This window comes from Cryptomeria japonica, chromosome 9 (assembly GCF_030272615.1).
Source record: "Cryptomeria japonica chromosome 9, Sugi_1.0, whole genome shotgun sequence".
NCBI lineage: Eukaryota > Viridiplantae > Streptophyta > Pinopsida > Cupressales > Cupressaceae > Cryptomeria > Cryptomeria japonica.
This window is the reverse complement of record NC_081413.1, coordinates 36,110,667-36,182,755: the sequence shown is the minus strand read 5'-3', so window position 1 is coordinate 36,182,755 and position 72,089 is coordinate 36,110,667. Positions and strand designations below refer to the sequence as shown.

The 72,089-nt window shown below is 35.6% G+C and overlaps 1 protein-coding gene across 1 annotated transcript; it reads right to left on the bottom strand.

Moving 5' to 3' along the window:
- Window positions 1-33,782: 33,782 nt before the first annotated feature.
- LOC131045276 (LOB domain-containing protein 24-like) lies at window positions 33,783-34,618 on the bottom strand. The gene is made up of 2 exons (XM_059211444.1): window positions 34,451-34,618; window positions 33,783-34,135 (listed from the first exon to the last, which is right to left on the bottom strand). The coding sequence occupies exons 1-2, from the start codon at window positions 34,616-34,618 to the stop codon at window positions 33,833-33,835; spliced, it is 471 nt and encodes a 156-aa protein (XP_059067427.1). The 3' UTR covers window positions 33,783-33,832.
- Window positions 34,619-72,089: the final 37,471 nt, after the last annotated feature.

Below are 72,089 nucleotides of genomic sequence, written 5' to 3'. Positions count from 1 at the left end.
ACACAGTATAAACAAATTAATTTTTTTTTTTCTAATCATCACCTCAAATGATAATGTCGATGGTTGCATCTGGCTCAATCCCATAGCCATACCAATACTGGTAGTGGTATCGACCTGAACAACATATATAAAGCATGAATCAAACTTGTATATATACATAAATTATAAAGTATATATATATATAGACCACAAGATTATCACAAAAAAGCATACATGTGATGCAGGCAAAATAACTGATGGTTGAAGGCATACATGTGATGTGCCATCAAACAATCTAGAAGCCTACAATTGCAAAAAATAACGAACACGAATCAAAGTTGTACATAAACTAGTAAGCATGTAAACACTTCAAATTAATGGATGAAAAACATACTAGTGGTATATGAGGCTGGGCCTTAGTGGTCCATGGGTCAGGTGAAGAACTACCCACCTCAGTGCTACATGAAGCACCGTACAAAATTGAAAAAACATATCATATACATCATTACATTAAAAAAATTATTGTTTATTTTAAATGTACATATCAATACAATGTATCTAGATGAAAGTGCATACTGTAAATGGGGCACCAACATCTCTAGGTATTGAGGTAACATGTTGTCAGTTCCTCAATGATGTGGTATGATCCATCCTCTGTTCAAAAAAAAATGACTCATGTTATGGTTCATATGTGTATATATAAGGAATTTGATATTGCACTGTAAATTATAAAAATAAATTTGTACCTCTGTAGGCTGATCATCGTTTGCCCATAGGAGATCAACATATGAAGAGACGACATCAGCATGTGCAGCCTCCTCGACATCATCATAACCACTATGGGAAGCATCAACATCATCAAAATCACTATCTCCTACATGGGCAGCCTCACTCTGTGGACCCCTACATACTTCCCCATAGCTCGTGCAAACATGTGCTAAGCTGGGGGCAGCCCTCACCTCCCACAACTGCCGTACCAAATTGCCCGATAGGGCACTCAATGAACCTAGAGAAGAATCCACTGCTCAATGATGGGCAGGTGCTGGAACAACTGGTGATGGAAGAGGAGCCAATGGATCATCACACACATAGTTTCTAACCCTGTCGCTCAATTTTCCTCCTAGCCTATCCTGGGGCATGCCTCTCCCAACCCCCTGAAATGATCTAATATCAAATTAATTGGGATTTTTTCCCAATTCAAATTCAGCCCATAATTTCTTCAAAAAATACATCGGGACCTCATGATTGGAGTGTAGACCATCCACCACCGCTCCCAAAAGTGGCTAGCAATGCCCGAGTGCCTACACCATCGAATAGAGATCCATGGCTTCTTCGGATCTATCTCTTCACCCATCTTAGGGGTCACAAAATATTTTTTCAAATCCATTTTTGTTATTTTTAATTCATTGACTTGTTTGTATGTGAGGCCATCAGCGTAAAATGCACGCAATCCCTCATGCCAACTATGACAGCTATCTAGCTTTCTATCTAATGTCTGCATAGACTATACAATGCCTTGCATACAATCTGCAAGGCATAACAACTAAGGAGGTGGATGAGGCTCACACCTACTAGTATGAATATCTCTAATCAAAGCATCAATATTTTTCCTAATTGTCTGTCTCAACTGATTGGGTGGAGGTGGAGGTGGAGGTGGAGGTGGAGGTGGAGGTGGTACTAAACCTAATAGCTCATCTATCTCAAACACATCCATCATGTGAAAATAATCTGCATATATATAAACATGAAACTTTACAATTACAATTACAAACATGAAAATTTACAAACTTGAAAATTTACAAATACAATTATAAATGTGAAAATTTACAATTACAAACTATTTAATTTACATTTCACCTTCCAAAAAAACTTATAATTAAATATAATTTAGCAACTTAAATATAAAAAAAGGAAACTCACATAGATCTATAATATTATTAATAGGTGGGTAATAATAAGCATCATTTAAGAAATATTATCCACTTAAATCAAAGTATAAGAGAAATTCTACAAAATAAAACATCATAATGCCCATGCAACTCAAACAATACTTTTTAACATCTAAAGATGAATTAGGATAAGTTCCATCAAAATCATAAAAATAATCATAAGTTAAAGTCATAAGTTATATCTATGAACTTGTCAATAAATGTACTACTTTGTTGTGTTCTTTTCTAGAATCATTGGATGATTTAGTGATCGCAACTAGTAGTACTACACTAAGTTGAAGCTTGAATAAATAGTAGGTTCTCTACTCTTGGAGAAGTTAAAACAAAAACAAAAACTATATTTTTTATATTCAATTTTATATTGGAATTTTCTTGTTCAATGTCGCAACCCACAAAATGTGATTCCAATATTGATCTATATTTGATTCTTATTTTTATTAAATCTGCCACTAGTGTGATTTATTGTCCTCTTAACTTAAATCAAGCTATGTAAATTTAAAGCCTTGTAACTTTTGATAGAGAGCATATTTTTTCACGCTTCATGTGGCATTGAAAAGGTGGTTCATAAATCTTCATAGATCACACAATTATTTTCTAGAATATTCACTCATATTTTATATTTTATTTTTTGTGATTTCACATTCTAGTCATTTACTTGGACATCTTGGCACTTGAAAATGACTGTCTTACATGAGATGAATTTGTTTGATATGTTTTATATGTATTGATTTTATTGATCTTTTAAGTTTTTATTTGAGGAGGTATCATAGGTTTCTCTATTCATCCTTTTGTGGTAAAATTAGAAAGGGATAACTATGATTCTTTTGTAAAATGGTATCTTGATAAGTTTTAGGTGGTGTAATCATTTTCCGTTTATGTATGGAGTCATACCTAAACTAGAAACACTAGAAATTATATAATCTTGGTGTAACATCATTGACCATGTAGGAGTGATTTGATCTAGTATCAAGATCATGATTTTATGTGTATTGCATTGGATATTGATTTCCCCCACACACTTTGGAATAGACTTTAGGAGATCCATGGAGACCCACATATCTCTCCATTCCTAGAGGATCCTATTGTAGATTGTTTCATTCCCTTTGTAGATGAAGGTCACATACCCTTCGATGGTGATACTTAAGAGGAAATGTATTATATCATATTAAATAATTTATTTACTTAAGATCAACTTTTATTTACATATTAAATAATTTTCAAAATATATTTTAATTATGTACATCAATTATATCAATTAGAATAAACATTTGGTAATTTGAAATACAAGCAATTATCATAAAAAATTTCGAATCAATTCATTCTAAATGTAAAATGATACATACACATATAAATATATAATTAGTTTTTTAATTTAATATATTCTTGGCAAAATAAATTTATATAGATGTGTAAATTTTTAAGTAATTTAGTGGGGTTTATAATGAAACTTGTCCAAGAAAATTTGTCATATATTAGAATAAGATATTTTATCTTACCATATAAATTAAGGATCATGACTCACAAGATTGCTATATATCTATGTGTTGTAAACAAAATATGTAAAATATGTACTAATAAAAAACATGTTTCTTTATAAAAGAAAAGATATGGACAATTTCCTATAAGATACAAATGGAAAAACAATACATAACTCATCTACCCTATATAGACACCACCCTCAACTCTCTCTTCTTGTTGGTTCTTATTTTACTATTTCAATTAATGCTTTCACATAATATAATACATTCACTTCCAACACACACTCTACTATTTTCATGTGCATTTTGCAAACCAACCAACACTTTACTAATATTGCTACAATAAGATTGCAATACCTCAAACTCTTGATGTACACCTTCTATTTATACTTTCTTGCTTTCCATTTGAGGCAAGTAGGTCACTAAGTCCAATCCTTTCAAGAAATCAACAAACATTTCTTAGACAACCCTACCTTGATTCTCCCTTAACAATTTTCATGTCCATAGTTAAAAGGAGTCTTAAGATCCATTTTCATAAGCCTACATTAATAATGAACATAATTAGGTTGAAGAAAAACCCCTCTTAGATAAATTTTTTTGTGATGTTACCTACCTCCGTACTTGTCTCTTCTAGTGAAACTTTCATGAATCCTAGAGTTTATTTTGATTTATAAATAAATATTTGGTTAAACCTTTTGTAAAATAAATTATTATAGGGTATTTGATCCTTTCCTTTCTCTATGTTTATTATACTTATCATCCAATCCAATGAAAAAATACACTCTCCTATAATCAAAAAAACTAAATTTAACTCTAAAAGCTCCAATTAAAAACTAAATATATGTTCCATTTGATACAACACTGCTAGGAAAAACACTGATCACTAAGCACCATTTAATACCATAAACACCAATAACACTCCTTCAAATGTTATAGCACCACCTTTATAAAGTTAATTGGTGCAGGAGCACCCTTCCAAACTCTTTCTCTTTCTTGTTTTGTTGGTGTTTTGCTTCTTATGAAGCCATTGTACATGAATAAGAGCTATGATCTCATCTGTGCTAGACAAGGTCCTAGTTAGGGTCCTAGTGGAGATCTTAGGGGTCATGAGTCAAGATTGTGTTTTTCTTGAAAATGAAGGGTATGTGTGTCCTTGAAGTGTTTAGGGGTCCTTTCTAACATGGTGGTGTCCTTAGGTTGGCCCATTGTGGGTCTAGGAGTCATAAAAAGCAACATTGGAAAAGTTGCTCAAAAGTTGCATGACAACTTTTCTGTGTGCCCAAACTAGGGTTTTTCACTCTAACCTAAAGAACTTGACATCATGGTGGAAAAGTTGCATGACAACTTTTAAAAGTTGCATGACAACTTTTAAAAGTTGTCATGCAACTTTTCCACCATGATGTCAAGTTCTTTAGGTTAGAGTGGAAAACCCTAGTTTGGGCACACAGACCAAGGTATAGGTAGTATAAGTACTGGAAAACCCTAAATGAAAGGGTTGGATGTCAGACTTTGTACGGCCCTAGCAAAGAGATCAGATTGAGACTGTAAAACTGTTACCAGTCAGTTTGAATGAAGAAAACAAGCAAGTTAATGGATTGAGAAACGTCTGAATTTGTGTGGAATGTTTGTCATGGTGTAAATAATTTCATTTCAAGCAATTAGTTTAGGTTTTTACTTGCAGATTGAGTGTGTGTAAATAGTTTGTAAACTGTCTTCTTACTGTCCAATTTTGGACAGGATTGTGTAAATGAAGTCTTAACTCCATTCCCCATTGTGGAACCACCATGAAACCATGGGGAATGGATGTGAAGAACCTGTACTATAGTCCCAAGCAAGTAGGGCCCTTAAAAATGCAGGAAAGCCAAGAAAAGACCTACTCCTAGGCGAGACTAGATAGTGCCCGATTAGGAGAGGTTGAATTGCAGAGGTCTTGGAGAGCAAGGTTGGATAGAGGAGAGTACATCCTTTGGAGAAGGTGTAGAGGAGAATTAGAAGCATCATTGGTGTGAAGGAGGAGCCTCCACCAATCCAAACAAGGTGGCTAACATACAAAACCTTCACTGTGACCCAAGCAGACTACAAAACCCTCACAAAACCCTTAAAAACCCCAAAATTCACCCTAGGCACTGTACGGCCACTTGGAGGCCCAAAACCTAGAAAATCCTTGAGCCCTTGCCAATTGAATGGCACTCCATTTTGGGAGTTAGGGTTGTTTGTGCATCATTTTTGAGAGGGAGCCCTAGAAGACTGGTTAGGAGGCCTAATTGGTCCTAATCCTTGTAGCCCTATTTTGTAAGCAAAAACACAAGATAGTGAAATCGGTAGAAAGGATGAAGGTAGCAACTTCTTGGGAGCACATGGAGGGATGTAAAACATGGTTTGAGAATTGATTTAACCTTGCTAAGACCTTGGAAAGTGTGAAGCAAACCTTAGCCTTTATTAGCCATAGTAAGGGGTTTGAGTCTCATGAGTAGGTGAGACCTTAGGAGCAGCAAAGCAACTCATTGGTGGGTGGATTGGGAAAGGTCAGGGGATTCCTCAAGCAAAGGAAGTCCTAGAGACCCTAGGGTGTGAGGGGAACACCAAGTGATCCAGGAAAGGATCCAAGAGCATAGACTAGGCTAGTCTATCCCAAACCCCATCCCATCAGATTGGAATCAGAGCAAGTTAAAGACTTGTTGGAATGTGTATGTCTCTATATATTGGTTAATCAGTAGGGGAGAGAATAATGGTTACTAATGCAGAGCTGGCTAGAGAGGTAGAAGAACATAAGGAGAAGAATAGACTCCTTGAAGCAGCAATGAGTGAGATAAGGGATAAACTGTAGGAAGTGGTGGATCAGAGGACACATGAACCTTGGGATGAAGACACCAAGGGTAAAGGCAAGAGAACTATAAACATAGATGACATAATCCCTGAACCTGATCCCTTGTTCAATGAAGAACCTTTTGTGAAGGCTATTAAAGATTTGAACACCAAATATTTTGAAGGATTGCCACTTTTCAGTGGAAGAATGGACATCAACACCATTATGAAATGGATTGAGGGCATGGAAAACCACTTTGAGTGTGAAGGAGTGACAGAGGTGCAAAAGGTTAAAGTTGCCAAATCAAGAATGAGGGGAGCAACTTTGACATGGTGGAAGTACCTACAAGAAGAAAGGGTTAGAATGGGGAAGCTACCTATTGCAAATTGGAAAGCCATGGTGAGTAAGATTAAGGAGAACTACTTACCAGAGGATTATGAAGTCCAACTTCATAAGAAGAGACAAGGATTGAAGCAGAAGGATCTTGATGTAACCTCCTACACCGAAGAGTTTCAAAAACTTTGTCTTAGATCAAAGGTTCAAGAAGATGAATCTATTAAGGTGGCTAGGTATCTAAGCAGCCTAAAGTGGAACATACAAGAGGAGATAAGCCTATGGACTCCTACCATTGTTCAGAAATGCCATCAGCTTGCTATCAAGGTATAAGAGAGGAACAAAAGGAAAGGAGACTCCAATAACAGGGGTAGAGGCATTGGTAGAGACCAAGTGAATCACCGAGGTGGTTACCAAAGCAAGACAAATGAGCCAAGAAACCAAGGAGAAGCCAAGTTGACTGAGCATGGTAGTGAAACCAATCTCAGAGGAGGACATTCTAGAGGAAGAGGTGCACAACATGGTCCAAATAGGGGTAGAGGTACTGGTAGAGGTAACTCCTATTTTGCAACTATGAAGTGTTACAATTGTGGACAATTGGGACACCCAACATATAGATGCCCTAACAAGCCTATCTCATCAAACAGTGGAAAGAGGGTTGCTTGTGCACAAGAAGACTCTTCAAGCAGCAAGACATGAGATGTGGACCAAATTAAATCAGAAGTTGGGGAAAATCTGATGTTCAATAGGATTTTGATCAGACACCCGGTTAAGGAGGAACCCAAACATAGGAGAGCATTGTTTAGGGTGAGATGCAAAGTTCTTGGTAAAGTGTGCAAGGTGATAGTTGATACAGGCTCAACTGACAATATCATCTCAGAAGAGGTAGTGAGGAAGTTGAAACTCACAAGAATACCCCACACCAATCCTTACAAAGTGACTTGGTTGAACAAAAGACAGAGTGTGCTAGTCAATGAGTAGACTTGGGTAGAGTTTTCTATTGGAGGATAAAAGGACAAAATCCTTTGTGATGTGTTGCCTATGGATGCATGTCACTTTTTGCTAGGAAGACCTTCACAATTTGACAAGAAGGTGATTTATGATGGAGAGGAGAACTCCATATCATTCAAGAAGGACAGCAAGACTTTCAAGATTCAGTCTTTCACAAAGGATGAAGAGGGCACTTCAAAAACACCTAGTGTTTTAATGGCTACTGGTAAAAAGTTCCTAAATTTGCTACATGAGGAGGAGATAGTGAAGTGTGCCATCTTTGTGAAGCCAAGTGAGAAAGCAAACAAGTTGCAGGCAGAAGTACCCAAGGAGGTAAAGCAAATGTTGCAAGAGTATAAGGACATAGTGAGTGATGGAGCACCTACAACACTCCCACCAAGAAGGTCCATAAGTCATCAAATAGACTTTGTTCCTGGTGCATCCTTACCTAACAAGGCTGCATATAAGCTCACACCTTATCAGAATAAGGAAGTAGCAAGGCAAGTGCAGGAGTTATTAGAACAAGGACTGATTAAGAAGAGCATCAGCCCATGTGCAGTCTTGGTAGTGCTAGCATCAAAAAAAGGAGGTAAGTGGAGACTATGCACTGACTCGAGAGAAATTAATAGGATTACCATAAGGTATAGGTTTCCTACTCCTAGAATAGAGGATCTAATGTATTGTTTAGGAGGGGCTATGTATTTTACCAAGCTTGACCTTAAAAGTGGTTATCACCAGATAAGAATTAAGGAGGGTGATGAGTGGAAGACCGCTTTTAAAACCACAGATGGATTGTATGAGTGGCTTGTGATGCCATTTGGGCTTACTAATGCTCCAAGCACATTCATGAGGTTGATGAATGAAGTGTTGAAGGGTTTCACAGGTAGATTTGTGGTAGTGTACCTAGATGACATTCTCATCTATAGCAGAACCAAGGAAGAGCACCTTAAGCATTTGAGGTTAGTTTTAGAAAGGTTGTATGAGGAGAAGCTATCCATCAACCTTGAGAAGTGTGACTTCTTCAAGCAAGAGCTAGTTTACCTAGGATTTGTGGTGTCTAAGGGAACCTTGAAGATGGATCCAAGCAAAGTGGAGGCAATCTTGAATTGGCCTGTACCTAAAATAGGGACTGAAGTTAGAAGTGTAGCATCGTAAATTGTACGCACTTGCTAGGGTGGTACAATTTCAGACCTAGTTTAGCACCCGCCTTGGCGCATTTTGCATTTTGCATTGCATTTCCCCTTTAGCACTTAATTAATTAAATTAATTAGGTCTAAGGTCCTATTTTATCATCTCCCATATCATAAAGTTGGGCCCTTTCATTAAAGTGTGCCCCTTTCATTTTATTCTTCCAATACATCATTTAATCAAAAACCCTAATTAGGTCCTATTTTGAACTTGGGGGCTTGATTTCGGGGGTCAAAACATCTCGAAATCACCTGTAACTTCGGGATTCTCTCTAAAATCATCATATCTGACGGCCCTGAAAATTTGGTGAAAAGTTGTCGGGACCATGGCGCCCGTGCAACATGGTCCCGGACATTTTTCCCGAAATTTTGGGAGCATGATCCAATCATAAAATAAAGCTTAACCCCAAGAAATTGGCGGGACATTCAATCTCTAGGTCGGCCAAAATACGAATTTACAACCTAGGGTTTCATACATAAGAGCTCTCTTTCTTCATTGGAAAGGATCCGATTTTGATTTTCAAGGGCCTCATATGCAGCGAAAGAGCAGATCTTTGAAGACTTCAACAACATTCAACATCCATCTATCAAGTATTCATCAATTTCATTCATTCACTTAGGGCTTGGAAGACATTGAAGAGCAATAGGAGATTACCGACTGAAGATTGGCTTGTACTCCTCCCTTGAGGGTTGGGTATGATTTCATGTTGTTTTCATGTCTTTGCATAAGCTTCAATATATCCTTTATTCATGCTTTAGATCACTTTGCATCTTGATTTAGAGCATTTACATTATCATTTACAAGCAATTAGGGTTTACTTTCTAGGTTGCTCTAGTTCGCTTTCTTGCATTTTGGACCTTGCACACACACTAGGTCTGCACACACAATACATTTTACAAAACAACTTGGCTATTCGTGGAGGTGGAAATCACCGAAGCGGGGGTTTGACTAAGGCAAAACCCTATATAGCCGCCCAAACACCTTTTCAGATATAAGTGCAGGTTTCGGGACTTGGACGACGCCGCAGGTTGCAGATCCGGGAGAAGTAGACTGAGACCGACCTTCCCACCAAATTTCAGAGAAAAAGACCAGGACAGGGGCGTGGGGCGCCCTGGTCCTGCCAGGACAGGGGCGCTGGGCGCCCTAGTCCCTTCTAGGTGCCCTGGTCCCTACTGGGCGCCCTGGTCCCTGGGACAAGGGCGCTGGGCGCCCTGGTCCGACAGCATTTTCAGCATTTTTGACAGCTTTTTCCAAAGTGCAAAAACAGCAGTTTCCGGAGCAGTTTCAGGGGCAGAATCAGGACAGTGGCACCCGCGCCCTCATCCTGAACATTTTCAGTCAGATTTTAACTCCGGGTACGCATTTTCATTCTTATTTCATCCTTGTATTTATAGCTTTCCATTGTTTAAGTTCAATTCTGCAATCTTGTCATTAGTTCCTACTTGCATTTTGAGGTTAGGGATTTAACTTGCATCATTTGATCTTCCAATTTCAACAAAGGAATAGAAATCCTAATAGATATCCCGTGGCTCTCTCTTTCACAAAAAGAAGTAGCCAATTGTGCGATATCTCTAGGCTCTTTCGTATTCCGTAATGTGTGTCAAAAGGTAGGATTAGGGCATGTTAACCTAGTCTCGCTTTTTCCCTTACACAAGAAGTTTCCATGGATTAGCTCAATACTATAGGAAATTTGTGAGGAATTTTAGTTGTATATGTGCACCAGTCCTTGACACCATAAAAGGAGGCCTTAAAACTAATTTTTAATGGACTGAGCAGGTAGACAAAGCATTTCAATTGTTGAAACAGGAAGTAGCCACAAAACCTATCCTTATCCTACCTACATTTGATAAGCTATTCACTTTGGAGTGTGATGCAAGTGGAGTTGCAGTAGGTGGTGTGTTGAGTCAAGAGGGAAGACCTATGGCATTTTTCAGTGAGAAGCTTAATGAAAAAAAGAAGAAGTACTCAGCCTATGACCTAGAGTTGTATGCATTAGTGCAGTCTCTAAAGAAATGGAGGCATTACCTACTTCCAAAAGAATTCATAGTGTTCATAGACAATCAGGCATTGAGTTACATAAACACTCAAGAGAAGCTAAGCAATAGGCATCTGAAATGGATGGAATACCTCGAATCCTTCACCTTCACCATCAAGCATAAGAAGGGGCAGCTTAATAAGGTGGCAGATGCATTGAGCAAGAAGTTGTTGACAGTTCAAGAATTACAGTTGCAGAGCATAGGAATAGAAGGTTTCAAAGACCTCTATGAAGGAGATGAAGATTTCTCAACAACTTACAAGGTTTGCAAAGAGTTTGAGAACCATTTCCATGGTGAGTATGTAGATTACACTCTCCAAAATGGTCTCTTGTTCAAGGGTAACCAGTTGTGTGTACCTAAAGGATCCATGAGGGAGAACCTCATCGAAGAAAAGCATAATGGCAGTTTGAGTGGACACTTTGGGATTAACAAAACCTTGGATTTAGTATAGAGGTACTACTATTGGCCAAAGTTGCCAAGGGATGTGAAAAGATATGTAGAATAGTGTGGTGTATTCCAAAGAGCCAAAGGTGGATCAAGCAATGTCGGTTTATATCAACCATTACCGGTCCCTAATAGACCTTGCGAATGCATAAGCATGGACTTTGTAGTAGGACTCCCCAAGACAAAAATAAGTATGGACAACATCTATGTGGTAGTAGATAGATTTTCCAAGATGAGTCATTTTATCCCATGTAAGACTACACATGATGCAAGCTATGTTGCACATCTCTTCTTCAAAGAGATTGTTAGGATTCATGGACTCTCTTTAAGCATTGTTTTAGATAGGGACAACAAATTCATGGGTCATTTTTGGCAAACATTATGGAGGAGACTAGGAACCAACTTGTCATTTAGCTCAGCTTACCATCCACAAACAGATGGTCAAACTAAAGTCATCAATAGGGTGTTAGGTAACTTGTTGAGGTGTTTAACTAAGGAATATGGCTAGACATGGGACCTAATAATTTCTCAAGCAAAGTATGCATACAATGACAGTGTGAATAGAACCACCGGTAGAAGTCCTTTTGAGGTTGTATATGGAAGACATCCAAGAGGAGTATGTGAGTTGAGAGACCTTGGTAGTTTGGAAATGAAGAGTGGGCAAGTAGAAGACTTCACTCAAACCATCAAGGAAGTTCAGGAGCAATTTAAGAAGGCCATCCTTGAATCCACTCAAAAACTGAAAGCCAAAGTGGATGAGAAAAGGAGAGAAGTTTAGTTTAAGGTGGGTGACTATGTGATGGTCCATTTGAGTAAAGCTAGGATGCAAGGAGGTAAGCCTACCAAACTACAGATGAGAAGGGTAGGACCTTGTAGAATCCTATCGCAATATGGTAAGAATGCCTACAAAGTTGACCTGCCTTCAGATTTAGCTATATCACTAGTCTTTAATGTAGCTGACCTGATCATGTACAAGGGTGAGATAGCAGGGCAGACTGAGAACCAAGCCAAGGTACTATAGGACCTTGATGTTAATGTTTTACCACAGGTGAAGAAGCCTAAAGAAGAGGAGATCTTGGAATCAATATTGAAGAAGTCAACTAGACACTAGGTCTACATGGAGCACTTAGTGAAGTGGGCAGATCAACTAGTATATGAAGCCACATGGGTGGAGGAGAGAAAATTCAAGGCACTTGGAATAAACCCAACTCTCATCTCTTCTTCTATTTCTTAAGTTATGTGCAGAGGGGGAGTATGGTGCAGGAGAACCCTTCCAAACTCTTTCTCTTTCTTGTTTTGTTGGTGTTTTGCTTCTTATGAAGCCATTGTACATGAATAAGAGCTATGAGCTCATGTGTGCTAGACTAGGTCCTAGTTAGGGTCCTAGTGGAGATCTTAGGGGTCATGAGTCAAGATTGTGTTTTTCTTGAAAATGGAGGGTATGTGTGTCCTTGAAGTGTTTAGGGGTCCTTTCTAACATGGTGGTGTCCTTAGGTTGGCCCATTGTGGGTCTAGGAGTCATAAAAAGCAACATTGGAAAAGTTGCTCAAAAGTTGCATGACAACTTTTAAAAGTTGTCAAGCAACTTTTCCACCATGATGTCAAGTTCTTTAGGTTAGCATGGAAAACCCTAGTTTGGGCACATAGACCGAGGTATAGGTAGTATAAGAATTGGAAAACCCTAAATGAAAGGGTTGGATGTCAGATTTTGTACGGCCCTAGCAAAGAGATCAGACTGAGACTGTAAAACTGTTACCAGTCAGTTTGAATGAAGAAAAGAAGCAAGTTAATGGATTGAGAAATGTCTAAATTTGTGTGGAATGTTTGTCATGGTGTAAATAATTTCATTTCAAGCAATTAGTTTAGGTTTTTACTTACAGATTGAGTGTGTGTATAAATAGTTTGTAAACTGTCTTCTTACTATCCAGTTTTGGATAGGATTCTGTAAATGAAGTCTCAACTCCATTCCCTGTTGTGGAACCACCATGAAACCATGGGGAATGAATGTGAAGACCTTGTACTATAGTCCCAAGCAAGAAGGGCCCTTAAAAATCCAGGAAGCCAAGAAAAGACCTACTCCTAGGCGAGACTGGATGATGCCCGGTTAGGAGAGGTTGAATTGCGGAGGTCTTAGAGAGCAAGGTTGGACGGAGGAGAGTACATCCTTTGGAGGAGGTGTAGAGGAGTTTTAGAAGCATCATTAGTGTGATGGAGGATCCTCCACCAATCCAAACAAGGTGGCTAACACATAAAACCTTTACTGTGACCCAGGCAGACCAGAAAACCCTCACAAAACCCTTAAAAACCCCAAAATTCGCCCTAGGAACTGTACGACCACTTGGAGGCCCAAAACCTAGAAAATCCTTGAGCACTTGCCAATTGAATGGCAGTCCATTTTGGGAGTTAGGGTTGTTTGTGCATCATTTTTGAGAGGTAGAAGGCCGGTTAGGAGGCCTAATTGGTCCTAATCCTTGTAGCCCTGTTTTGTAAGCAGAAACACAAAACAGTGAAATCGATAGAAAGGATGAAGGTAGAAACTTCTTGGGAGCACATGGAGGGATGTAAAACATGGTTTGAGACCTGATTTAACCTTGCTAAGACCTTGGAAAGTGTGAAGCAAACCTTAGCCCTTATTAGCCATAGTAAGGGGTTTGAGTCTCATGAGTAGGTGAAACCTTAGGAGTAGCAAAGCAACTCATTGGTGGGTGGATTGGACTAGGTCAGGGGATTCCTCAAGAAAAGGAAGTCCTAGAGACCCTAGGGTGTGAGGGGAAGACCAAGTGATATAGGAAAGGATCCAAGAGCATAGACTAGGCTAGTCTATCCCAAACCCCATCCCATCATTAATCCATTAAATTAGCATTCTACAAAATGAACACTAATCTAATGAAATTAAAACCATTTATTTGAAACTTATAATTCTCCTTAATAGAATCCTTATCAAACCTCAATTATAGTTAAGGAACATTAATCTATGGTGTCCAACTCAATTGCTTAGGACATGAAAACGTTAAAATTTGTGACACTAAATATAGCCACCATTACGAATGCTTAAGGTGGTTGATAACATACATGTTACTCTAAATGTTTTCTTGAGCTAGGAATCATGGTATATTGCCACTATTGAATCTTAATCCAATGTTGTATTGACCAAGTAATCAACCAAGATAGTCAAATTTCTCCTAGGACTTGTTCGTTTTTTTCTATTTAGGGTTTAGTGTTCTTTTTTTCTATTTAGGGGTTAGTGTTCATTTTTCTGTTCAGGGTTTGTTGTCTATTTTTTCTGTCTAATGTTTATTGTTCATTTATGTTTTTGTTTTTTTGTTTTTTTCCTACGGTTTAAATACTATTCATGTCTTTTATTTTTTTCCTACGGTTTTTACTATTCATGTTTTTTGCAATATTTGAAAACTAAAAACTATTTTAAACATGAAATAAAATAAAATAAAAGATGATTTTCAAACTTTCAAACATAAAAATTAAAAAATAACAATACATTAACATTTTTTAATGAAAAACAATAAAAATAAATAAAATAGAATATAAAAAATAAAACTAAATACATGGAAGGAGGTAAAAATGGTCTAGGGGGTTAGCTAGGGTGAAAAAAAAAGGTACCCATGCTCCTCAGAAATGCCTACCCATTTTCTAAATAGTGAAAATGATGGAAAATAGTTTTAAAAAGAAAATACATTTAAAAATTGGCGCCCATGTTTTTTCAAATTGGGTGCTTGATTTGAAAGAAATGGGTGCACGTTTAGCTTTGGGCACCCATTGCTAAACGGGCGCCAGTTTCTTTATGGCTCGGGCACCCGAAGCTAAATGGGTGACCGATTTGTAAAAATTGGGCACCCATTTCTAGTGGGCTCATTTTCCAACCTGCTCACTTTCGTGGGATTGGGACCCAACTTTGTGCGTTTACCCAGAGGCATGTTTGTCTTGTAGGCAGAGGTGTAATCTGTTGGCTGTATAGACAAGGGAATAGAGCAAAGAAGGGTGTGGAGACAGTGAGGCAAAAATGCTCAGTGCAACACATATTGTAATAGAATGCACAAAGAATAAATTAAGAGAAGCATCGTAGTCATTGTTGGTTATGTCAATAGACAACTGGGAGCTCCTCAAAGCCTATGGGCTATGAAATTTTTTCCTGTATCCTAATTGCGATGGCAAATGTAAGATTTTCAGAGATGGTAAATTTGACAGTGACAAGGTGCTCGCAATTGTAATTTTAACTACTGAGTGTGATGTTGCTGGTATCATTTTACAGATTTTGTTTATGATGTCTATGAATCTGACTATGCATTGTGGATTGGAAAATCTAATTGTGGATCTACTGTTTGAGGCTTTAAGTCTACATATTATCTAAATGGATAATTAGGGTGTCTTTGCTAGATTTGTAGGATCCTTATCATATTACCATGAATAGTTCAGTGTCACACTGCAGTGGGAGTTTTTATTTTGGTAGTGAGTTTTTGTCAAGAGGTGGTTATCTTCATGTGATTGAAGATGTTGATTCTTAGATGCCATGGTAGGCTCTTGATTCTAGATTAGAGCATTGGCATGATATAGGTTTTCTTGCCAGGTTATGCTTATTGGAGCATGTAGTCTTCATTTGTGAAGATGTAAGATCAAGTTGTCATGTTGTGTTCCCAGGTAATGCAGACGTGTAGTGGGAGTTTTGACAATGGTCTTTTTAGTGCTCTTAGTATCGAGTACATTGGTGGACTGACCATAGAGGTGCTTTTGAAAACTAAGAGGCTTGGGTGAGGCTGGAGTTCTCTTGGAAATAGAGAACATTTGTTGAGACGGTATCTCTCTAGAGGTTTCAGCAAGAAGACCGAAGAGCCTACACCTAGTGATGGATGCAACTTCATTCTAGACCTAGAGGAGATTGTTCTTGGAGAGAGTCATTGGGACTTGGTGTATCCTGGAGGAGCATTTTTAGTCCCCACTCTTAGTCTACTCGGTAGATTTATCTCCTGGTAGGATATGTTTGAGATGGTTCCTAATTTTGGAATGATATTGAGTTTGATCTTCCTTGATTATGGGGACTTACATCCATGTTGGTTGGGTGTTGTTAATGCTTTCATTTGGGGAGGTAAATGAGATCATACTTGGCACAACTGAGCACTTGGTCGTATTGGTAGAAGGATGAGATATGGTTTGCATGGATGTTTCTTTCTAGAGTTTTTGAAGTCATCTATTGTTGTTGGAATTTATTGTTTTTAAAGAGCAATATGTTGTTTTCATGAGGACTTGGAGGATGTCAAGTGAGATTTTGTAGCAAGTTGGTTGCAGGTTGTAGATCATTGTGATTTGATTATTGCCACACCTTTTTATGTTTGTGCTGATTGCTAGACTTGAGTTAGTTGGTTAACATTGCTCATGCAACATGTGGACTGCTATATAAGTGTCTTCTAGGTTTTTGCACATCAGTTTTTGGTGTGTTTTGCTGGAAGATGAGATTACATAGAATTGTTGTATGGGCTAGATATGTTGGCATGATTTTATTGATATTGTATGGTTAGCTGGATATGATTAACAATTAGTTGTAGTTGCTATTCCAGCTATGGTGATTGATTCTTAGCCTACTTATTACCATGGAATTGGTAATTATGATTGGATATTGGTTGAGAATGGAAAGCAGGGGATCTACTTCAAGTGGGAGGTTGTTAAGATGTGAAGTCGCACCATGAGTCAAACTTCAAGTGGGAGATTGTTGGATTGTGAAGTCCGACTCTTCATTTCATATTCCAATCTCTGTCTCTTGTTGAAGACTATTGTATATATATGAGGATAAATCCCTATGCATGTAAGCTGCAATATTAATAAAGATCTCTGCTCCGCTTTCTGATAAATATAGCCAAATTGATAAACCACGTTAAATACTGTGTTTGTGTATTACTTGTGTGTTCTCAATTTGTCTTTTGAATTAACACCCACTAATTCAAAATTAGATCGCCATACTCTTTCTTTTAATTCTATAGAAAACAATAAATTTGAACAACAGCATCCAAAATAGTACGTTTCACAGACATAAACATTCTCTAAGATTTCTTTCACTGAAATATAATAGGCTGCAGAAGGATAAATCTCTACCATTCATGGTATTATTAAAAATAAACGTTGTTGCGAAAGAATTCAGCAGTAGAGAATTTAGAATTATTGAAAGTGATTCCATCAGATATTTGAAAAACACAGAAATTGCGTGTAGTTACGTTACTTTGAGCATTCTGACAATATTGTTTATTGTCGAAAGGAAAATGAGGAGCCAGCAAACACTCAGCTGAGCATTTTTTTGGGCCATCCTTCCTTTCGGTATGCCCGTCGATCGTGTGAGTTGTATTTATAAGAAATGCAAGGAAGACTTTCGTGACATAGAGTTTGGTCTAGAGCGCGTAACTACAGGTAGGGTGTTTTCTCACGTTTTTCTGTCATTGTCCTTCACACTTCTGTTTGAAATGGAGGACTAACCCAACAAAAACAAGCAGCGAAAAAATAACACTGTCGTAGAACAATTGCATCCCTTGATCAATCCATCAAAACATCACAAACATAATAACAGATATTGTATTGAAATTTAAAAAATAAAAGTAATTTATTTATATTTGTTTTTTTTAATTTCATTTTAATTTATCCTGTATACAATATCCAAAACCAAACACTACTCTAGTTGTATTTTATTTTTTAATAAACAACTTATGCATGTTCAGTTTAATGTCTCTACCTAGTAATTAGCACTTTTTCTAAGCATAGAATTTCTTACATTCTAAAGTTATGCGTCTACTCTAAACAATGTAGCCATTTTTGCCCTAACAATCCATCTTTTTTATTCGCTTGTTATTATAATTGTTATGTCTTTTATGAAATTTTTATAGGTATTCAATATTTGGGTCCATTAAAATTGTTCCCTTCAAATTTTCTTGTATGATTATTTACTTTTTATACAAGAATTAAATTATCTTCTAGTTTTGTATCATTTTCATGCCAATGTTGTTCATTAATTTTCCTCAATAATCTTTTTCTTATGCTTTGAGATCAACACCTTTTTTCTTGGGGTTAGAATCCTCATTTTCTACCATTTCTTTCTTATTTTTAAATCCCATTACTTAACACTTGGAAATATTATTATTTGGTTGAAAAATTTGCTTTTTTTTTCTTTTTTTTTTTTTTCTGTATATCAACCCACTCTTTGTAGATACCCCCTTCTCCTTTCCTTTCCTTGTTGTTTGAGACAACATGAATTTAAATATTATTTTCGTTGCCACCTATCACTGTTTTCCCTAGGCTTGTCACTTTCTCAACATGGTTTCTTATGTTGAGAGTATGGGTGGTGATTTGATTCAGATTGAACCTGACGAATGTTCTGAGTTTAAGAATAATAAGGAGTTATCAAGCAAGGTGACTAAAGCTAATCTGGACAATTATATGGAAGGAATGACTTGCCATTGACACTAAGCTCTCTACTACTTTCGTTCAGGCCTAGGACAATGAGAATGTGAAGATTGGTAGTAATGTCTTTGTGATTTGGCAGAGAATATTGTGAAAGTGACTAGGCTGGCCCTTGATGGTGTGTCCTTTCCCAAAAATCCCAAAGGGAACTATAAAGATGACTTTGAGTTTTTCTTTCAACTTGGAGTAAGAGTGTCCATGCTTCATAGTGGATAGAATAGGGAGGACCTCCTTTGAATTTGGAAAGAAGTGGCCCTATTGATTATGCATTACTTCACCTTGGACGAGAGAAAAAGAAGGTTACATTCGCAGGTCTTTCCCATGTTAAATCATCTTTGGCATGGGATAATACTAAACTTTCTTTTCTAGATGATGTCTTCTTTGTCTCAGTCAATTTCCAAAGTCATTGAAAAGGGTAAACCTCCTCTCCATCAGGGTCCCACTCATAGAATGTATAATTTTAATCTAATTTTATCCCCCCTTTGGTGTGGTCCCCTCTATTACGATTGGGTTTGCCTATGACCCCAATGTGCTTCTTGATCTTATTGTTAACCTCTCTAATTTTAGAGTACATGTTATGCCTCTCTCAAGTTTTAAAATTCCCACTAGAGAAAACCATTCTTGTATGGCCAAATTTAAGGCCATTGCTACCACTAAAAATGATCAGGAGGGGGGTGTCCAATCTGAAATTCAATAGAATGTTGTTAGTGAAATTGCTCACAATTCAAATTCTAAGTCTATTTCCTTGGAGGACATGGATTACTTAGATACTTTAGGTTTGGATTGGTCCCCTGTTAAAATTGGTGGTAACCCTAGCCCTCCATAAACCCTCCCATAAATTGGATTGGCTATTGAGAAGATTAATAGGCTGGAGGTGGCAACTGAAGTTGAGGCCAGAGCCAACATGTGGGTGGATGATTTGGACGAGGATAGGGTGTGAAAAATGGCTAATGATCTGGCTGGCATTAGGGGACATTGGCAAATGGTGGGTGAAAATATTGATGATATGGACTCCAAGATCAAAATGGTAGGTAGGAAGCTTGAGCTGGAAGAGGTCAGGAAAGCTTAGGAGGCCCTTAAAATGCAAACTATAGAGGTTTATTTTTCTTGCAGAAGTGTGGCAAGTAAGAACAGTGCCTCCCTTAAGGCTATTCATGAGGAGATGTAAAGTAAAAGGGCAAAGAAAAGAAGACACGTAGATTCTTTGGCCACAGGATTTGACCCCATTGCTTCGTTCATCAAGGACACCCCTAACTCAGTGTTGGTCTCCTCTAGATCAGGTATTGGTTCAATTGAAAAAGTCTCCTTCTCTAATTAAGCTCTTATTTTTTGAGAAGATTGGTAGGGAAAAGGGTACCCCCATGTAGTAGCCATCACTCTGTGTCTGTGTTGGGTGGTTGTTTCATGTTTTTGGTGTTTCTGGATTTTCTTTGTTTGTTGGTCTTCTAGTTTTAGTGTGAGCTCTCTATTCGCCCTGTTGGGTTTTTGTTGTGCTTTAGTTAGGGGTTCTTTTACTTGTTGCACATCCCTTATGTGCTCTTGGTGTCAGTTTATAGATATGTAATGGTGCAAGCTTATCCCGCTTTTATTAATCAAAACCCACTCTTTGTAGATTAAAAAATCAACATTTCTAAGCATTAATTTTTTAGTACTTATCCAACCAATCACCTTAGCTACGATTTTCTATCCTTCTAGCTTTTCATTTTCATTTTAATCAATTCATTAGAACTTTAATGAATTATTTTATATATTTCTTACTTAATTTTGTAGGTTTTCACCTTTTGTCTAAACATTTTATTAACATCTTCTTAACTATATTTGTAGGTATTCCATATTATCGATTGCACTATTCATCACTTGCCTTGTATATATATCACCTACAATATTTATTATCTATGCCATCTATTGCATTTTGACATTTTTCTCCTTGATAGTATCCACAATTTTTCACCTTCATAGTTTTTTAGGTAGTATCCTTTTTATATCACCTACCTTAAATAGCCATATAGGTTTTAAATTGTCACCTCTACTATTCCACTAGCTCAATTTTATTGTCACCTACCCATTATACTTTTAACTTTTCATATTTTTTATTTTAAGTTTTATAGTTGTTTATACTATCCAAGGCATTTAGAGAAAATTGTTATCAACTGCATTACAACATTTTTCTTATCAAGTGCATATTTTTTACATTAGAGTAATTGTACATTCAAATTAGTGGGAATATTATCTTTTGTGATTTATCTTTGAGATTTTTTTGGAGATTATGCTCTCCACTCACATAGAAAGGTGATCTTGGAAATCAATAAATCCATATTTTTTATCATTTCAAATTTATAGCACATCCCATGTAAAATAGGTTTATATTCTATTCCTTTACATCATAAGAAAATTTTGGGTGACAAAAATACTTATTTATACTTTTCCGTTAACATGTCTTCCTAGTTATCTCATTTCCTAGGGGTATGACCTAAACCAAAGATATAAAAATGAGGAAGAATAAAAGTTGTACCATAAAAGTGTTATCACCATGTCTAGCATAATTATATTATCCTAGTCAATTGAGGCTTATGGGGATATATTTTCATTAGATAAAAAATGGGAGAGGCCCAAACCATTACATAACCATAGAAGTGAAATATAAACCAAGGGTCTAACAAGGAGTGAGAGAATCCAACCGAAAAATAGCTATCAAAAGAAAAAAAAAACTAGCTAATTGAAAAAACTAATTTGAGTAGAAATTTAGACTAAGAACTAGAATAACAATAGATGAAGAGAGACCAAAAGTACCCACCAAAGCCATGAACCAATGGCCTACTTGGGGGTGGGGGTGGTTCAATTTTCCAATCCTTAGCAATTTGAACTTCCTTGACAAAGACAACTTACTATTAGAACCTTTTTTCCAAATAACGTAGTAGTAGACTTTGGCATAGCCTTCTCCCTTAAAGAAGTTAGCTTCATCACAAAGGTCAAAGACAACTCAATCTGGAACCTCTTCATCTCCTTCCTTATATTAAATTCATCCTTAATAGCCTGAAGAAAGGTTGAATTCATCCTAGTCATTTCCTCATTTAGAGTTTTCATATCATCTAACCTCCGTTTGACAATATTTTGGTTACCCTGTATCTCCTCAATACCTCTGGCCATCTCATTCCTAGTATCCTTTTGATTCACCTTTTCATTGAGATCCTTAATTTCATCTTCCATAACTTCCCACATTTCCAATCTATTCACCAAATCATTGGCTACCACCCAAAATCTTTGGTATTTTTTATCCATCACCTAGCTAGATGCTCTAGTGTCTGCCTTGGCCAGAGCCTCCAACCTATTGATGTTTTTTCTTGGCTACATTGATTTGAGCAAGAGGATAATGGAAAATGGCTTCCTATATGTTATTCTCTTCACAAATCTCATTCACCTTCTCTACAAGCATCTATAAGTCCCATTTTCATTAGGAATTGATAGGGGTGGGGAGGGGAGGGGAGGGGAGACTGACAAGGGTGTGAAAGGGATGACATGATTCTCTTTAGGATCACATAGAGTCCATTTCACATTAGTGGACCTAGAAGATTTAGTGCCCTTGAAAGAAGGTGCCTTAGAATCCAACACATTAGACATATAGACTTCAGGGGGTTGGGTTATTAACTAGTTTTTAGTAGACTATTTAGGATTAATATGGGTAGGAGTTCTTTTTTGAAAGTTGTAGTATTGTGAGTACCCTTTCAAAGTAGGTTTTCTAATAATTTGACAACTAGGATGGTATTATAAGGAGGGCCAGAGGGATCTATGGAAGGTCTACAAGTAGGGTTCAAGGCCATATGTAAATCATACAATCTCAAGATAAGCCCCCAGTGAAGGGGAAGAATAGTTTTAACTTTAGCAACAATAACTAACTAAGAAATTGTTGAGAAAATTCAATCAGGAAAGCTCATGTCTGTTGAAACTACCTTGGAGATGAGCCACCTTCTCTCCTAACTTGATGAACCTTATAATATCATCTTTGTAGTTCCCTTTTGGTTTCTTAGAGAATGTAACACCTTCCATACTAAGGATAATCATGACTATAATGGAATCCATAGAAACTATGAAAACAACACCACCAATTTTCATTTCACCCTCATTTCATGAATCTACAAATTATTATTGGAGGGTATAGTAAAACCCTTCATGCCCTTGATGTATGATACCAAATTACCTATCATGAGATTTTTTTTTTCTTAAATTTGTCACAATTATCCAGTTTGGTTTGAATAAAGTCACCACCCTTAATTAAGCCATCCATGGGGAAACCAATAACAGTGACTAGGAGAGGAATTGGAATACCATCTTTGGGGAAATGTCAACTACATCAAATATAGCGGAAAATGTTTCTTTCATCCAAAATAAAAAAAAACCACTCCAAAACAATAAATGGTTGAAGTACGAAATGACCCAAATGATAATCCAAAAGGTGATCTTTAGATTTTTATGCATAATTAGGCTTAGTGTCTGCGTGTATTGTGGCATGGATATCTTTTGTGAAATCATTTTGGGCCATCCAAATTTTGAGCATATTAGAGAAGGGGCCAAGATTCACCAACCTATCTACAATCTCATTCCTTTCTCTAACGGTATATTTGATTTTGACGTGGCCAATTGTAGAGATGACACTATGCCATTTGGTAATGAGATCCTTAGTTCTCCACCTAGATGTGGAAATCACTTGAAATATCATGATTTCATTTTTAGACTCACCTTTGATAATGATGTTTGGGTAACCTATGTTCTTGGCAATAGTTAATCCATAATATGTTGTCTCAATTTCCACAAAGTTATAGATTTTGATGCCTAGGTTAACCACGTAAGCCACCATCATCTTGCTAGTTGGATCTATAGTGACTCCACCCCTACCCATCTGACCTGGGTTTCCTTTAAATTATTTGTCAAAGTTGAATTTGAACCGAGTAGTGTCAAGATGATTCTTATGGGGATATATTGAATTAAAATGTGTTAGGCCTTTTCCACATAATTTTAGATGGGATTTGATTCGTAGAGTTTTGCCTCACATAATTTTTTTAATTATAAAGAATATCCTCTACTAATCTTGTAAATATTATTATAGGAAATTTTACTCTTCTCCTTTTTTGGGTGCATTGATAATTAGTTAGTTCCAAGAAGTTACTCATTCCATGCTTATAATTTCTCAAGATAGTGCTTAATAATGGAAATATTGTGACCTTCATTGTTAACAATGTGAATATGATGGCATGAACTTCACTTTCCTTATGCATCCTTCACTTAATCAATAGTATATTGGTGAGCCCATATAAATTTACACTCTTCCTACTTGAATGATTTTTGGTTTTGAATGTGACTAGTTTGTTGCTTACCTAAAGATAGTTAAAAAAAATCTACCAAAATTCTAAAACAAATATTTTATACCTTTTTGTGTGTTTGAACTTCTTTTTTAATTTGAATCTTAGACCACCCAACAATTCATAATCAAATTATATATCAGACAACATTTGAAGAAAAAATAATAGTCATTGCTATAGGTCCTTTCTCCACCCATTTTGTAGACATGAAAACCTTGTCCAAAATACATCTACCCTAAACCAAAGCTTATCTCTAAAACTTCAAATCATATTTCAACCATAAAATCATTCATACCTCTTCAGTTCATAAACCAAAACATTAAAATAAATAAATAAATAGACCAAATTAAAAAAGTCTTAATTAGATCCATAACATAATCAACCTTCAAATATAATTTCTTAGTATTGCTCCCTAACAAAAAATTATCCATAAATAAATTCAAATGCGAATGTAAGACAAATTTTCCAATCTCAAACTACAATTAAAATTCCAAAATATAACCATACTCTATCCACCTTCATCTAAAAGTAATATCCATAATCAAGACAAAATACCTTAGATAAAAATAATTCCTAGAATCAACTTTCTTAGGATCCTAACCTATAGCCCGTATGCTAATCTTATCTAACCTTTTCTTAAGAGTTTAACCTATCCTAGGTATAAGATATTAATAAATTTAAATAATATTAAAGTTTGTAACTCTTCATTATCCACTTTGAAGCCTATTTTATAATATCTAGTCAATCAAACATAGAAAAAAAAGTCTTCATCACCATCCATTGATCAATTTGTTTACCGAAAATTAGACTTTCAAATAAACATTGTTGTTATTTTCTTGGAAATAAATGTATAACAAAAAAAAAAATATAGTAGACCACTTTGAGAGGGTGACATTAGATAATTAGATACTGATATATAAATTTAATAATATATGATATGATGATATAGGAGAAATTTATTATCCTTATTTATAGTCCTAATTATGTACAAACATACCCCTTCAATCAAAATGAGAGTGATTGGTGTGTTAACTAATATTTATGTTATGGTTAAGCATCCCACATGTATTTATTCATTTTATAATTGGTAATATATCATGTTAGGATAATAATAATTCCTTCCCTTATAGAAAAGAGTTTCCTTCAAAGCTTAGCAATTCTAAAAGTAATTGTATACACTTTATTATTGCATGTTTTGTCATGTGTTGAAAAACTCTGCCACTTGATTAGGAATTTTGAGGTGGTTCTATTTTCCAATTGGATTTTGGAAATTTCATGAAGTCATTATATGAATTTTTAAGAATATTTGTTCTATAATAATAGTAATAAATAGGTCTAGAGGCTTGGGAATTGCTTGACTCTTTTCATAATTTTCGTATTTTCCATTCCAACAGAGAGGGGAGTAAGTTGGTGGATTACCCTACAAATATAGGTGCAAATCTTGCATTTGGTCAAGCATTTTTCAAACATGAGGAGTTGGTGAGGGTTACAAAGTGGGTAGAGGATTTTACAGAGATCTTATAATTTAAGAAAAAAAATTTCTTTTTTTTCAATCTTTCCATTGTAGGAGGCTACCTCAGGTCATCATTAGCTTGCATCACTGCTATGGAAAGGCAATGTGGTCTGGTTAGTACTGAACTACATCATCATTCGCCCAGTGGCTCATGTGAAACTCATCTCTTCGCTCATGTAAAAGGCATCTTTAAATATTGTGTGTTATGTGGGGAATATGTGGAGAACTCACAATTGTTTGTAGGGATATGAAATCTTGGGAATTTATGTTTTCAAGTTGCAAATTCCTTTCATCTCTTGCAAACATCATCTTTTCTCAGCTCACTCCATGTCCTACATGTGAATGGCACTTCCTTCTATGCCAACTTCACATTCTGCTACAAATGGTTTTTTGAATGATGATTATACCTCTTTGTACATGTGACTTTGATATTAAGTTCCCCACCTTGTTTTATCTCCCTCAAATCATTTATCGTTTTCTACCTAGGTTGAGTTTTGCAGACTATAGTGGTTATTCAATATATTCAGACATGACAACTTCAACAAGCTCAAATTACAACTACATGATCAAATTACATATCAGGTGTTGATAAATTCTAGTCTCGAGCTCATTTTCATCTATAAACTTATTGATGATCTTCAATTTCAAGAACACTTTCATGGAGGATGCAATTAGGGAGGTAATGGGTGATCATGTCCTCTCTCATTTGTCTCCTCTTTTTATGTTTACCTCTTATTTTATATCTACTTTTATTTCAAACTATTTTGATTTATTTCAAGACAAAGGAGCCTTGTCAAATATTTATTATTATATATATGAATTTTGTACATACAATTTCACTACTAATCATGCTTTTCAGATGGTTGTAAGAGGATATGATTACTTCAAGGGTCAGGTAGACATTAGAGGTATATTTTACAAAGATGATCTAAAAAGGAGATCAAAATTTGCATCAATGAATGATGCTTTGAAAGTTGCAATTAAAGATAACAATGAATAGACTTTGGGTAGGGCTTTATATGTATTTGCAAATAATATTGGGCCATTCCAAATAGAACCCATTCAAAATAGGTTCAAGGCTCTCTCTCTCTCCTCATTAATCATGAGGGATTTTGTAATTCTTCAATCTCAAACAAGGTAAGACCTCTCACTTCCATAGCTTGATTGAGAATACTGTTAGGAAATAATGCTTTAAACCCACATACAAATAATCCATTTCCTACATAACCCATGCAAGGAAAGCATGTATACAAGCTAACAAAATCACCATCATGTGAAGATCAAAGTAGACAAATCACAGGATAACACAACATATATCCTAGGAAAACCCTCATGAGGGAAAAGCCCAGCCTCCAAAAGTATCAATACTCCATCATATTATTTATCCATAAAGAAACATAGATTTACAATGAATACCTCTGAATCATCAAGCCCTCCAATGCATTCCCATGTGTCCAAGCATGAATCCGCACATGCCATGCCATGCGTGAAATGCAAACCTTCAAAGGACTCAATACAATGATAGCCCAAAACCACCAGCCAACCTTAACCACTAAACATGTGCTTGCTTATATAAACAAAATCTCACACAAAAACAACTAGTGGTAAAGTAAAACCATATTCCAAAAAACCACGTGCTAATTGCCCTTGACCCCACATTTAATATTGGGTACTAATTTTTCTCTTTTTAAATATCTTTCCCCAATATTAAATAAATACAATATAATAATCTCAATGTTACAATACAACTCATCAAGTAGTCTCAAGAATATTCCCAAGGAATCGCTACATGTTACACATCCATGTGCAACATCACATAATAAATAAAATATTACAATTATAGCATTATTTTTTTATTACGGGAAAAATAGGTTTTGAAGGGATCCCAAAACCCTTTACAAAAGATCCTTAAAAGATAAAAGCAGTAAGAAACATGAAAAGACATACTGCCAATAAACCAGCACAGTTTTGGGCAAAAATCAACATAAAAGCCCAACAAAACCAACAACATCCAACCAAAACAGAAAAAAGACAAAAGACAAATTACTTAATGTTTTTTAGGGCATTAGCCAAATTTCTGCTAATTCCTTGCAAATCTTTAATATTATCCCTAACCTTAGGGATATCCTTGGAAGAGGCCACATAATCTTTTTTTATGCTCGCCCTTGTTCTTTTTTCCACACCACCAGGAGCACTTTCCACTATCCCTACCTCAATAGCATCCTCATCAATATCTAGGTCCACAACAGGTTTGGAGGTGCTAGAACCATCAAGGAACTTGGTAATTTCCTCTAAATTCTTAGTCACAAAAGTAAGGATATCCGGAATCATTACCAAAAAGTTTTTCATAGCTGTTTTTCCTTCCTCCAGTTTACTAATCTGAGCTTCCAGCTTATCCACTTTTTCCTCCATACCCTTTTTCCACTGCTCCTAGTTCATTTCATCTTTCTTTCCTTTCTCTTCCTGTTGCTTACCAATTTTTTCCTGATTCTTGATTCCTTCATAAACCCACCTATCAAAACCCATTAGAGCCTTAGACTAGTTTTTGAGTTTATCCAGAATCATCCCCTCTCTTGCTTTATCCTGATCCTTACTCGAATTCTCCTTGTCCTTCTCCTGCTCAATTTTTGTTTCCCTTTCCTCATTAATCTTATTGCCCCGCTCCTCCATTGGTTGGCTGTTAACATTACCTATACTCACACTATGGGTAGGACTATTCTGATCAGAAATATCCTCAGGTCCTCCTTCCTCTTCCCCCACTTCCTCTTCTTTCCAGCTCTCCTCTCCTTCGGACTCATCAGTCTCCATCTCGCTTCCATCTTTTCCAATGTCCTTTGAATCAATCTTTGTATCTTTTTGATTACCCTTGTCCTCTTGAATTTTCTCCACAGTGGCTTTTTTGCCCTTTTTTCTCTATGTCAACTCATCCTTGCTAGGCCCATCTTCCTCCATCCACCTCTTTCCTTTTCCCGGTGACACTGACAATGTCTTGTTTTCCAGGATAGCCAGAATCTTGCAATGCTCATAAAAGAGCAAAATAAGGCTACGATGAAGCACAAATGAAGAAGGGTTCTTGCTATGCTTATTCAAAGACCACGATAGAGGCCTAAAGAGGTAATAGGGTAGAGAAATCCTCTATTCATGTCTAAAATGATTTAAAAGCACAAAATGGTATGTGTGGACCCTGGTAAAATGACCCTCCATAGTAATATATTCCATAATTACATTAAGTACACATCCCCAGATTTTCTTAATATTGGAAGCATCATAATACACCCCCCCCTCGTGGCTTTTCCTAGTTTTGCTCTCTCCTTCTCTTTATGTGGAAAAAGATTAACTACATTATTAGACACTTTCAGGTCTCTAAAGAAGTTAAGACCAGAATGGGGCATACCTTTGACCATCGCAATGAGGTCCGCATCCATCTTAAACCTAACACCATGAATTTTGAAGGAGCCATTAATCCAGTTTTCAGTAACTTTGGTGACCGCTAGGTTAACTCTGCCTTTATCATAGTCAACCAACTTTTTCATGAAATTCGTCATGAATCCTTTCTCCAGCTTTGTCCAAACCTTAGGCATCTCATGCCATCTTGAAATATTATCAGGTTCCTCTCTTTTTAGATCCCCCCCATTTTAGATTTCGTTTTACAATTTCTCTTCTTCTACAACTTCATAGCTTTCTTTCAAATGACACTCAATTTTTTGAAAATGCATACCCACAAAGTGTGCGGAAAATTAATATTCTTGATTAGGCTGCTGTTGGCATATGTACAGAGCATGCTGACATGATGATATTGTATGTTGTCATTGATGTCAATATGCTAAAGTATGAACCGGTATGTTATAGCAAGCAAACTAGCAAGAGAACTGGTATGATATTGTGAACTGGTATATGTGAGAACCAGTATGATGATGTAAACTGGTATATGTGAAAAAGTGAAGTAGTATGTTTGTTCAAGGTGAACCGGTATGTTGGAATGAGAACTGATATATGGAAGATTTTTATCGGGGTTTCATTTGGCATGACTACCAGTTGGTAGTCTCAACTTCAAGGTTTCTAGTTGATGCATTGCCTATGTGATTCAACTAATGACATCTTGTCATGAGTTAGAATTGTAATGAAGACCAGATAGTGTTGCCACATCAACCTTGTGCGCATGAAGGATTTCCTTGAGGATCTTGCATAGAGATTGATCCTATCTACCTCAGGAATGTGCAAAGTCTCTGTAAACAGTGGAGAGTGCATGATGGGTTATCAGCTTCCTGAAGCGGCAAAGAATGAACGTTGGAGAATGTCTTGAGATCCATTCAAGACTGCTGTATTCAATGCAGTATGATTAACAGTCAGGATTGAACCGATTGAATTGTTAAACTTAAATGTTTAGGGTTTAGGGTTTATGCTACTGACCTATCTGTTTTCTATAATATTATTGATGTTTTTCATTTTGAAGTTGTTGGCAAATGTTATGTATGTATCCAAGTGAAGAGATACTTGATTCTTGCCACACTGGAGAAGTGTGTTGATACTTGTAGAGTGTGATTGCATAAGAGAAGGAGCTAAAGTGGATCTGCATTGGCATTGAGTGTTGTTATCAGATCAGTGTATTACCTGTTGACTTCTAACCATTTCAGTAGTCGGAAAATCCCTTAACCGGGTATCTTTAATAGGCTTTTGTGTAAATCCTTTAACAGGGTGACTCAATTCAATGAGTTTTTCAAATCCTCTTGCAAGGTAACCTTTAATAGGGTTCTAACCTTTAACCAGGTATTTAGCCATCCCTTAACTGGGTGATACCTAGAAGGATCAGTTCCTAGCAGAACCTATTGTAAAGTCTTTAATGAGACTAGGCTCCTAACAGAGTGAACTGCAAAAGAGTTCAAAGAACAGCTTGTGGGTATTCATCCCCACCGTGGTTTTTCCTAGCTGGGTTTCCACGTGAAAAACTTGTGTGTCATGTGTGATGCTTTTCATGTGATGCTTTAATATTTTCTGTTAAGTGGTAAAGCATGTTGAACAGGTAGTCATTATATTTCTAATGATATATTACCTATTTATGCATAAGGGTGAAGTGGAAATGAGATATTATATTGTCTAGAGATTTAAGTCTTTGCCAGTTTATACTATTCATACTCTCACTATGTGTAACTGGTAGTGCCCTGATTTAGACCGATGTTACGGTTTACTAGTTAAGTGCAGTCTTTGCAATCAAACTGGTTGAGGGAAAGTTTTTGTTTCTACTAATTCACCCCCCCCTCTCAATACTTCGGAAATTACGCCAAGGTTCGCTAGACCATCTGCGACAACATTTTTTTCTCTAAAGGCATGTTCAATGATAATAGATTTAAAGCTAGAAATAATTTCTCTAGCTTTAAAAATAATATTTTCTATAGTCCATGAAGGCTCAATTTCTCCCTTAAGGCATTTAATAATGTTAAGTGAGTCTCCCTCCAACCATAAATTATCATGATTAAGATTTTTAGCTATAATCAAAGTATTCAAAGCCACCGATGCTTCAGCATACTGACTAGTTTGGTTACCCAAAGGGCTAGCAACAGCCACAAGGAAACTTCTAGCAAAATTCCTGACAATGCCCCTATAACCAGCTTTCCCCATGATCCCCTTAGTAGCCCCATAAAAGCTGGCCTTAATCCATCCCTGAGAAGGAAAGCACCAGATAAAACCATCCTTACCCTTATCCTTACTGATTTTGTTATTGGAGAGGTTTCATGTTTCATTAAAGTCTTCTTTAGTAGCTAGACCATTATCAGTTCCATTTAAACATTCAAAGATCCCTCTATAAATTTTATCCACCACCACTTCAGGGTTCGCACTTTTATCCCTAAAAATCCTGTTGTTTCGCTCCTTCCAGATGTTCCATATGACATTAGGGAGAGTAAATTTCCAAAGCTCAACATTCTTAGAATTGGAACTAGGGCAATACCATTGCTGCCAAAACTCTTCCAAAGAGTTTGGGAAAACCCAGCTCAACTTCCACCAACTAAAAATAATATTTCAGATTTCCTGACTGAAAATACACTGGTAGAGGATATGACAAGCAGACTCCTCCTCCCTGCAACAAAGAGAACACCTGTTAGGAAAAATAAATCCATGCTTATGGAGATTACCAAGAGTTAGCACCTTATTTTGGATAAAAATCCAAAAGAAGATGTTAATTTTGGGCGTCAACTTCGTTATCCGCACTTTAGGCCACAAAGGGATCTCTTACGGAGCTTTGTTGTGGATAGACACCGCTAAAGACACATAATATTTTCCATCCAAAGGTTCCCTCCTAATTAAACAATCCTTAGAATTGTCCATAAAAATTATAGAAGAAAGCAAAATCTCTAGAAATTTTAATCCCGGACAAAGTTGGCTGAACTCAATCCACTTCCCATTTCTCTAGTAGTCTCTAACAAATACTCCATATCTACTTTTGAACTAGTCTTTCCATTCCTTAAGGATGGGGATTTCCTCCAACGGTTTATCCATAGGCCATCTGTCCTCACAGAATCTAATAATTCTCCCATTCCCTAATTTCCACTTTGTTCCAGCTACTGCCCAAGCTTTAGCCATTTGAACTGCATTCCAAATTGCAAATCCTTCCACAAAAAAAGAATTTTCCATAAATTCTTCCTCAGATGGTTGCATGTAAAGGTATTTCTTTTTCCAAATTAAATTTCATTCTCTTTCCTCCCCTTTCATTCTCCAAATTTGTTTACCTAGCAAGGCATTATTCATAGTTATAATGTTCTTTAACCCCAATCCCCCAAAAGCCTTAGGAGTACAAATATTATTCCATGCAATAAGAGGAATTCTATTTTTATCTTCCACTCTCGACCATAAGATTTTTTTTTTAATTCTTTCAACTGCCTCCGCAAACTTTTTGGGGATTTTGAACAGACTAAGGGCATAAATATGCAAATTTTGAAGGATAGCTTTAAGCAACGTCACCTTATCCGCTTGGCTAAGGAGGGCTCCTTTCCATCCAACTAGTTTGGAATTGAATCTATCAACTAGCTTCATCCAGAATTTCTCTAAAGGCTTTAAGCAAAATTATAGCATTATTATGCAAGGTGTACAATACCTTATTTCTGAACAAATATATCAGTGTCATTGTCAATTGGGTGGGCAAATTGCCAATGGTAATTCCAATTAGGTTTGAGATGTCGAGTAGACAAATGAGTTGGATACAAAGAGGGATAGAGTATCAATTACGGAGTAAGGAACTTGTTTTTTGTACATGATCTATCATGTTCTATTAAATTTATATAGTTATGACAGTTTATGTACAATATATTATATTTTGGGTTGGGCTTATATAGTTATATTTTTAGCTATTTTGGTTGTCTCTCTTCTTTGCTTAGATTAAGGTTTATTTTGTGGATGGTTTTTTGTATATATATATAATCTTAATGAAATAAACAATCATAATCATGTACATCATAAATCATCAATAAACACAGAAATTCATAAAATCGTATATATCTCATATTTGTACATAAGAAAATTATTTTATAATATATATCAATTTATACATCATCCTCATTTGAACTTTATGAAACAAAGAGATATATGTATATCACAATCCTCATCTCTCCTATCAACATTTCATAATGGTGTAAACAATAGCTTTTGTATGTTTAAGTATGAACATTTTATTACTAACAGCAGCTTGGTTTTATTTGTTACCAATATACATTTGTTTTGAAATCACACAGCTTGGTTTTACATGTTAAAAATATACATTTGTTTTTAAAAGACAAAAATTTCACTTAGAATGCTTTTAGTAGTCTAAGAGAATTAGATTACAAATAAGTTAAACTAAAAGTTTGGCTTAATACATAATCTGGTGTGTCGAGAAGCGTGCACCCAATATTTATCCTTTGTTAAGTCTGCTTCTACCAAGGATGCAATAGATTCATATTAATGAGAGAAGGTTCACACCTAATACGCCTTCATCTTAGTGTGTTATTGGTTTAACACTCTCTCAAATGACAACTTTTTATTGGATTAATCAGAAGTCTAACCTAAGATCTTTCATCGACTTACTGAACCATTTCCAAATACAATAGAAAAATCAAAAACAAATATTCTATTTGAATATATATATTTGATCAGAAAGTTATTCAACTATCTAACAAAATATATTAAAGTTAAATTCTTATGCCAATATACTCTTTATGGTACAAACATATGCAAAAAAATCAGGCAATTTAAGATAGAAATTGACTGTAAGATAAAATTAAACAGTCTTCTGAACAGTGAGGAGTGATATCCGTCCAGATAGCAAATTGCTATCTATTAAATTTAGACCGCCCATAGAGGTTCCCACAACATCATTGGATCCACCTCGTCACACATGCTATATTCAATTTGTTGTGACGTGGTATCAACAGATTCAACGGTGAGAGGAGATAGAAGCTTCTCGCATGCAAAATGCATATTCATGATCTCTTCTTGCTTGGCTGCCAACTGTGATTCCAGCTCAGCTATCTGCTTCTGCAGTTGATGAATTGTTCTTGCACACCCATTTACTGGGTCCTCCATTCTGGCTTTGGCTTCATACACCAAACTATTCACTGCATCTTGTCTTTGCTCAGGTTTAATATCCTATACATATCAAAACCATGAATTCCATTACCCCACTAATTCTAAATTAGAACGCCATACTCTTTCATTTAATTCTATAGAAAAAAATAAATTTGAACAACAGCATCCAAAATAGTACGTTTCACAGATATAAACTTTCTCTAAAATTCCTTTACTGGAATAGAATGGTCTGCGAAGGCATAAATCTCTACTCTTTATGGTATTATAAAAAATAAACATTATTGCAACGAAATTCAGTTGCAGAGAGTTTAGAAATATTGAAAACGATTCCATCAGATATCTGAAAGACATAGAAATTAGGTACAGTAACCTTACTTTGAGCATTTTCACGACATTGTTGAATCCGTACACTTTCTGCACAATCAAATACCTCTGCATATCATCGGAAGGGAATTGAGGAGCCAGCAAACATTCATCTGAGCATTTTTTGCGTTGTGATCGACAAGCTGCGCAGGCTTTTGGGGCCATCCTTCCTTTCGTCATGACCGTCGATCATGTGAGTTGTATTTATAAGAAATTGAAGGAAGACTTTCCTGACATAGAGTTAGGTCTATAGCGCGTAACTATAGCTATGGTGTTTTCTCACGTTTTTCTCTCATTGTCCTTCACACTTCTGCTTGAAATGAAGGACTGACCCAACAGAAACAAAGAGCGAAAAAATAATACTGTCTTCGAAAAATCCAAATCAAAAAGCGAATGTCAGTCTCCATAAAAGTAGATCTAATCTTATCTAGTCTTAATCAAAAACAGTAGATCCCTTAAAAAGATTACGACTCATTCAGTGTACTGCATTTATGAGCCAGATACAGCCTTTCACAGCACTGAGATTTGGAAATGAAAAGCTTAAACATGTAAATCGTTGCGTCGTGATGATTTAGGTTTCTCTCTATTTTTCGTATATCATCACGTCTGCTTTCATAGTGTCATATCTTCTTCAAATAATTAAACATGCATATGTTCATAATTCAAAATGATAAATAAAATTACTTTTGGAATAGACTGTTTTTATCATTTATAGAAAATGATAGTACTTATATAAAAAAGAGATGGATATAAAATCACACTTTTAGATGGTCAACGATTCCATCATAAAAACATAAAAGAGAAATCAATAAATAACAGCACCAATAATAGAAGGGGAAAAAGATGGATTGATCATTCCTAGTTACCTATAAATGATCGTTTAGTTTTAAAAAAATATGGCTAATAATAATATTGACCTCTAATTATTCATTGCATTGACCTCGTTGCCTTTTGTTAACTCAAATCAATTTGTAATATGGGGATTTTTAGTTCAACGTGCAAATTATCTTGCATGTGAAAAGAATAAACAACATGAGCGTTGCGTTTTTTTTTGTCAATGCTGATGTATACAAGGGAGGACTCTTGGAATTTTAATTTGTAAAAAAAATTAATGATAAAAAATTGAAGTTAGAAGACTAAGATTGCATATACTCGTACATATGTGAGTAGGTGCAATCTTATTTTTTAAATTATTAAACATTGAGATCATATCAATATTTGGCCCATCTAGATCTATCAATTATTGATTCTTTAAATAAAGCCTTGGGAGGTATTTTTTAAGAAAAGTCCATCGATTCTATTATTTAATTGTTTGTTTTAGAGCAATCGCATCCCTTAATCAATCCATCAAAGTGTCACAAGCATACTAACAAATATTGTATTGAAAGTTAAAAAATAGTAGCAATTTATTAGTTCCTGCTTATGGAAGGATACTAATGCATTCATTGCATCCAACTTTTTAATTAAATCAACCAATCATTTTAAAGATTTAAAAATTTTGAGCAACAATTCTATAGTCTATAATTACATTTTTTATTCAATAATTTAAAATTTGTCATTTATCTTTCTCTCTATTGGTTCATGTTGAGAATAGTCATTGCAAAAATCATTTTTTTTTTTTTTTTATTTTGTCATTTCAATCAATGACTTGAATGACATATAAAATATTTTATAAATCATCATAAAAGTACATTGTTGACTTTAACATTATGTTGTCTCCTTCGATGACATTTGTGACATCATTCTTATCTATCCAATTAAACATACAATTTTAAAATTCTTACACACTATCTCATTTATAAAATTCCTACCTACTTAATGTATTGTCTATGTATCAATTATCATACCTTTTTTTTTTAACCATTGATTATATTTAATATTTTGATTTTTTTTCAATACTTTGTTATTTTTATGTTTCCATTATTTGTATAATAGACAATACATTATTATTGCACAAAAAAAATATTTACAAATAAATCCAATCCATGTATAATAACCCTAATTAATAACAATTTTTAACTAATTAAAGTTAATCTACTTTAATGATTATTTTTATGTCGAAGATTTTTCATATATCGAATCAATGAGCTATTTATTGAAATACATGATTGTGAATTGTAAATAAGGGTGCAATATGCTACAAATAATCGATCATGTATGCTTTTTGATTTTAATGTGACTACTTGCACCCAATTATGAACCTGATAAGCCATGTGACTAATATCGAGCATTGAAAAAGAGCAGTTAGCTAAATGATTAACGATGTACATAAATGCTCTATGTTTCCACTAATCTAATTACAATAGCCGACTACCCTACCTAACAATAACTACTATAACACTTATAGGTAGGAACTTGATGCATTGCATCCCTTGTTTATATTTGCTTCTTTAATTTTCATTTTATTTTATCTTGTATACAATACCCAAAATAAAACAATAATCTGGTTGTATTTTTTTTTTTTTTTTTAATTATGCATTTTTAGTTTAATTACCCCACCTAGTAATTAGCACTTTTGCTGAGCATGTAATTTCTTACATTCTAAAGTGATGCATCCACTCTACACAATGTAGCCATTTTGTCCTAACAATCCATCTTTTTTATTCACTTGTTACTTTTTAAGTCTTTTTTGAACTTTTTATATGATTTTCATTATTTAGGTCCATTAAAATTGTTTCGTAATTTTTTTTTATGATTATTTATTTTCTGTACAATATTTAAATTATCTTCTATTCATGTATCATTTCCATGGCAATGTTGTTCATTAAATTTCCTCAAGTCTTTTGCTTATGCTTTGAGATCAACACTTATTTCCTTGGGGTGATAATCCTCATTTTCCGCCATTTTTATTTATTTTTTAAATCTCATTAATTAACACATAAATTTTATTATTTGGATAATTTTTATTTTTTTTTCTCTATAATAACCCACTCTTTGTAGACTAAAAAATCAACATTTCTATGCCTTAGTTGTTTTAGCGCTTATCCAACAAATCCCCTTAGCTATTATATGTCACTTGCATAATTAAGATTTATTTTTTAAATAATTTTTAATTCTTTTATCATATCATTTTTATTTCAATCATTTCATTAAAGATTTAATGAATTATTTTATTCATTTCATACTTAATTTTGTACATTTTCACTTTTTCTCTAAACATTTTTATTAACACCCTATTAACTATATTTGTAGGATTTCCATGTTATCAGTTGGACTATTCATCACTTGCCTTGTATATCACATACATTATGTATTAGCTATATTATCTATTAAATTTGGCACTTTTCTCCTGTATAGTATACACAATTTTTCACCTCAATAGTTTTTTAGGTAATATCTTTTTTATTGCATCTACCTTAAAGAGCCATCTAGGTTTTAAATTGTCACATCTACTATTTTATTAGCTCAATTTAATTGTCACCTACACACTATTACTTTTAAATGTTCATATTATTGATCCTAAGTTTTATAGTTGTTTATACTATCCAAGACATTTTGAGAAAACTATTAGCAATTGCATTACAACACTTTTCTTATCAAGTGCTTATTTTTTACATTAGAATCATTTTACATTAAAATTAATGGGAAAATTAACTTGTGTGCTTTATCTTTTGATAATTTCTTTGGAGATTATACTCTCCACTCACATTGCAAGGTGTTCTTGGAAATCAATATATCCATATATTTATCTTTTCAAATTTATAGTACGTCCCATGTAACATAGGTTTGTATTATATTCCTTCATATCATAAGACAATTTTGAGTGACAAAAATACTTAATTATACTTTTCCTTTAATGTGTCTTCCTAGTTATCACATTGCCCAAGGGCATGGCATAAACCATAGATATAAAAAATGAGGGAGAATTAAAGTTTTACCATAAAAGAGTTGCTATCATGTCTAACATAATTCTATTATCTTGGTCAATTGGGGCTCATGGTGATATATTTTGATTAGATAAAAGATGGGAGAGGCCCAAACCATTACATAATTGCAGAAGTGAAATAAACCAAGGTTCTCACAAGGAGTGACAACACCTTATCAAAAACTGGTTATAAAAAAAGAACAAAAGATAGCTAACCAAAAAAAATAACTAGAGTAGAAAAATTGACTAAGAACTAGACTAACAATAGATGAATATAGACCCAAAAAAACCTAAACCACCCACCAAAGGCACAAACCAATGGCCTAATTGGGGTTGGGGGGGTTCAATTTGTTAGGATTCCCACAGATACTGAGAGTAGGGGGGGTGAATTAGTATCTAACTGGTTGTAAGATTTTCTTAACTGAAAAGATGTAGAGCATATTAATACTATGTACCGATAAACAGAAAGTAATGCAATAAACAAAGACAAAAGCAACCACATGAAAAACACACCATAACACAATATTTTAACGAGGAAACCCGGTGTGGGAAAAACCTCGGTGGGATTTGTGACCCACAATATTCACTTACTAGCCAATAAGAGAATATTACTACTACAAGAGGGGCCTGCACATGCAGGAAGGCCAAGTGCCTAGAGCTCACTACTCAAATACAAAATGGGAAGTCTCACTGACTTACAAAATGGATTATATAAATCCAATGTCTTGTACTGCTTCAAAATAGCATCTATAATTCTTTTCTGCTCTACTTCTTACATAAACCCTTAACCTATAATTCGCATAATAGGTTTGCCTTATTTCGCCTAATTACATTCCTCTATCTCTTCCAAAATGTTCTACAATGATCTCTCTTATATAAGAGTCATTTTGCAACTTGCCAAGTCAGCTTACAATGATTTTTCAATAATAAACAGAATATATTAACAATAAAATTCTTGTCGGCTTCTGTGCCGGTATGCTTCCTCTCATTGCCGGTGCTGGTGGTCTATGTGCTGGTGTAGAATCTAACTTTGCTGGTGCTGGTGGATTGCCTTGCCGGTGTCATAGGATTGTAAGGTTGCCATCAATGACAAAATCTTCAATCACCTACAATGTCTCATTGGAGTGTGCATTTGCCAACAATCTCCCGCTTTGGCATTGATGGCAACACTCATGAGAAAAAATCAAAAGTGTATCCAAAAATTGAAGTCTAAAAATTGTTACCAAAAATGTGTGCTCCCCCTGAGTAGATGATCCCTAAGTTATTGGATTTTTCTCATACCACTACTCCCCCTTTGGCATCAATGACAAAGGTTGTCAAAGTGTCAATAGAGTGTAGTTTGTTGTCTCAACCTTGTAACCGGTTGGTTACAATTTGAAAAAGTTCTGCCAAAACCAAATTCAAGTTCTCAATGAACTTTTTATTGTCTTTTATTGTGGCCTCTATCCTTTGAACTGTACCAGTGAGGTGTTGCATTTTCTCTGCCAGTGTTTTCTATCCTTGTACTAATGCATCAGATATTTCTTTCCTTAAACATGCGAGGTAGTCCAACTTTGGACTTAATCTCCATTTCAGATCCTTAGCCTTACTTTTTATTTTCTCCTTTTCTCTCTCTAGCTTTAGTAACTCTTCCTCAAAACCTGTTATCTTTTGCTCAATAATTGATAATGAGTCAGATGAATTAATAAAATTGCCAGCTAGCTTATTAATTTCCTCCTGTATCTTGCTCATTTTCTTGTCTATGTCAACTGTCAAAAAGTTTGTCTTACAAGAGTCTTTGTACAAATTTTTGAACTCCTTAAGTGTGTTGCATAGTTCCGGTAGAAGCGTGTCAAACTGCCTTGTACACTTCTTTATTTGTTCCTAAAAGAATTTCGGTTTTTCCTTTTCTAACCTCTCTTTGAATGCTTCCTCCTTTATTTGTTCAACTGTCACTGTGTTGTCAGTAATATAGTTAGACAAAGTGTCAAGTTGACTCAAAGAATCCTTATTATCTACATTTCATTTTGGAGCTATCATCTTCAAAATTGGAATTGTGTCATCTCTAGCTTTATATGCCTGTGAACTACAATATGTTATTTTCTTTATAGAATCTAAAAGAACTTCAGTTACATTTGTTGATTTAAATCCTGTAGTTGAAGAGCTAACATTCTAAATTCCGCCGGTGCGAGCAATATCTTTGCTTGCAGTGACCTCTGGTAGGTCAGTTTGTGTTTCCATTTCCTTAAGCAATAGTTTGTTTTGCTCAGTAGTTGTCGATGGCACTGATTCTGTATTAACCTATTCCTATGCTGGAGCCTATTGCTCTGCTTGTAGCTCTGTTTGTTGTTCTGCTTGTTGTTCTATTTTCCCATCTGTCGGTTTACCTTCTGTGTTATCTATGTTATCAGTTACCGATGGCTCACTAGTCTTATCTATCTTACCGATTGTGTCCTTATCTACCATAATGTTGACCTTCTGAGTATCAACATCTGCTATTTATAATACCTCAGAATTAGGATTTGTATCCTCCTATGATATATCCATACTCTCATCAGCCAGTTGATCTTCAGTTGTTGTTACCGATGGAGTAACCAGAGGTGGTGGGGATAAATTATCTCTTATTTTGATGCTTGGAGGTCCACCAACCTTTCCTTTTCCCTTATCCTTGTCTTTCTGATATACCTTGATTGGTTTAGGGTTTCTATACTCTTCCTATTTTTTCTTCTCAACAAGGAATATATCCCATGCATTTTCAGTTTCTTCTGTAACCTCATTTACTCTTCCAGCCATTAGTGCAATATGCTGGTGTGCAGTAGAGAATACTGACCGGTTAGCCTTTGAAATTAGATCATCTATTTCTTTCAGAGAGTTAACTGGGTAGACAACAAGTAATTTTTCAACTTTTATTTTCTTGTCAAGCTCTACAACAACTTGTCTTCTTGCTTCAAGTCTCTTGAATAGTTCATCTGGTAGTTCATCTACAACTTGCATCAAGAACTTCTTGTAGATATCCAAGTGTAAGATAACACTATTTTCAACCTTTTCTTTATCATCAACTGATAGTGAGTCATATAGTTTGTTGATGTTTTTCAGCTATCCTTCCTCTGTTATTTCATCTAGTAGTCTATCAATCAGAGTAATATTTTGTTGAGTCCTTTTCTTTGGTGTCAACTTTTTCTTCTTAGGAGTAGACTTCTTCATCGAGGGCCTTGCTGCCTGTTGTTTTTGTTTGGTTCTTCTAGGCAAAAGTGTGGACACCGGTGAAGGTTATCTTTTCCTTACAACTCTTTTAAATGTTGCTGGCATGTCACTCTCTGAAGAAGTTGCTATCAGTGAAAGGTGAGTTTCTGGTTGTTGTGCCTGTAACTCATCTTCAGTGATACCGGTTTATTTTAGTACATCTTCTTTGATAGCCTTAGCCTACCTTGAACCTCTCCTCACTATTTCTTGTACTTTCTTCACTCTCTTCTTGGATTGAATTTGATTTTCAATGGTTTTAGCACTACCAAATACCTCTTCCTTAAGTTCATTGGGTGCTTCCAGAAGGGCTTTTGCATATGTTTCAATGATGTGATCATCTGTCTCATTACCCATTTCAGTAACCCAAATTGTTCTTGGGATAACTGCTTCCATCCAGATCTCATCCTTCTTAATTACAAAGCACATGTCATCCTTATATTTATCTACAATTGTTTGTGATAATCTTACTCTAGTGTTCATTCTAGCCTTTAATGCTTGAAAGTATTCATTAATATTCTTTTCTCTGTTTTCACCCATGTTGTTCAATAAGTTAGATAGTTGTTTGCCTACCAATATGTCAAATCCAAGGTTCTTATTACCTATACCGAGCACCTATTTGGTTATATGTAGCATTAAGAAAACAAGTAAGTTACCAAATCTAAATGTCTCTTTCTTATCCTTCTTGATCTTTCCCAGATTGTCAATAAGTTCATCCTTTAACCATTCACATATATCAATTTTCACATTATCTTTAACCATATCATGAGCACTTTTTATGCATAAGCTGGAAACTGAATTTACTCTGTTTGCATGTGTTGTTTTGTAACCTAAAATCATGCTAATGAATCTCACATTTATGTCAGTTACATCATTCACCCTTAAAGACCTTTTGTAGGATGTTGCACCTGTTAGGTTCATTACTAGGTCATTTGAGACCTTCTTTGTTTTGTCAGGTCAGTTACCGATGGAGGGTAACCTTGTTACAACTTTTACAGCTTCCTTAGTGATTTTGTGAATTGAATCCAGCCAAAAAAATTCACCATGTACCCTGCTCAACACTATCCTTATCACTTCCTTGGGGAATTCCAGAATGCAGAGAATTTATGTGAATCCTAGGGTTTCAATAATTTTGTGTTCAAGTTTTATTTTACCAGAATCATCACATATGACAGTCTTGTACATGTTCTTGATTTCCGCATCACCTAGTTCTTCTATATGGAAATGGATGTACATTCTAGGGTCTTCTGCAAAAACAACTCCTTTGGGAATTTGGGAAAATGCACCAACATTATCATCCTTTTTAGCTATCTTGGGAACTAACTGAAATATGGGCCTAGGGTGTTTGGTTACTTCCACTACAGTAGGGTTTTCTATGAATTCAGGTACAGAAGAGGATGCCATGATAAATACCTTTTTCTGCATTTGGAAAGATTGATTGCTAAAATGCTTTGCTTCTTTGCTCGAAATGCCTTAGCTCTAGAAATTTTGCACTCTTCAAATGTTTTAATGCTCGGTGAAGTAAAATGGAGCCAAAAACACTAATTTATAATGTCAATCTGCCAACTACCATATTTAATGCTTGCCAGTTAAGTACTTACTTAACATATCTGCTGGTATAGAAGTAATTTCAACTTCTTACCATCAACTGAGGGAATAATAGCATATTTATCATTGATTGTCAAACCCTCAAAAGAATTATCTTCAATTAGATTAAGAATTCCTGCTTTACTTCTTCAACCTTTTCTTTACCTTTCAAACTAGGACCTTTGTTCTCTACCATTGAGGACTTACTTCTACAAAATTTAGCAATATGCCCAATTTTGTTATGTGCATAACAAGTCACATTATTTCTCTGAATAGCATTTCCATAACGTATACCGGTTTGTATTTTGCATTGATTAGATAAATGTCCAAATCTTCCACAAACATAACATCTCACATTCATTCTACAATTCTCAGAGTTATGACCAATTTTGTTGCATTTAGAACATTGACCGGTGGGTGTACTGGTATTCTGATAATTTCTAGATCTACATTGATTTTCTCTATGACCATACTTGTTACATTTAAAGCATTTTCTATTGAATTTATAAGCAATAGGTTGTCTTACCGGTTTTCTATGATCCTGTGTGTTTGAAGTACCAGAGCTTTCACCAATTTCAAAGCCAAGACCATTAGTGTCACCTTTAGGTTTCTGATTCTTCAACAAGTCACCAAGTTCTTTTGAACTTTTCTTGAATTTCTCTTTATGTTGATTTGTAGTAGCCAGTTCTCCTTCCAAGATACCTTTTTGTCTCATGAGTTCATTTGAGTAATTTTGTGCATGCATCAGATCTGTCTTCAACATATCATTTTTATAACTAAGTCTTGTGTTTTCATTTGCAACATCATTCAGTCTTCTAGTCAAGTCTTCTTCATTCTTCTTTCTATCATAAATTTCTTTACAAAATCTCATAGTCATATCCTACATCTCATTCTTTGTTGTCATGTTTTCTTGTTTCAGCTTATTCATCAAATCACTAAGAGTTTCCTTTTCATCATTCTCATTTTTCATCTTTTCACAAAGTTCTCTTCTCTTGTTTATTGAAATAGAAAGATTTTCTTGAAGTGCTTGAATGATATCCTGAGCAGCCTTTAGATCATCTTCAAGTTTGATATTTTTCAATTTTTCTGCATCATAGTCTGAGAGAGCTCCTTCAAGTTGCTTCATCAAGTTTTCCATCTCTACTAGTTTCAAGATCTTCCTCAAGCTGTTAGGCTTCTAAAAATAGAGGACCAAGCTCTGATACCAATTGTTAGGATTCCCACAGATACTGAGAGGGGGGGGGTGAATCAGTATCTAACCAGTTGTAAGATTTTCTTAACTTAAAATATGTAGAGCATATTAATATTGTGTATCGGTACACAGAAAGTAATGCAATAAACAGAGACAAAACTAAACACATGAAAAAAACACAATAACACAATATTTTAATGAGGAAACCCAGTGTGGGAAAAACTTTGGTGGGATTTGTGACCCACAATATTCACTTACTGGCCAATAAGAGAATATTACAGCTACAAGAGGGGTCTGCACATGCAGGAAGGCCAAGTGCCTAGAGCTCACTGCTCAAATACAAAATGGGAAGTCTCGCTGACTTACAAAATGGATTATATAAATCCAGTGTCTTGTACTGCTTCAAAATAGCATCTATAATGCCAGATCTAGTACCGGTTTCTGCTCTGCTTCTTACATAAACCCTTAACCTATAATTCACATAATAGGTCTTCCTTATTTCGCCTTATTACATTCCTCTATCCCTTCCAAAATGTTCTACAATGATCTCTCTTATATAAGAGTCATTTTACAACTTTCCAAGTCGGCTTACAATGATTTTTCAATAATAAACAAAATATATTAACAGTAAAATTCTTGTCGGCTTCTATGCCGGTATGCTTCCTTTCACTACTGGTGTCAGTGGTCTGTGTGTCGCTGTAGAATCTAACTTTACTGGTGCTAATGGATTGCCATGTCGGTGTCATAGGATTGTAAGGTTGCCATCAATGACAAAACCTTCAATCACCTACTATGTCTCATTGGAGTGTGCATTTGCCAACATAATTTTCTAGTACTTACTTAAAAATTTCACCTTCTCTGATAAAGATAACTTATTATTAGAACCTTTTTCCAAATGACGTAGCAGAGAACTCTAGGGCACCCTTCACCCTTCAATCAATTAGCTATGTTACAAAGGCCAAAGAAAACTCATTGTGCCATCTTTTCCTCTCCTTCCTTCTACTAAATTCCTCCTTAATAGCCTGAATAGAGGTTGAATGCTTCCTAGTCATTTCCTCATTGATAGTTTTCATATCATTCAACTTCCTTTTGAGGGCCTTTTGGTTGCCCTATATCTCCTCAAAGCCTATGTTTGTCTCACATCTAGTATACTTTTTACTCACCTTATCATTGAGCTCCTTAATTTCCTCTTCCATACCTTCCCACTTTTCCAATTCATTTGCCAAATCATTGGCTACCACCCAAACTCTTTGGTAATTTTCATTCATCCCCAACTAGATGATCTAGTGTCTACCTTGGCCAAAGCCTCCAACTTGTTGATCTTTTTGTTGGCCACATTGATTTGAGAAAGGAGCCAATGGATAATGGCTTCCTATCTATTGTATATATCACAAAGCTCATTCACCTTCTCTACAAGCATTGGTAAGTCCCATTTTCATGGGGAATTTATACGGGGAGGGGAGAGGAAGGGAGGGGAGCCCAACAAGGGTGTGAAAGGGGTTACATAATTCCCTTTAGAGTCATCCATAGTTTATTACACAATAGTGGACCTAGAGGATGTACTATGCTTGAAATAAGGTACATTAGACTCTAACACATTAAACACATAGAATTCAAGGGGTTGGGTTGTTAACTAGTTTTTAGTAGACTCTTTAGGGCTAATATGGGTAGGAGTTCTTTTTTGCAAGGGGTAGCATTGTGAGTACCCTTTCAAAATTAGGTTTTTAGATAACATGAGAATAGAAGGGTTTGTGGAAGGCCCACATGTAGGGTTCAAGGCCATATGTGAATCATACAATCTCAAGATAAGCCCCTCATGAAGGGGAAGGATATTTTTCTCTTTAGCAAAAACAACTAATGAAGAAATTAATGAAAAAATTTAGTAAGTAAAGTTCATCTTTGTTGAAACTACCTTTGAGAAGAGCCACCTTATCTCATTGCTTTATGAACCTTATAATATAAACCTTGTAGTTCCATTTTGGTTTCTTAGGAAATGTCACACCTTCCATAATAAGGCTAGCCATAGCTACAATGGACTCCATAGAAACTATGAAAACCACACCACCCATTTTTATTTTACCCTCATTCCATGACTCTGCAAATTATTCTGAGAGGGTAGGGTTAAAACCCTTCATGCCCTCAATGTAAGACACCAAACTACCTATCACGACCTTCTAACAAAGAGCTTTATTTTCTTTAATTTGTCACAAGTGTCTAGTTCGGTTTGAATGAGGTTGCCACCCATGGTTAAACCTTCCACAAGGAAACCAATAATAACTATTGGGAGAGGACTTGGAATACCATATTTGGGGAAATATCGGCTACAGGTAGTATAGGGGAAAATGTTGCTTAAATCACCCAATTTAAACAACCCACTCCAAAATAATAAAGGGTTGAAGTATGAAATGGCCCAAATGATTATCAGAAAGGTTATATTTATATATTTATACATCAGTAGGATTAATTTCTAATTGTATTTTGGCACATATATCTTTTGGCAAATCATGCTAGGTCATCCAAATTTTGAGCATGTTGGAGAATGGGCCAAGGTTCACCAACCTATCTTCAATCTTATTCCTTTCTCTAAGGGTGTGTTTGATCCTAACATGGCCAAAAGTAGAGATGATGATGTGGAATTTGGTAATGAGATGCTTAGTTCTCCACCAAGATGTGGCAATCCCTTAAAGCATCATGATGGTAGTTTTAGAGTCGCCTTCTATAATGATTTATTGGTAACCTATGTCCTTGGCAATAGTTAATCCATAATATGTTGTCTCCACCTCCACAAAGTTAGACATTTTGATGCCTAGATTAGCAATGCAAGCCACCATTATCTTTCTAGTTGGATCTATAATGAACCCAACCCTACTCACCCGAAATGGGTTTCCTTTAGATGACCCATCAACATTGAATTTGAACTAGCTAGTGTTGGGTGGATGCTTATGGGGGTATGTTGAATTAAAATATATTAGGCCTTTTGCAAATAATTTTAGATGGGATCTAATCCATAGAGTTATGCCTCACATAACATTTTGAATTATAAAGGATATCCTCCATTATTCTTGTAAATATTATTTTAGGAAATTTAATCTTTCTCTTTTTTGGGTGCATTGATAAGTAGTTAGTACCAAAATTTACTCATTCCATGCTTTTGATTTCTCAAGATTGCACTTAACATTAGAAATATTTCAAACATCATTGCGAGTAATGTGAAGATAATGAAATGAGCTTCAATTTCCTTATCCATACTTCCCTTGATAAATAGTATATTGGTGAGCCCATATAAATTCACACTCTTCCTACTTGACTTATTTTTGGCCATGCATGTGACGATTGTGTTTCTTACCTAAATACAATTAAATAAATATATGAAAATTTTTAAGCAAATATTTGATAAATTTTTATGTGTTTAAAATTCTTTCATAATTTGAATCTTAGACCACCCAACAATTCATTAACAATTAATCTAATTCATCATTTGAAGAAAAAATAATAGTCACCTATATAGGTCCTTTCTCCACCCATTTCATAGACATGAAAATCTTGTCCAAAATCCATTTACCCTAAACCAAAGCTTATTTGTAAACCCTCAAATCATATTTCAACTTTAAAATCATTCAAATGTCTTGAATTCATAAACCAAAACTGTGAGATTTTGCCAAGATCAAGGTCATAATGAAAAGTATAAAAGAGAGACAAAAGAATGACAAGAATAAACTGTATTCTCATCAATATGCAAATGATCAACTGGATTAACCAATACAATGAATATGGGCCTGCTTATATAGGCAAGGCCATATGGATATACAAGCACACAGTCATGACATGTGGCTCAATGAGAAACAAGGGTAGGTAAGAAATACTAGGGGTAGGTAGGAGAAATAATACAATATTCCACAAGAGGTGGATGACCCACTGGATGTGGAGTGTAACAACAAAATAAGACCACAAAAGGTGGAATTTCTCCTACAAGCTATATCCTTATGTGCACACTTCCCTAAGTGTCTCAAATCCAAACTATGAAGAGATACATTATCCTAAGTCAACATAAGTAAAGTGCAATAATATCCATGATGAATATATATTTACACCAACACCCCCCCTTTAGTGCAACTTAGGGGAATGAAGACTCAAGTCAACAATGCAAGATGGGTCCCAGCTACTAGGCCATGATAGGTACCCATGTACAATATGCAAATGCAAGCAAAACTATGCAATGTAATTTCTCAAAAATGGAGAAGGGGAGAAAACCCAGTGGGAAAAAAATCCCCCCCAAAAGACAGATGAATGTACAAAAGACTCTCAAAGAAGAAGGACAAAACCTCAAAGAGGAAAATGTCCCCCCCATAAGAGAGGAAGGAGAAGTTAGTTGATCCCTCCTAATGAGACATCCCGCACCCCCAAGAGAGATCGCAACTGCTGGAACTTACTCTCGATGAAAGGTTTGGTGAATAGGTCTGCAACCTGCTCCACTGTAGGACAATACTGCAAATCAATAACTTGCTCTTGAATCAGCTCTCAGATATAGTGCATATGGATCTCAATGTGTTTGGTCCGCTAGTGCTAGACCGGTTTCTTCGAGCTTACAATAGCACTTTGATTGTCGCAATGTAGAACTGGCAGTTGTGGAGTGGTGAATCCTAAACTCCGTGAAAATCTGTTGAAGCCAAATGATCTCAGTCTCTCCGTTAACAACTCCTCGATACTCAGCCTCAGCCTAAGACAAAGCAATAGCATGCTACTTCTTGCTCTACCAACAAATGGGGCCTGAACCAAGGTGAAAATTGTAACCTGAAGTAGACTTGCGATCATCAAGATCACCAGCCCAATCAGAGTCTGTGTAACCAACCAAGCAAAGTCCTGTGCTTGCTATATTATGAATCCCACAGTGATGTGTACCCTGAATGTAATGAAGGATGCATTTGGCAGCTTTCCAATCAAGCTCATGTGGTTCCTCCATGAAGTGGGAAACCATGCCAACCACAAATGAAATAAAAAAGGTGTGTATGAGTCAAGTAGATGATACTACCCACAAGATGACAATGCAATGTGGCTTCAACTGGTGGAGAAGAACATTGAGCCTCAAGCTTAACTCCTGAAAGAAATGGAGTCGGGGCAGCCTTACAATCAGCCATATGAAAGCGTGCAAGTAGATCAAGACCATACTTGGGCTGCGATACTGTAATCCTGAAAGGTGAATATGAAATCTCTATCCCGAGAAAGTAGTACAAAAGACCCAAGTCATTCATAGCAAATCTATCATGCAAAGCAGATTTGACCCTGCTAATGATGGATACGGTGCTCCCTGTAATGATAAAATCATCAACATAGAGCACAAGTATCAAGTGAGATTCATCCTGTCGCAAAATGTAGACATTCAGATCGGAATGACACCTGGTGAACCCTGCGGAGACAAGAAAAGAATCCATCTTGGCGTACCAATCACTGGGGGCCTACTTAAGGCCATAGAGAGATTTCCTTAGTCTGTAAACCAAGGAAGTATCCTGGATGAACCCTGTGGCTTCTCCATATAAATGTCCTCATCAAGATCACCATGAAGAAAAGTATACTTCACATCCATCTGAAGTACAACCCAACCATGAGATGCAACAATAGAAAGTGTCAAGAGAATGGAGTTCATCTTGGCTATGAGCACAAAGATGTCAGTATAGTCAACACCTGGAACCCGAGAGAAACCTTTCGCAACAAGGCGAGCCTTATACTTATTCACACTATCATCCGCTGCAAACTTGGTTCTATAGATCCACTTACATCGAACCATCTTTCTCCCATTAGGGAGATGAACTAAATCCCACGTGTTGTTCCTCATCAAGGAACTATACTCTTCCTCCATAGCTTGGTCCCACTCAAGAACCCTTGATGCTTCCCGAAATGTCTGTGGATCAGAAGCGGTAGCAATGAATGCATGAGGAAGATCAGGATGTTGTGATCAAGCCCTCTATGTATCTCAAGGATCCCCAACAAGAGAACCCATTGACTCAAGTGTCCATCGAGCCCAATGAGGTCTAGGTGGAGGTGGAGAATGAGGCTCCTCAATTGCAAGTGGACCCTCCGGAGGTGTAACCCTACAAGTCAGAGTTGAAGGAGTCTCATCATCTGAATCACTAGCATCACTATCCACAATGGAGGAAGGTGGAGGAGGTAGAGAGGCTAAGCTAGGAGAGATTTTCTCAAAGTGAACACTCCTCTCAATAAACACCTCATGTGTCTCAGGATCCATTAATCTATATGCCTTAACACCCTTAGGATATCCAACAAATATGCAAGGCCTACTCTGAGGTTCCAATGCCTTGCATTTCTACGGAGGTATGCGAGCCCATGCTAGACACCCAAAGAATTTGAAATGTCTCACAATCAGTTTCCTACCAGCCCAAGCCTCAAAAGGAGTAATACCTTGCAAATATTTATGAGGAACCTGATTCTGGATGTGTGTGACACAACTGATCGCCTCTTCCCAAAAGGTAGGATCAAGAGAATATGCATGTATCATACATCTAGCTATTTCTTTGAGAGTTCTATTCTTGTGCTCTACAACTCCATTCTGCTATGGAGTGTATGTAATAAAATGTTGAAGATCAATCCCCTCAAATGTACAAAAATCCTCAAGTCTTTTGTTCACATATTCCCTTCCATTATCTGTATGAAGAATCTTGACCACTTTTCCGGATTGCTTCTCCACACGAGTCTTGAAGTCCTGAAATCTATCAAATACTTCACTCTTATGAATGAGAAAGTAGACCCAACTGAAGCAGGAGTAGTCATCAATGAAGATGGGGACATAGCGGGCCTTACTAAATGAAGGTGTTGGAAATGGACCTGCTACATCGTTATGAACAAGTTGAAGAACTTCCAAAGCTCTCCAAGCTTTCCCCATATCAAACTTCTCCTTGGGTTTTCCCATGGAACAACCTAAACATACACCCTCTGAAAAACTAATTCAAAGTAGACCTATGACCATGTCTTTAGTGTTGAGTTGTTGAAGATAGTGGTAGTTGAGGTGACCAAACCGCTCATGCCATAACTTACTTTCTGAATTTGAATGAGTAAAAAAGGCCCTAGAAGGAGAACTTGGTACAAAGTGGGAGAATGAATAAATCCTTGAGTTGTCATTGACTTGTCCCATTGCTACCAAGGCATCATCATCAAGTTCCTTTACCACAACTGAATCAGGTGTAAACTCAACCTTTTTCCCATTCCCATAGTGAGTGATTTGGTAGATAGAGAGAAGGTTGGTAGACAAGTTAGGAACATAAAGAACATTATCAAATGTTCCATCATCCATGTCAACTGAACCTTTCCCTTCAACCTCTACTTGTGTATCATCACCTATGTAAATGTGAGGTACCTTAGATGGAACCAATGAAGAAAATTGCTTCTTTGGAGAACCCATGTTATAAGAGGCACCCGAATCAGGTATCCATTGCTGTGAAGAACCTGTTGTAGCCACAAATTCTTTCCCTTTTCTTGTAGACTATGAGGAAGAGGAAGGAGATGAATCCTTTTTTGTGTAGGCGGATGGCAAGTTGATGTTGTTTTTCTTAAGAAGAATTGTCAACTCATCAACTTTCTTGGTGTGGCATTGATGCTCATCATGACCATACTTCTTGCAATATGCACAAGTTGGTTTATCCTTCTTAGGTGGAGTCCCCTTCTTGGAAGAGGATGAAAAATTGTCTTGTGATGGAGAGGATGATTGCCCATTTTTCTGTTGTGGCTTTGACTTAGATTTCTTCTTCTTGTTGTTGGAATCTTTGCCATAAATCCCTTGACTTCCTTGATTAGCCACCAAATCCTTTGACTTTGAAGACTTGAGAAGCCCCATGTTCAACAACTTAGATTGTTCCAATATCAAAATTTCTTTCAAAGCATCAAATGAAGGCATAATGTAGGAACTCCCCAATGTCAAACGATGAGTTTGGAAGCTAGACACAAATGCTGCATATTCTAGTGCAAGCTTGTTCAACAAGTTGAATATCAACTGAGCATCCTTTTTGTCAATTACACAATCCTTAAGCTTTTCTCTTAGCTCATTTGCTTTGGTGATATAATCTTGGATTGTATCAAAACTCTTGGGATCCAAGTTGGTGAGCTCATTGTCAATCTTGTAACCTCTCATTTCATCAACTTGACCATACAATTTTTGTAACATATCCCAAGCCTCTTTGATTGTAGTACACTTCTCAATGTGAAAAAAGAGGTCATTTGATACATACTTACACAAAGTTCCAAGAGCCATGCAATTATTAGTGAGCTATTCTAACTAAGCATTAGGATCAGCCTTAGGATCAAGTGGTGCTTCTATTGTTCCATCTATGCAATGCGTGAGATCTTTATCCATTAATTTTCTCCATACTTTAATTTTCCATGATGCATAATTATGTGGGGTTAAAGGTGGAAATTTATGAGGACTCATTGCAACAAAAATGAAATAGCACAAGTAAAGAGAGGCACAATCACACAAGACACCCCCCAAAATTCACTCAATCAAAGAATCCCCCCCAAAATTATGATTTGATACTTTATACTCAGTGCATATACAATGGGCGACTTGCAAAAAATGGCAAAGTGGACTTCTAATTTCAACTTTACTATTGCCTCAATAAGGCCAAAAGAAACTCAAACTAATAATGCAATCTGAGATCTAAACTAAGATCCAAACAATTTACAGGTACCATATAGGCCAAATAAGACCAATATCTCAAAGTAAAATTTCCGCTCAAAATATCTGAAATTTGATCATATATTATGAAAGTAGATGAAAAAAATGCACTTTAAAAAAAAAATAGCACCTAAAAAGGATGTCGTGTGAGCTCAAATGAAGCCTTTGAAGTTGCAAAATTGAGGATTGGACAGGTATAGCTGTGAGAATCCAAAAATTATGAAAACCCTATGTGCCAAAATCAGAAATAACAACATCACTGCGAAGAGCACAAAAAATTATCCCAAATAAAAAAAAATCGCACCCAAAAAGGAGAAAAATTGAGCAAGTTATGAGCCTCCAAAGTTGACTCAAAAATCCAAACGGCTCAATGGAGAGGGGTCTAATTTTTTTTTTTAAAATGCTGACTAGGCAAAAAAAGATGACTTGGCATAAAATGATCACTGTACAGAAAAAGCTAGGTGGCACTGACTGGGCTGATCTGCTGACATGTCAAGAAGAGGTGGTAGGCAGGTGTCTGTGTGACAGGCGGAGGTGGGCCTTGTCGGCGGTCACCGGAGGTAAGGCAGGCAGCGACCAGAAAGCTGGTTGTGGTCATGAGAGTGGTGGACCACCAAGGGCCAGGCCAGAAGGTCAGCAGCGTCTACCGAAGCGGTGGTCCCAGGGCCGTCGAGGCCGGTGAGTCTTTCAGAGACAGAAGGCATGGTGGTCGGTGGTGGAGGGCCGACTGCCGGAGGTCGTGGCTGGGGCCGGAGTGGCAGGGCGGCTGCTGGAGCTGTGGGCGGCATGAGCTGCTGCAGGTGGGGCCGACTCGGTGGTGGGTCTGCATGACACCTGCATGCTGCAGAAAGTACGATAGGACAAGGGGTAGAGGGGGTCTACGGACAACCAAAAAATCCAAAAATTCATTTTCTGCGAAAATCAATTTTTTTGCAGAAAATAATTTTTTTTTTTTTTAATTTTGAAATCCATACAAATATAGCAAAATTGGCGAAAACTTTTCTCACCAAATATAGTCGACTTTATAGTCAAAATTTATGAAAAGGGCCTCATGGATGCAACTGTGATGTCCAAATCGTTGTACAATGCCCCCAAAAATTGAAGATCCCCAAATCCAAAAATTGAAGCCTCCAAAATATTTCCAAAAGACTAATCAATGAATCCCTATAGGCTCTGATACGATGTGAGATTTTGCCAAGATCAAGGGCACAATGAAAAGTATAAAAGAGAGACAAAAGAATGACAAGAACAAATTGTATTCTCATCAATATGCAAGTGATCAACTAGATTAACCAATACAATGAATATGGGTTTGCTTATATAGGCAAGGCCATATGGATATACAAGCACACAATCATGACATGTGGCTCAATGAGAAACAAGGGTAGGTAAGAAATACTAGGGGTAGGTAGGAAAAATAATATAATATTCTACAAGAGGTGGATGACCCACCGAATGTGGAGTGTAACCGCAAAATAAGACCACAAAAGGTGGAGTGTCTCCTCCAAGCTATATCCCTATGTGCACACTTCCCTAAGTCTCTTAAATCCAAACTACGAAGAGATGCATTATCCTAAGTTAACTTAAGTAAAGCGTAATAATATCCATGATGAATATTTATTTACACCAACAAAAACATTAAAAAAAATAATCTTAATTATATCCATAACATAATAAACCTTCAAATATAATTTCTTAGTGTTGATCCCTAGCCAAACTTCATCTGTAAATGAATTCAAATGCAAATAGCAGAGAAATTTTTTGATCCCAAACTACACTAAAAATTCCAAAATATAACCATACTCTATCCACTTTCATCTAAAAGTAATATCCATAATCAAGACAAAATACCTTAGATAAAAATAAATCCTAGAATCAACTTTCTTAGGATCCTAGCCTATAGCAAGTATACTAATCCTATCTAACCTTTTTATTAAGAGTCTACCCTATCCTAGATATAAGATATTAATAAATTTAAATAATATTGAGGTTTGTAACTATTCATTATATACCCTAAATTTTGTTTTATAATATATAGTCAATTTAACCTAAAAAAAATTAGTCTTCATCATCATCTTTTGATCAAATTTTGTTTACCCAAATTTAGACTTTCAACTAAACATTGCTATGATTTTCTTGGAAATAAATGAAAAAATAAAAAGAATATAGTAGACCACTTTAATGTGGTGATCTTTGATATTAGATACTAATATATAGATTTAATAATGTATGATATGATGATATAGCTTATTTATAGTCTTAATTATGTATAGACATACCCCTCCATCCTATTTGAGAGTTATTAGTGTGTTAACTAATATCTATGTTATGGTTAGGCATTCCACAAATTCTTATATTCATTTTATAATTAGTAATATATCATGTTAGGATAATAAGATTCCCTTCCCTTTTAGAAAAGAGTTTCTTTTAATGCTTAGCAAATCAAAATTATTTTGTACAATTTTTGTATTAATGCATGTCGTGTCCTAAACTGGAAAACTCTTCCACTTGATTTGGAATTTTAAGATGGTTCTATTTTACAATTTGATTTTTGAAAATTTCATGAAGTTTTTATATATTTTTTAAGAATACTTTTATATTAATAAATAGGTTTAGAGGCATGGGAACTGCTTGAATCTTTTCAAAATTTCGATATTTCCCATTCCTACATAAAGGGAAATAAGTTGGTGGATTATCCTGCAAATATAGGTGCAAATCTTGCATCTGGTCAAGCACTTTTCAAACATGAGGAGTTGGCAAGAGTTGCAGAGTGGGTAGACGATTTTAGGGAGATCTTTTTAAGAAAATAAATAAATAAATAAATAAATAAATAAATAAATATATATATATATATATATATATATATATATATATATATATATATATATATATATATATATATATATATATATTTGTAGTCCTTTCATTGCATGAGGCCACCTCACTTCATCATCAGCTCACATCACTGCTGAAAAAGGTTGATATAGCATGGTTAGTAACTATTTCCTACATAAAGGGAAATAAGTTGGTGGATTACCCTACAAATATTGGTGCAAATCTTGCATCTGGTCAAGCACTTTTCAAACAAGAGGAGTTGGCAAGAGTTGCAGAGTGGGTAGAGGATTTTAGGGAGATCTTTTTAAGAATATATATATATATATATATATATATATATATATATATATATTCCTTTCATTGCATGAGGCCACCTCACTTCATCATCAGCTCACATCACTACTAAAAAAGGTTGATATAGCATGTTTAGTACTAGACTACATCATCATTCACCCGATGGCTCATGTGAAACTCGTCTCTTCCTTCATGTAAAAGATATCTTTTAAATTCTTTGTGTGATGTGGGGACTATGTGGATAACTCACAAATATTCATAGGGATTTGAAATCTTGGGCATTTATGTTTTCCAGTTGCAAATTCCTTTCATCTCTTGCAAACACCATCTTTGCCTAAGCTCACTCCACATCCTACATGCGAATGACACTTCCTTTTGTGCCAACTTCACATTCTACTATGGATGGTTTTTTGAATGATGATTATACCTCTTTACATATGTGACTTTGGTATTTGAAGTTTCCACTACCTTGTTTTATCTCCCTCAAATTATTTATTTTCTACCTAGGTCAAGTTTTGCGGACTATAGTGGTTGTTCAACATATTCAAATATGGAAACTTCAACTAACAGAGAAAATAAAATGAAAGAAAGAAAGAAAGAAATAAAGAAAGAATTTTAACATCCACGAGGCCAAGAATAGCCTATGGGACAACCTCTCCAATCTGAACCAACTTCTGAAGAGCAGATCTTTGCCTATGCAAGTCGATGATGAGTGCACCCAACTTCTCTATATGTTCCTTTCACAATAAATTATACCATATGTTATCAGCTAAGATATTGACAAACTTATCCCTATTGTCTTTAAGTGCTTCACACTCCAACATAAAATGTTTTTCAGTTTCCACCCTTCGGGTGTTGCAAAACAAGCAAACTCTTTCTTCCCAAGTCTCTTTTGGTCTTTTCCACCACTCGGTCTCACATCAAAGTTGGTGAGAGTTGGTTCTAAGTTGAGAAATGAGGATTTTAGCTCTCCCGGATATATTAGCCCCTATATAGACTTTTTGGAGATGATCATAAGTGGGATTGAACTCATTGATATAGTACAGTTTCTTTCTACCTAACCCAATACCCCAAATTTTTTTACAGAACTTATCCATAATGAATACCTTTAACTCGTTGTTGTTTATGGGACACACACTCAATTAGATGTTCCATTTTTTCAACCATTTGAGCTTTTGTTGCATCCATGTCTTCTTCCTTTTGTACAATATGTCATTGGCACAACCTTAGGCCATCTATCTCCTCCTAATTGCCCTTTCCTTTTTAAATAGTTAATGAGACACACCACAGAAATTGCTTCAATAGGGGTAACTCCCAATTCACTTAACATGATATCATATGGAACTGTAAATTTAATTTTGAACTTGCTTGTGATTAAACATTTTTGAATTCTCTCTATTTGCTTCCATTGAGAGACTGAGGTACTGCTGGCCCAAATTTGACATCCATAAAGAACAACTGGAAACCCCAAAAGCCCAAAAAGAGTTTGGATGGTGCTCCAGTCCCATAGCTCTGCCTCCCTGCACTTATTTTGAAGAGCATACAATGCTTTCCAACCTCGTAAAGTTCTTTTCTGCCTGCAACCTTTCAAACTAAGTTTTTTGTTAAAATCAATCCCAAGCTATTTGTAATCTGTAACTTCTTCAAGAATATTGCCTTCAAAGTAAAATTTATGCTTCTTTTATTTCCTTTTATTTGAAAAAACCATGACTTTCATCTTGTCAATGTTAACTTGCATTCCCACCATATTACAAAAGCGCTCAAGGGCAAATAAATGCTCTTGCAAACCAAGGGCAGATTTGGCAACCAAAATGAGGTCACCCGCATAAAGAAGCAGCCTTATAAAAAATTCACCCAGTTGAATACCTTTGCCATTTTGCATGTTTAACCATTCTTCAAGATTGTTAGTGAATAAGCCAAACAAAGTAGTAGAAAGAGGACAACCTTGTTTGACCCCAATATCACTTCTAAAACTATTTGAAATGCCATCTGAAGTTCTGATTTTCACTTTAGCATCTTCATAAAGCCTATAAACAACAACTCTAAGATGAACTGGAATACTTGAATCTTCTATCATCTGCCAAAGCTTATCTCTAGGGATTGTGTCAAAATCCTTCTTGAAATAAACAAAGAAACAAAATAATTCTTCTTTCTTCTCCCAAGATTTTTTAATGATGTGTCTTAAAGTAATACCATGGTCAATTGTGGAATGCTTAGGTCTGAAACTAGCTTGACCCTTTGCATGTTTATGATTTTCTTCCACCCATTTTCTGATTCTATTTTCTATCATGCTACCAAAGAGTTTAGCAAACAAAGGATTGATCATTATGGTCCTATAGTTTGAAGGGTTATTAACATCGTTGCTTTTGAAAAGAGGTACAACAAGACTTGTTGCCCAATCTTTAGGAAACTCATCGAGGATGATGTTATTGATATTTTGGTAATATGAGGAGCAAAGACATACATGCCCCACTTGAGATATTCTTCTTGAAGCTCATCTAAATCTTTAGCTTTATGAACACTCAAATTTTAATACCCAATTCAATCTCTTGCATAGTGAAAAGATTTGTGGAAATGTTGACCAAGAGCGGGGAGACCATCTCCATATCATGCTTATAAAGTTGCCTTTCATAATCAAACCATTGTGTAGATGTGATATTATTTTCAATCTGCTTCTTTCTTAGTTGAAGCTCTTTCCAAAAAAGTTTGGGATTATTTTTGCCATGAAAAATTAGCTCCTCTCTCCTTGTGATCATAAAATCAACTTTCTTTTTCTTTAAAATTTGTTTGTAAACTTTGATGTTTGTCTCTTTTTTATTTGACTATCTTAAAATCCTCCTAGCCATTTTGCATTTCCTCATCAAACCATGCATTCGCCGGGAAATAATTTGTCTCATATTTTTTGTTTTTTGTTCTTTTTCACTTTGAGAGAGCGACGTGTATCAGATTATTTAACATATGACTGTTAAGATCAAATTACAACTATAGGATCAAATTCCTTGTCGAGTATTAATAAATTATAGTCTCAAGCTCATTTCAATTTCTACACTTATCGAGGACCTTCAATTTCAAGAACTCTTCCACGGAGGATGCAATTAGGGAGCTAATAGGTGATCATCTCCTATCTCCTTAGTCTCCTCTTGTTATGTTTGTGTATCATTTGATATCTATTTTTATTTCAAAAAAAAATTATTTATGTCAAGATTAAGGGGCCATGTCAAATATTGTATATGAATTTGTACACACAAATTTCACTGCTAATCATGCTTTGAGATGGATGTAAGAGGATATGATTTCCTAAAGGGCTAGGTAGACATTGGAGGTTTAGTTTACAGAGATGATCTACAAAGAAGATCGTAATTTGTAGCAATCTATGATTATTTCAAAGTTTTAATTGAAGCTAACAATGAAAAGACTTTGGGCAGGGGCTTTATATGCATTTTCAGATAATATTGGGTGTGGCCAGTGTAGATAAAAGATATTCAAAACAGGTTCAGGGCTCTCTCTCTCCTCATTAATCATCAGGGATTTTTTAATTTTTAAATCTTGAACAAGATAAGACCTCACATTTCCATAACTCAATCGAGAATACATCACTGTCATTGTCAGTTGGGTGTGCAAGTTCTCAATGGTAATTACATTCAGGTTTAAGATGTAGAGAAGACAAATGAGTTGGTGACAAAGAGGGCTAGAGTATTAATTAACGAGTAAGGAACTTATTTTTTGTACATGATCTATCATGTTCTATTAAATAAATATAGTTATGGTAGTTTATCTACAACATATTGTATTTCAAGTTGGGCTTGTTTAGTTCTATTAATTCTATTAATTCTTAACAAGTCCACCCACAAAAAGTAATATTACATTAAGATTATTTGACATTGGAAACCACATAATTAAGACCATTAATAATTTTACCTAATGTTATATTGGAAAGCCAAATATGTGTAAGAGGCTTGTAGTCATTCTAACCTTTTTATTTTGTTGTCATATCTAACATTCCACCACAAATTTTTTGATTTATGCTTTATTACCTTACCAAAATAAATATTTTCCAATAAAATGATAGTTATGAATAAACATTATATAGTATCTTGTTAGACCCAAAAAGTTCTCTCTTTTTAGTATTCATATTAATTCATTTTAACGACACTATATGTCTCAAGAACTATACTTCCTTCACTCTAAAATGACAGATTTTTTTTTCATACATTTTATTATCTTCTAATTCAATAAAAATACTAAAATTAAACTAATCTTGTTTATCTTCCTTTAATACGAGCATATTACTCGTGGATCATCCTTTTTGTTTAGCATGATAATAGGGGATAAGTATGAAATTTTATTGGGATTAATAATGATTCCTACTCTTTCACGCTCTCCTCATTTTAAACATTGGTTTCTAGCTTGTATCTCTTGTGTGTGACCTAGCTATGGATCTTCATGTTGTAGGTTTTGGTGCTAGTTTTGCTAAAGTGCCTACTCCTATTGCTCTAACTTTGTTAGTGGCTATGACTAACGCTTCCCTTGTGGGTATGTCTATGTTTGTAGCTCACAAAGATGTTATGTTTTTTGATAGGTTGATTGAGCCCTCTATTTCAAGGGTCTCCTTAATCAACATTTTGTGTAACCCTTTTGGGGTTGTCTCTTCTATGATTCTCGGTGTTGCCAAAAATGCCTCCTTTATGCGTCTACTACACATATGGTGGTTTTGGGCTAGAAAGTGATTGACAATATCTCATTATTTGAGAGAATATGTTTTATTTGTATATTTATTCATTTATGGATAATGCTTCCTAACTTGCATTATGAGATATTAGCTCATTGGGCTCCTATACTAGAGATTAAGAAGGAAATTTACCTTCATGCTCGTGGCTTATTTGTAATTTTATTTTCCTCTCCTAAGGAGCGTAAAATTGTTCTTAGTATAGGGGATAGGAAATAAGGTTTTTATCCTCTCTCACTTCATCTCAAGATGACCTTATTTAATTATTTAAAGGATTCTATTTATGGTTCCCCTATATTTGTAAGATTACCTTATATTCCCCGAAAGTTCTAGTGTGAATCTTCTTATTACGCTATTGCTAATTCTCTCTGTCATTTCCTTAAGGTGGAGTCATATGTTATGAATTGTTATCCTACTTCCTTTGCATATATTCTTTTGGATATTGATCTAACAAAAGGCTTTACATGGTGATATTTTTCTTTAGGTAAATAAATATCCTTGATCTCTGATGATTTAATATAAGATAATCTCTTTTCACTATCATCACTATTTTTCTACTAGATATTTAGTCTCCATTTGTTCTTGTAGCAATCATTTAAGGTCTTGCTCAATCTAGTGGAAGAATACTCTTCAGGTAACCTGTTTAGAATCGGTGTCTCAAACTCGTTGGTTTAAATCTCAATCAAATGGCATTTTGTTCCTGTAGTGAGCATAGCAGTGATTTTGATATGACTTCGAAGTTCGACAAGACTTTTCAAGTAGTGTTCGGAAGTTATATTTCTTACCGATATTGCCAAGACAGTTGATGGGTCTTGGTGAAGTTAGGAATTTTGGTGTGAGACTCAGTTTCAGGAAGGCATTTCTAGCCGCTAGCCGGAGTTATGGTTCTTGCTAGTGAGGTTCATGTCGATGAGACTTTGCTGAAGTCTTGGCGACAAGAAGGATTTTCAAGGTAACTTTTATGTTCAGTGAGACTTGTCAAGCAGTAAGCCAAAGTTGTGATTTCTTGCCGATGGAGTTGGTATCGATAACACATGAGAGTGGTTTTCGGTGTCACTAGTGTTCAATGAAACAGTTCAAGTAGTTTTTAAGATGCATGTCTCTCATCAATGGACTATGTTTTCGATGAGACAGTTGATGAGCCTTGGAAACAAGCTAGGATTTCACTGTGACTTTGCTATTTGATAAGACTCTTCTAGTCGGTGGCCGGAGTTGGATTCTCTAGGTGATAACATGGTTTTACTGAGATGTTGCCAACATCTTGGTGATGACCAGTCTTTTCAGTGTGACTTAAGAGTTCGGTGAGATGTTTCTCGCTGCTAGCCGAAGTAACTCTTCTTGCCAAAAAGACAATATCCAATATCAATATGACATTGTCGAGTCTTGGCGAGAAACAGATTTTTGGTGTAACATTACATTTCAATGAAAGAGTTCTAGGAGATTTCCGAAGTGAGGAACTCTTGCCGATAACCATAAGACTAAGTGGGGACCATGATGGACTCATGTTGACTTGCTGATTTGTCTAACGATAATTGGTCCAAGCTGGATTGTAAGTGATTTGATGAGAGTTCACAGAAACAATTCGAAGGTATGAAGTGTTTGAGGGTTGGATCCATGAGGAATTTGAAATGAATCATTTCTTAGTAGAGATATAAATCATCTATTTAAATGGTTATTGGGGTTGTAAGTGAATCAATCAGGTCCAGAAGTTGGTAGAGTAGTTGCAATCAGTTTGTCTGTATGGTTCTACTGGATGCGAAATTGTAAAACATCGTTATTATTATGTGAGATGAGTGTGGTTCGAATTCTTTTTGTAGTTTGAATGTTGTTAAAATAGAGACTATAGATATACACTTTGAGAGCTTAATCTGCATCTTCTATGTAATGAACATTTTATTGTAACACAAGAGATTGGCTTTGATAGTGGGTTTTTTATCTGTAAGGTTTTTCACATGTAAATTATTCGTTTTCTCTATGCTTGTGTGAATCGTTTGTTTACTCTATTATTATGGAAATATGCATCTTAATGATTGTAATTGAAATTGAAAGTCACCTCTACTTCACTCCTCTTTGAATTTAACACCATGGAAGGCATTTTAGCGCCTTGCTTTCCTTACACAACCATATCATGGTGATTCATTCTAACATGGATGATAGTTCAAATAACATTTATATAGATTTATTACCTTCTTCTCCTTCTTCTTTGGTTGTTCCTAAAGTCAAGGAGGCTATGTCCTTTTTTCTATCATGAATACTACTCATTACTTCTAGCATTAGCTTCTCCCTTCTATTGTTCTTAATACTTAGTCTCTATAGAAACAGATATCTTCCTCCTTTCCTTGTTCTCATTTAGATAGAGCCTCTTTGGATAGGGATGAAGGTGCCTCTTCCCCTTGTCTTAATATGTTAGTTCGTGATGATGGTACTTCCTAAATTATTGTACAACATAAGAAGAGATGTCATTCCTTGAAGGTATCTAATTCTTAGGTGGTTTCTTTGGGGTTAAAATTGAGCTCCAAATCATATTTTTATTTATTTGTTGGGGATTTCCTATTGTTTCTTGGTTTTCTCCTCTTTTTTCAACTATTGTTGGTTGTTGGGTTGTTCTTGTAAGAATTTTGTCCTATCTATAAGTTGTTGTGCTTGGTTTGATCCACTATTAATTTAATTATGGTCTTGATTACCCATTTGGTAACATTGTTATTTTGTACTAGGGTTCGAGCATCTTATTTTAATAAAAAATAGTGGTTCTTGATAGTAGTTCATTACCATGATTATAATCTCCAATTATAGATACCACTTTGGATTCCTAAAATAGTTGTTGATGGGGTTGAATAATATCTCAAATTATTGGTTTAACTTGATTTATCATATCTTGTACTTTAATAAAATGTATTTTTGCGCCTATAATTATGTAATTTCTCCATCTTATGGGAGCTAATGACTTGAATTGGTGCTGATTTTATTCTTGAAAGTTAATAATTTTTATCACATTTCCTAAAAGCCATGTATAAACCATGAAAACTGAAACATACCATTCCTAATTGTTTAAGCCATTGCAAATCCAAATTTAAATATAACCCTTTCTAGACACTTAAAAATAATTACTTTTAATTATTTTTAATTCCTCACATAATTAATTAATTAATTAATTATGTTAATTCAAATTCTCCTCAATATTAATTAAATATAATTGATATTGTCACTATAGTATGTGACTAATTTATTTAATAAATCAATCCCTTTCTTTATTCTTCTAAAAATTAAATTCTCACAAATCTCTCTCTTAGCTAATTAATTTCAATTAATTAGTTAACCCACATGCTTCCTACAAACCATCTTCTTAATTCATCATTAACCTAATAAAGTCTTCCAAAAACTCCCTTAACTCACTTAACCTTATTCTTCTAATTTTTAATTCCCTCCACTCATTCTCTCTCCTAGTCAAATCCTCCTACAAATCCTAATCCCACCTAACATTTCCTCTAATCCCCCTCCTAATGAGTTGCTAATGGCTAATCATCATGATTAGCCACGAAGTCAACTCCTTGTCCCTTCCATCCAACCACTAGCTTTTAATGCTCTTTTCCTAGGTGAATGTGAGATCTTCAAAATCTCACAATCCTCTAGGCATCTCCTCTCCCAAGGAATTTTTAATTCCTTCTTATTCCTCCAATCCCCATGATTATCCCTTTTTGGATAATTTTAAATTCCTCCTCCCCATTCTTCAAGGAATGTCACATCCCTTTCTCCTCTCAAGGCACATTGGGAAGTCTTCCCAATGCACTTTTCTCTTCTCAAGGTACCTTGGGAAGTCTCCCCAATGTACCTTGAGGAGTGTGGAGACAAGAAATGCCTTTAAGGAATATCTCTTGGTCTCCACACCCTCTCTTGGGCCTTGTGTGAGCTCACAAGCAATCCTAGCCCTTCATCTTGAATCCATCCTAGCCATCCATTCTTCCTCTCCTCTTCCTATAAATTGAGGACTCCATCCCTCCATTCTTCATCTCCAAGTTTAGTAATCTTGTGCTATCCTTTTGAGCCCAGGAAATCATCTTGGCAACCTTATCATTTTCAAATCATATCTCATCCATACTTGATCATCTCATCCTTATCATCTTCCAAATCCATTCCATTTGTGCACAACATTGGAGAGCCATCCACATCAAGCAAGCAAGGAAGAGGAGCATATCAAGTGGAGCATCACCAAGGGGTGCCTTCACTTCATTGAGCTCAATCCGAGGGAGAGGTATAAGGTTTTGTGAGGTATATGCATCTTATTCATGTTTTCATGTGTTTAAGAGTTATGTCTTTGATTTCATATGATTATATGTTTGACTTGCATGCTTATTAACTAATCCACCTCACAGGTCTTTTTCCCCTCTTCACCCTTAATAAGTATTACAAAAATCTCTAAATTTTATTGATAATCTCTTATTGATAGTTTAATATGGTATAATTTACCACCATAATAGAACTATTTTCTATCAAATATTATGAGTTGTAAATTAGACACTACATAAATAAAATAATTGATCTCACAAGCTAGCCTTCTATCAATAAACTTGTGTGCTATTAGCAATAACTAACACATTCACATTTTGATTTTTAACATTACCAATTAATTGGAGTTCTTTTGGTGCATGTACTCCATTCGATACATGTAGGGAGACATAAATTCTTTATTTTTTATTGCAATCCTCATTCTTAATTTTTATATTTGTTTATTTTACAAGTACTTCTCCCTCTTCTTCAACCTCATTTACTTTCTCACTACTACAATATTTATGACTCCTTGAATATTTTATATCATAATTCAATACATGTTTTTTCTCTTTTCTCCATCTCTTCTTTAGGGGAGAACTTACTTCTTTCTCTTAGATTCAATTTAATTTTTCTTTTTTTAATAGTAGGATTAATCACAATTTTGAAAAGTACTCTCATCATTTAACCTTTTTCTTGTGTTTTGTTTCTCAATATGTAATTTCTGTTGGATAGCTTTCCTAGTTGTACACTATTGAAATAAAATGAACATCATGTTGAATTTGGTCCTTAATTTTATCGATGTATAATTGTATCCTTTTGTAAGGTCTCACCATAAAAACTCAAAGTGTCAATCTCAAACACTCAACTCTATATTCAACTATAGATCTTAATTGTTTTATATTTTTTAGTTTGATAACATATCTTCGAATGTATGGTTGTTCATAGAGGGTTTCTAATTATTTGTCTAAACACTTTCCAATAAAGAATTTTTTTATGTTTCATATGTACCATTGCTAGGGTCTTGATTCTAAGTATAACAAATCTATGCCAACCATGCACCTCATTTAATTCTATAGTAAATAATATTAAAGAGGCATGCCTATAACTAGATAGCACTATGATAAAAAAAAAGATATGTTATAACCACCAATAATGGTCAAGTTAACATCTAAGGATCCTCATCATGCTCTCAATGAACCATCCAATATAAAATTTTACAACAACTTTGGAATACTAATGGCTTGTGAGAGTGGAGGGAGAGGAAGTGGTTGTAGGGTTTTAGAAGGTACTAAAGAGGACGACAAGGAGTATGGACATGGAGAATTAGATGGATCTGGGTTTGTTTGCTAGATTGATGTGGGGATTTTTCTTTTCCTAATTTCCTATGGGTATTTTGAGATTAGGCCTTCTAGAGAGTCCATCTCTAGTTGGGTTCATTCCCTCCCTTGTGATATAGGGATGTTTTTTCTTTTCCTTTGGTAATTTCTAAGGATCCTTGGTCGTTTCTATCTTATGGCCAGTTTGGAGTCTTTGGTGTTATGGGTTCTCTAGTGTATTAAGTTTTGGGTGTCTCATCCCTTGATTGTGTTGTTCCTTTAGATCCATGCCTTTGTCCTCTTAGTTGGTGAGCTTCCTTGCAATGTTAGTTTCTCTAGTTTTGGCATGCATTGTTATTGCCACTTTTTCCTATGGTCATTTTTTCATGTTTCCCATTGTTTCTACTCCTTGTGATGTGTACAATGGCTTCTGGAAATGGATTGTGGTGAACTTAGGGTTCTTTTTTGTGGGGACTCTGTCTTTGATATCCCTCACTTGTTGAGGGATCCCTACTTCCTTTACTATTTCCCTCCTTGTGGGATTCGTAATAGGTTTCAAAGGAAGATTTTTAATGGTGCCTTTGTGCTTTTGGCACTTTGGTCATATTTGGTTGAAGTCTTTCTCCCACCTCCTTCTTTTCCAACCCGAATTGTTGGGTCTTTTTCCAGGATGATGGTTCTCTATCAAATCTTGGTTTTGGGTCATTTTGCTTCATGGATGGTGTAGTGAGTGGTTGAGAGTGTTATCTCTGTTGGTTCTTATTTTTTCTCATCATTCATTTTCTAGGCTTTTCGTTTGGTCAACTTGGTTTCTAAGGTGTGGCCAGTAGGTTTTTCCTCAGAAGGTCTTTCATGGATGATTTAGTATTGTAGTGTCACTACCCTTAGTACCTCGGATTTGATTTTATACGAGGGATTTTCGTACCGTACCCACCTTCAGGGTTCTTTATGCCTTTCTAGGATCCTCTTTGGTTGTCTACCTTTGTGGTGGAGTTTTCACTTATGGGGCTTATTTGTGGTGACTCTGATGTGGAGTTTTATCATGGTGAAAAATGTTTGTTCTAGAGGAGTTATTTATTTACTATTAATTGTAGTTTGGAGGTGGTTGCATGTTTAGGAATGGTTTCCCTGTAGGTGTCAAATTAGTGAGGGCTCTCCTACCTTATTTCTTGCTTCTATGGTTGTTTTTGACTTCTTCTAGGGTACACTACTTTCTATTGTGATATTTTCTTCTACTCCCACCACTACTAATGCTACTATGAATATTGCTTATGATCCTATGGAGGTGGATTATGTGATCTCAGCTAAGATTACTAGCTAGTCTTTTACCTTTAGTTTTGGTTCAACTATTAAAGGTAGTTGGCTATTTTCCATTTGGTTTATTTTAGCTATTGTTGTTAGCTGGTTATATTCCTCATTAGTTTCTTGGGTGCCTACCAAAGCCATTTTATTTTTGAGATCTTTGTAGTTTTGCTCCTTGTCTGAAGATGTCTCTATATAAGGTGACTCTCTCAGGAAAAGGTTTTGGGATGCTTTTCAAAACCCGTTGTTAGTCATCTGTCTCTTTAGCTATATGGACTCCAATGTAAGGGGTTTTGTTTGGATTCTTACTTACATGACTGAGAAAGCCTTTTCTCATGGTGGTCCTTTAGCCATATGGTTGCGAGATCCTTTCAAAACCCATTGTTTTCTTTTTGTTTCATTGACTATTCATCTAGTGCAACGATTTTTGTCAGGGTTATGGTTTGGGGTGCTTTCCTAAACCCCTTTGTTCTAAGAATGAAATTTTGTTGAGGTTTCAAGATTCTTGTTCCCATCGGTTAGGTGCTTTGGTCAAAAGCCATGTTTTCAAAAAAGTGGTTGCCCCTTTTTGGCATCTTGTGGTCTCACTTCTTGTAAGTTCCTCCATGTTATGTTAAGGGTATGAGCCCTCTCTTGTATTTTATTAATCAAAATAACTTTAGAATACTTTATCTTAAATATCTATATAAGAACTTGGTGTAGTCACTGCTGAGGAGGGACCTCAAGGGGATTAGTCCAAATCAATCATGAAGAGTAAACACAATGGAGAGACACAAATATGATGAAGGCAATGCATAAAATATAGTTTATTGCATGAAAGTTAATTACATCCAATCGGTAAAAATCGGGTTACAACATACCAGCACACATGCCTGGTAGAATAGGTCACATCGGGACCTTTAATCGTAAGATCTATCTTCTAGGCATAGTCTATCTATCTAATAATTCTTGATTCTATGAGTTGATTGACTACATTATAAATCATGATTAAAAATATATATATATATCAATCCAAAGGATCTGGTTGACCCAAAAAGGATCAAAACCCTAACGTACAGAAATGAATGAGGTTGGCCTCCATCAAGGGATTCCTCCAGAAAATACAAAAGATGAAATGTAGAAGGTTGGCCACACACCAATCAACATCGATATCAATGCCCAAGACTCTGCAAGAATTGAAATGGGTTCTGGTAGATCACTAGATAGGCCTTAGGTAACCGGTAACAAAGACACAACTGGTAACAAGAAACTGTCAAGGAAACCTGTAGCGATATCCTCCTAGAAATTGATCCAAATAAAATGCAGTTAGAAGGTAATCAAGGAAATCAAGTATTCAAGAAGAATCCAACTCCATAGGAACCGGTGAGCCAAAACTGGGACACATAAGAAGGAAAACTGAAACTGCAAACAGAAAACAAAACAAAAAATAAAATGTTTTTGGTTGATGCAAGATTGTTGTGAACTGGGGATTCTCCTGCATCAAACATCCAGGGCTAATAAAAGTGAGTCTCTCACTTTGCTGGGGTCAGAGGAAAACCAAGGCGGTCTACCTCTACCTGAGAAATCCTAGATGAATCTTCCACTGGTCTGTTCTTCCACTTCATAAGGTACTCTTTATACTGACTGTTTTGGGTACCACGCCCAATCCTACAGTCCAAAATATATTCAATCTGATCTGGTTCCTTTTTGGGCAATTGTTTCTCCAAGTCTGCAATACTGTCCTCACTGAATGCTGGTTCATGGTATTCATGAACATCAGCAATGTTGAATATAGGTGAAATACTTAGACTATCAAGTAGCTCCACTTCATATGCATTTCCAGAATTGAACTTTCTCAAGATCTTACACGGTCCAAACTTCTTCATCTGCAACTTATTATAAGTTCCAACTAGGAATCTCTCTTTTCTTAAATAGACCATCACTTCATTGCCAGCTTCAAATTCCTCATGTTTCCTCTTCTCATCTTCCTTCTCCTTGTATTTGTTATTCATGTATTCCAAATGTTGTCTAACCTAAATATGCAATGTTGCCATGTCATCTGCAAATTCTTCTACTTCTGAACTCTTCTGGTCTTCACTGCTATTGTCTCTCAATTATGCTATTCCTTTAGGATGTATTTCGGTAATAATCTCAATTTTTTTTCCGGTACTTCTATTCACTGAATTGTTATTGGAAAACTCTGCTTGTGCAAGGATCAAATACCAACTTCCAGTTTTATCTCCTACTAAACATCTCAAGAAGTTTCCCAAACTCCGGTTAACTACTTATGTCTGTCCATCAGTCTGTGGATGAAAAGTAGAACTCAACTTCAATTTTTTTTTCATCTTCTTCCAAAGTGTTCTCCAAAAATAGCCAACAAACTTCGTGTCTCTATCTGAAACTATGCTCTTAAGTAATCCATGCAATCTTACCACTTCCTTGAAAAATAGGTCTGCTATATGAAATGCATTTTATGTCTTCTTGCAAGGTATGAAATGAGTCATTTTTCAAAATCTATCCACTACCACAAATATAGAATCATTCCTTCTCGGTGTCTTAAGTAAGCCAAGTAAAAAATCCATACCTATATCTTCCCAAGGTCTTATCGGTACTGTCAAAGGTTTATACAATCCCACATTCTGACTACTACCTTTTGCACCTTGACAAAATCTACAACTCTACACATATATCTTAACATCATTATGAATCTGGGGACAAAAGTACCGCTCATTCACCAATGCAACTATTTTATCAATGCCAAAGTGTCCAGCTAAACCTCCACTATTCTTCTCTTTTATTAGGTTCTCTCTTATGGAACTTTTACGTATGCACAACTGAACTCCCTTAAATAACATCCCATTTTGAATTAAGTAATCCAATCATTTTCTCCTATCAACCATAACCAGTTCTCTACATGCTTTCCAAGGTTCTGTATAATCCGGGTCTTCATCATACAAGGTATTCAAATCTTCAAAACCTAATACTACCACTCTCATCTCTGTCAGTAAATTCCTTCTCCTACCCAATGCATCATCAACTTTGTTAGATTTTCCACTTCTATGTTTCAACACAAAGGTGCAACTCTACAAGAACTCTACCCATCTCATATGTCTCTGATTCAACTTACTCCGATTGCTCAAATATTGCAAAGCTTGATGATCTGTATATAACACAAACTCCTTAGGAAATAAGTAATGTCTCTATTTCTTCAAGGCTTGAATTATGGCATAAAATTCCTAATCATATACTGAATATCTCTTCCAGGCATCATTCAATTTCTCACTAAAATATGCTATTGCTCTCCCTTCTTGACTCAAAACTTCTCCAATTGTCGTTCCACTTGCATCACAATCCACTTGAAATACCTTATTGAAATCCAGTAAAGCCAACATAGGATTCTCAGTCACTTCTTGTTTCAACAACCCAAAACTCTTGTTTGCTCCAGTGGTCCACTTGAATTCCTTCCTATTTCCCCTCATGGTCTCAGTCATAGGATTACAAACTGAACTGAAATTTCTAATAAACTTTCGGTAAAAACTAATCAATCCATGAAATAATCTTACCTCTCCAATTATTTTTGGTGTAGCTGATTCAATAATGGCTTTCACTTTCTCAGGGTCCATCTTCAAACCATTCTCCAATATCACAAAGCCTAAATAGACTAGCTCATCCTTCGTGAAAGTACACTTCTTGATATTGATTAGTAACTTTTCTTCTCTCAACCTCTGCAAAACTTGTTTTAACTGCAACAAATGTTCCTATTTTGTTTTACTAAAAATCAGAATGTCATCCAAGTACACAATAACAAACTCACCCAAGATTTTCTTCAAAACCTCATTCACCAACCTCATGAAATTACTTGGTGCATTAGTCAGTCCAAAAGGTATCACCAACCATTCATATAATCCTTCATTTGTCTTAAATGTTGTCTTTCATTAATCACCTTCTTTGATCCTCATCTGATGATATCCACTCTTCAAATCTATCTTTGTAAAGTACTTTTCTTCACTCAAACAGTCCATTATGTCATCCAACCTAGGCCAAGGAAACCGGTATTTCAGTGTGATCTTATTTTTTTTTTTTGAATTGATACACGTCCTCCATTCTCCATTATTCTTAGGTTCTAATACTACTAGTACTACATAATGGCTCAGACCTTCCCTAATCAAACCTTTCTTCAGTTGCTTCGGCACTTGTCTATTCAATTCTTCATTCTCTGCCGGTGTTAACCGGTGTGCAGCGTTCTTAGGCAAACTGGCTCTAGGAACAAAGTCCACACAATGACTAATACTTCTAGCAGGTAGCAATCCATCTGGTACATTATCTAAAATGATATCCTCATATTCTGTCAGAAAATCTCTTATCTCTGTCGGGTGTTCTCCTTTTGGTT

What these genes read in the sequence shown, in the direction of transcription:
- LOC131045276 (XM_059211444.1), bottom strand. Translation starts at nt 34,618, where the DNA reads ATGACGAAAGGAAGGATGGCCCCAAAAGCCTGCGCAGCTTGTCGATCA. An exon ending in ATGTCGTGAAAATGCTCAAA is followed by an intron (nt 34,136 to 34,450) that starts GTAAGGTTACTG and finishes TGATATGTATAG; the next exon opens with GATATTAAACCTGAGCAAAG.